Raw genomic sequence first — 65,353 nt, 5'->3', positions numbered from 1 at the left:
GTCTATTGACTGATCAATTACATTTGAGGTTCTTAAATAAAGGCAAAATGAGTGGTTTCAATAAGTTGCTAAAACATACTAAAAGGCACTCAAAACTGTCTTTTTCATCCACAAAAAATCAGTCACTAAATCACAACGTAAAAAATATGAACAAGGCTAGCAGAAAAAACGAATTACTCTCTCTCGGATAAAAATATATTCATATTCAATATTTAAGTCTAATATAACAATTTAATTTTAATAAGGTGCAAGTTAAAGTGAAAATATGTAACAATTAATATATCCAAATTGTAAATATGTATATTAAGCATAATTTTATTAATTTGATACAATTATTAAATTGTAGGAAAAAAAATTATACCTTAATTTCTCTTTTAAATCTATTTTGGTTTGGAAGATTTGATAATTAGTAGGTGGGCTTCTAGAATCCAAGAAAATATAAAGCCCACGATTTTTTCTGTGGGCCCATTATGAAAGTTTCAAAATTCCATTTTTGAGTGTCAATTTTTTCACCAACTTTTAAATTTTTAATTTCTTTGTGATTATTATTAATTGCCATTAAAACCTTATCTTAGCTCAACAAATTTCATTGACAATAAAATACATTGACATTTCTTTTTTGTATACACTCTTTGTTTTGGTATAAATTAATGTAGGTTGACAAATATGTAAAATTCATGATTAGAAATGATAAGTTGAAAATTTTACAGAAATTTCTCTGAGTCGACGATCGAAAATAATCAGAGTATATCTTATCCTATCTAGGACCTCTCTTGTAGGGTTGTACTGGTACTTTGTTGTTGTTGTTGTATGATTTGCTCAAATTATAAATATTTGTAGTATAAAAATTTATTTGGTTTACAATGTAAAATGTTAATTATACTATTGTAAAAATAATAATTAAAACTATGAAAGAACTAGTTTAATTATTTTTTAAAATAAGGAAATTAAACTACTTATGTCGTTCATGTTTTATAAATTAATAATATTTGTGGATTATTATATGTTAAACTTTTGAAATAATTTAAAATGAAAAGAGTGATAAAATAATTCAATACAAAAGAAATATATATTCTAAAGATTCCTATGTCGAATTGAAGTATGTGAAGAGTCTTTTGGTCATGTTCTTCCTAGTAATGAACAAAAGGAAAAAAACGAGGAATTAATAATTATTTTTTGTCCATTAAATATATGTGTTCTTTTTAATTTTTTTTATTGCGAGTCTTTTTTTGAATTTCTACATAATGTTCGTATTTCTATTAAACTTGATTATATTTAAATACACAAAAAATCTCTATACGATAAAACATAGCAACAATAACAATAATTTATATTAAACAAATCATTAAATCAAAATATTTATTACTCTATCGCGTTTCATTAATTCATACATGGTTATATGAAAATGTATAAATGTGTCAAAAGTTGGGTACTTCTATTGCACCTTTACCATACAAAAATAATAATGAATACAAGACTAATGGAATATCATATAATTAAAAATATTCTTCATAATTTTTTGCCACATCTTTTATGTCTACTTTTGGAAACTTCCTATTGTCTTCACACAGTTCTAAAAAAGCAAAAAAGGATAAATTACGTTTGGTTATTAATATCTAGAAATTTATTTTCAAAAGAAATAAATTGTGTGCTTGAATTAGTTTTTTAAGAAAAATGTTAGATGGAAAAAGCCTTTTAATTTTCTATATTCATATTTAAAATATAAACATAATTTCAATCAAAAAAGAACTATAAACTATTGATATCTTTCTTGAATTCAGGTTTTATATTATTTTGAATCGCGATTTCAAACGTTTATGGACTTATTCTTATAATAATTGACATAGAAAAATATAGGAGAGCTTAATCTAGAAATGCTAATCTATTAGGTGAAAGAGTATATTCAACTTAAAACTCATTACTATTTATCTCCTTTAAGTATAATCAATAAGGAATAACCGACAAACTATACTAACATTGCTTTTAAATCATACCATATAGTATGCAAAATATGAAATTATCTTTTTTATTATTAAAGGTTTATAACAAAGGGATTTTGAGTTAAAGTAGAAAAATACTTGTGTTCCGTGATTAAAAAAAAACATGTTGACTATGTTGTTTTTGGTTGTGAAGAAAATACCTTTTTTAGACTTTTTTTTCTAAAAAAAATCATGTTTAGTTCGTTAAAATATATTTTTTCTTATAGAAAAACAAGTCTTATCAGTGATGATTTTACATAATTCCACGTTAAGATAATATCTCTTGTTTACTTACTGAATGCAAAAAGTATATAAAAAAACTCTTTTTTTTTTAAATGATGGTAAAATATTTTCCTTCCGTATAAATATGATGTTTGGGGACCAAAAATTTCTAGGTCATTTTTGGATTATCTGGAAAATTGAGTGAAGGGAAATTAATTCAAAGGAATAATCACTTTTACCCCACATGAATTTGAACAAATACAATTTCATAACTTGTACTTTACGTTAAACCATTTATCTTTTCCACGTATGAAACTAAACATTTGATAGTTTACCAAATTTGCCCCAACTTTTTCTATGTGAAATTAAAAATATTAAAGTAAGACTACTCTATAGCTTATATGTATAGTAACTAAATGAATTATCCACGTCGTTTAACGTTCGAAGCTAGGACGAAGTTAGGTGGGAATTCGTGGGTTCGAAAATAAGGGAGCGGAAGGAAGTATTTATCAAAATTGATTGACAACTCAATAGTAAAGAAGTAGAAGGAAATTTTAAAACTCCAAAATATTTAATATTGGTTTCGCCTCTGAACTCGGAGATTGTGATGGAGTAAGTACATAACTATTTTTAATCAGAGAGGTCTCAAAATTTGAACCCCAACTATGAAATCGCCTTTGATAGAGAGTTTTTATCTATCCAAAATGAAAGTTCCTAACAAAAATCTTAATCAAAGCGAACATCAAACACCGAGTACCAAGAAAACTAGATTCACGTTGTTCCTCATTTCGGTCATAATGAGCCATCGAAGTGATATTTTAAATCGAAAATCTAATAATTTTCACCTAAGATATTTTGATTAAAGAGAAATAACATTTTTAGTCCCTCAGTTATTTTTAAACTCTAATTTTAATCCTTGATATATGATATATATTCAATATATTTGACATCAATTAAAATGTGTGTTTTAAGCCCATTTTATATAGAGGTTATATTACTCTTGAATATAGCAAACATCAAGGGAGGAGATAGAGTTTTGACTATAAATTCAGTCGAAACTTTAATGTAACTCTGTATTTTCTTTAAAAGCTATCAATTATATATAAATTATATATTTAGATCCACTAATTCAAAATAACTAACATTTCAAATTCATGTTGTACTTCAAACCCACCTTTGAAACACACAAATAATTAATTAAGTTTATAAAGCTAATTAAAAGGAAAGAACTCAAAGAAGCTATAATTAATTAATTATATCCCTTAAGTTTTTTTGTATAATTTTCAACATGAAGCTAAGGAAGTTGATCCACCCAAGAAAAGAATGACACTTGATAGTCAGGTAAATTACCAATACTTTACCATTATTGATTGGTAAGGTTTTATTTTTTGAATAAGAAATGTAAAAAAAAAAAAAAAAGGAAATTGGGTTAATATATCGATAATACCTTAAAATTGTCAGTAAATTTCATTTTAGACATTGAAATTATTGAGTCTCTCAATTGAGCATCTGGATATGCATGTTAACGTATTCGTATTAAATACTTTCGGTACAAAATTTTTGAAAACTTTTATATATGCTCAAACGTCTATTGAATAGCTAAAGTTGACTATATAAAATATATCATCTCCTCTAACTATTAATACACAGTTTAAACTTTTACTACTTATTAAAGCTAATGTATACGGTTAAAGAAAGTGTATCATATAAGGTTAACTTATTTATGTAATAATCGTTCTACCACCACGTGCAAAAGTTATTTCGAAATTTAAATGAAGTGTGTCTAACATGAATCTGTTATCATGTATTCACGTGTTTATATAAACATGTCATAATTTAAATAATGTCTAAATGAAATTTATTGATAAATTTAAAAACAGTATATACTATAAGTATTTTGAAACAAAGAAAACCTTAGCTAGTTAGACTCCATATGAAGTTTACCTAGAAATGAATGTCATAAAGAAACCCACAAGATTCTACTAGGAGTAACAAACTTTTCCTCACAAATTGAAAAGACTCTAAGTTGCTGGTTGATGAAGTTATTTAGTAGGTATAGACTTTTGAAAGAGCAAAATATTAATTAAAAATATCGCAAAATATTAATTAAAAAAATCAACTTGGGTAAGTCATGCTTCCTAACTTTCCATATTAGGATAAAAGTAAGTAAATATTTGATAAAAACTAATCTTTGAATATTGAAAGTTAGTCTGAGTTAATATATTCAGATGTGAATTTAAAATTTAAATAAAATCTAATGATTATTCATATATATTTCATCTCGATGATATTGAGTTAAATTAAACTCTTCCGTTATATGCTATAATCGTCATCAGAAGTAGGTGGGCATCGAGAGTTAGTTTGACCAGGGCTATATGGTATAAATCTACTTCGTTATATAAATATAATATTTATTATATAAATAAAATAGAAATAATTGTTTTGTAAAGTATTTTATATATGTTAAACACCATTTGAATAGTTATATTGAATTGACTAATAGAGTTCCCATGGAATTAATGTGGATTTGTTGGCTTGCCTCCACTTTAATTAATTTTTTTAATTGAACAATGACATTAATCTTCTTTTTGAATGCCCTCAAAAGTCAAGTCAATACGAATAATCTTTCTAATTATATAATTACAACATAGAATATATAATTTCATCATTTTGAACATTTTAAGATTGTGAATTTGGTTAGCATAAAACAAATTAAATTCAAGATTTTCAGTCCACAAATTTATTTGCTACAATTTAATAACTATGATATGGAACTCGTTTTTCTATTTATTTTTTTATTTAGCTTTTATGCATCTTCACAAATTAATATATGTTTTACTAACAACATAAATAATAAAAAAAACTATCTAGTATTTTTTGTTTTAAATACAAATAAATATGAATTCTAATAATCCTCAATTAACCTATTTTATTGGTCACTAAATCACAATTTTAAACGTAAGATCTCCTAAAAATCTTATTGTGTGTCAATTATATAACCCTAGTTCTTGTTTCCACATTCCACTTATTGGTTTAGAAAAAAAAAAAGAAAAATTAATCATCTAAAATTTGTGTACACTTTGTCTTTTTCAGATTCTGTGAAATTTTACTAAATATGTTATTATTGTTGTTACGTAAACTATCTATACGATGCCATCATCTTATAGCAATATTTGACGAATGAATATTTTATCGATTCAATGAAAAAAATGAGAAAAATATGTTAAAAATAAATGCATGTTGTACAATTTACATTATCATAAGATAGTATATATTAAATCCTCAGAAAACTGCCAGTCTTATGGAAATATTTGAACAAGATACTTTAATATTAAAAAAAAAGTTTATTTTTAATGTATACAGCTAAGTAATTTTAAATATGTGATGAAAGCAATGGCTACAATGAAGACAAGAAGAAATTATCAATATGCATCTTTTTTGTTAGCGCACTTTAGCCACCTTTGAAACTCCACGTTATTATAAAAAATAAAAAAATTCATTTAAAAAAAAAGAATATTCTTTTAATTCAGAATTGTGTCCATACGCAATAAATGTGATAATATTTTAAAGGGAAAATGCACAAGTACCCCTCTCAACCTATGCTCGAAATCCCAGAGACACACTTATACTTATACTAATGTCCTATTACCCTCCTAAACTTATTTTATAAGTAATTATCTGCCCCTTTTGGGCTTACGTGGCACCAGCTTGAAAAAACCAACATTGAGCCCACAAGATAGTGCCACATATGTCAAAAAAGATTAGAAAATTACTAATAAAATAAGTTCAGGGGTAATAGGACTCTAATATAATATAAGTGTGTCTCTGAGGTTTCACGTATAAATTATGGGGATACTTGTGCATTATCCTTATTTTAAACCTTCTAATTAAACAATATGAACTTTTCATTTGTTTATGTGATAATACGAAACTAAAGATATAGCTTAATTATATATAGTATATCACTACTTAAAAACATAGGTCGATATATAATCTAGGGTAAAATCAACAAACATTTACTACTGATTATAACGTGAAAATTGATGAACTAGATAACATCATAAATGGATTGGTTGATGGAAATTAACCGACTATTTTGATTTTTCAAATCAGTACATCAATTTTAGAAAAGAAATATACCAACTTTGACGTTGCTTAAAAAATAATTCCATGCTCTATTTAATTTACTATATATTGACTTGCTTATAAGTTTTAAGTTGTTCTAATAATACGTACATAGACCTATTTTTTTTCTATTTGATATTTAATGAATGCTTACTATGAATTTGTTGCCAACGACTGAAAGAGAAAAGTTACCTAACCAAAAGGATTCTTGAAAAAAATAACCAACTAATGAAGATATATATATAATTTATGTCAAGAATTCATTAATTAATTGAATCACATGATCATGACTCGAAAAAGAGACAGATCAAAAATTATATCGATGAATTAAATCTTTATTTTTGTTCAGAATTCAATCGAATTTGTTAAATTTTACATTTCATCCACTTTTTATTTTCGAGAAAGTGAACTCGTCTTTCATCTCTCTCGCTATGAACAACAAGTGTGAAGCGACAATAGTAACACTTCTTTTAAATGTCTTTAAAACACTTTTTGTTAATGTGTATATTTATTACCGTTAAAAATTATGTTTATTATAGTATAAATATGTATTGGCAAATTACAATAAATTTTCCTTTAATCGTATATTTATATCAGAAAAATCACTTACTTATGTATATATATTGAATTTTGAAACTATCAATAACCATAACGATATATGAATTTAATGACAAATTTAAAATTTACAAAATTTAAATCCTGATTTGACCTATAATCGACGGACACCCAAATCATATGAAAAAGAATTCTAGAGAAAAGGGATTACATCCCACTACATCAAATCAATATTATTAAGCAAAGAAAAGGAGTTAAAAAGAAAATAAAGTACGTCATTTTAGATTGTAAAGAAAAAGCACTTGATAATTATAAAATTAATTTCTTTCTTAAGAATTGTTTAAAAAGTCAATTCAAATGAATATTAAATATTTGATGAGATCAATGACCAACTCCACAAACTAGTGTCTCCTAATATTTTGATTAATTAGCTATTTACACATGCCACTCTATTTTCTTAGCTAAAACTAATTAATTTAAAGATTTTGTAAATTGATAAAAATATATGAGCCATAGGGTTTGAACATGTGGATGGTGCTTTTGCCGTATAATTAAAAATGGCAGACAACTTATAATGCATCTTTGATTTGTGGTTTATTTATACTTGTGTATTGATTTGCCACTAAAAATAATTAAGCTTCGTTTTTTCCCCTTGTATTTATAGTTTTCCATAATAAAGTTGATTTAATTATATACATATGTCGGAATTTTTTTCAAATTAATAAAAAGTTTTTTTAAAAATTAAAAAAATACTTCAGTCTGAAGTTCTAGAAAAAATAATTAAAGTCTAGTTATATGTGTTTTATATGAAACTTTGACATCGCATATTTAAAGTTATATTTCAAAATGAATAAACTTGTAAGTTATTACGTATTAATCATTATAAATCTAGCTTAAATAATGGTTGAAAATAGGGTATCCATACAATTTTCCCTAGATTTTACATGATGAGATTTGAAGAACATCTCAATGGGTTTTATCCTAATTTACAATGTCTTGATTGTCATAACTCCTAAGAAAATAATCTCCTTTGTACTCTTACGATTTGAATATAAGAAAGTGGTTTTGTAAAAATATCGTGTTATTTCTCACTAATATTGTATAAATTAAAAGGGTCATATAAATAAAATGACATATATAAGAGAATCCAAATACCAAATCTCCCGATTGTCCTTATACTTAAAATCTGAAGAGTCAACCTAAATAGTTGTTTATCCATCTGATTTAATAAAAAATAGAAGGCAATGTATAATATATGTATGATCATATATAAACAATGTATAATCTCCGTATCGATTAGAAAAAATAAACAATAAATTAGAAAAAATAGTATACTAAAGCATGGACAAGGCTCGTTAGGCCCAATGAAATTTTTTATAGACTTTATACAAATGGGCTTATCCAATTGATTCTGAGTTTCAAACATCTATCTTTTTGGTTCTCAATTAAATAGGCCCAACATAAAATTATTGTGGGCCTACAAAGCCCATTAGTAATGAAATCCAAAAGATAATGGACTAAACACATGTGGGCTGAATCAATAATCTCATAATAGATCGGTGAAATGCATAATATTCGTTTTTTCGAGGTCATCGATTACTTTGAATTCGAGGTTAACTTTTTTCCTTTTACAAATTTACATGCTTCGAGAATAACTTCAAACTTACACTACCGGAATTGAAATTTAGTATAACTTTGGATATTTTTGCTTAAATGTGACCCTGTAAAGGCCAAACATTAGATATTTTTGCATTAGACAAAATAGGAATTTGATTGATTGTTTAATTCTCTTCCCTTTTGAACTAAAAAGAAATTAGTTTGAAAGAATCCAACAAAGCATATGTATATAATTTAATCAACTTTGTTGTGGAATAATTTTTTTTAGGAACTCATTACGACAAAAATAATTTTTAGAGGCATTAAATATTGATATTAATAAAGAGTATTAAAATCTTTATCAACATTAGTTAACTGTCATTAGAATCAATATCGCTAAAGGCTTTAGGAACATACAAAAGAGTGTTGATTGTCGCCAAAAATACATATTTAATGTCAATTAAAAATTAATTACTACTAATGATATTTTTTATGCAGTGACTTCTTATTCACGTATTGCTTGTATTGCGTACTTCATACTCTATTTTATATAAAATATAAATATAAATTCTCGTATAACTTATATATGTTAAACCTTAAACTAGATATTTAAGTTTCACTTTTCTTCTTCTCCTTTCCTTATTTGCATAAAATCTTAATTCCTATATTAAGAGAAAAAAAACATACAATAATTAACTAGATTTAGTTTACTCATGAATTCCTATTAGTGTTACATGAATTAAAATAAATAAAATAACATATATTATTAAGGGTTACAAAAAAAATATATTATAAATTACAATAATTAACAATCGAAAATATTTTTGAATTATATAAGAAAATTGACTAACTCTCTAATTTCATAATACCATTTAAATTGAAATAAATGAAGAAACATCTATTATTCGAAAATAACATCAAAAAGCTCTAAAAATCACAATAAATTAACAACGGAAGATATTTGTATTATTCATGTAAATTTAGAAAAGAGTAATATATTATTTAAAAATGACGCAAAAAAATACTATAAATCATAACAAAGTATTTTTAAAAAACATAGAAAAATTAGTTAATTCTTTAAAAAAATTTTGTATCATATAAATTGAGAGAAAAAATTTAACATATATTAAACATGCGCTGATACGAATTCTTAATATATATCTAATTAAGATATTAACGTCAACTTTACTTAAAAACAAAATGACAAAGAATATAAAGTTGTAAATTGTTGAAAATCTTGGTACATTACACGTTCGAAATTAATAGGTCGGTTCATCTATCATAATTATTAATGACTTTAATTTTGACCAAATTTAAATCACACAAATAATCAAAAATACAAATTTCAGCATCACATAAATTGCACCACGTGGCTGACAATTTGATCTGATCTCATGAATAAAGCCAAACAGGAAAAATACTATATTATACTTTTAGGTTGTCTTTTTTCCTAATTAAGGAAGGGAATTAACATAATCTTTTGTATGTGACAGATGAGAAAAAGGTAAATATATAAAGTTTGGTAAGAAATTTAAAAATTAAGGCCTATACGTGTCATTAATTGAACAAAAGCTTAAAACAACTTTATTTGTTAATATAGTCTTGATTTGACCAATTGTTGATTGAGTTTAAGTTAGGTTTACCTGATAAATCGATGGATCAGAGGTGTATTCCGTCAATTGATTATAGTTCATAAAAATCGTTAAATATGAGCATGTAGTAATGATTTTTTAGCTGTAATCTTTGATTTAATCACGATTTTATTTTTAAAATTACAAATTTTATATTTTTAAAAAAATTTACTTGTATTTTTTCAGTAATATGATAATATAAACATTGAGGGTTATTTTTTTAAAAAAATCTAGATGGAAATATCTTCGATTTGAATCTTCTAAATTGTTGAAGAAGATTCCTTTCCCAAGTAACATATCTTTTGAATTTTGATGTGTAATATTAAGTCTCAATGTTACCACGTAATACTCTTTTAAAAGAATAATTAAGTCTTAATATTAATATCTTAGACTAAATAATGAAAAGTAAAGAGTCTTTAGTCTAACAATCAATAGCATGTTGTTTAGTGTAAGATGGAGATTGGTTAACTGTTAATTCGTCATCAATTTTCTTTGTAATTTTATGAGTGTCATCAATTTTCTTTCTTCTCTTTTGACCATGTAATAGTATTAAGTAGAATCTTCAAAAATATCTCTAACAAATTAATGATATCGCCCATTAAGTTGGTTGCATGAGTGATTTTTTTTTAATATAATCAATAATTTTTTTTTTCAATTAGAGATCGTCATACTGAATTTATTTAGTTGTATAATTTATATTTTTTATAAACTGTATGATTTATGAGTTATTGCACATAAATAAATTTATTTATTGTGCATCCAAAAAATAGTAATTGATATATAATTGTTACATTTTCTTCAATCTTCACCAACTATATATGTATTTCCCAGGATATAGGGAAAATTAGTGTAATAAAGCACATGCACACAAGCAAATCTTGGTTGGTGTTGCCAAAAGCCACCTATAAAGTAACATGAATATTATTGATACTTTGGGTGATGTATATGAATTAATTAAGGGATCGATACAATATATATTTAATTAGATAATAAGAGATTTTGTTCTATAAACTATTAAACCTTTATTACTTAATTTTTTTTCTTTTTCTTAGAAATTATATCTAACTCCAAATTTTAAACTACATATAGCAATAGACAAAATTTGTAGGAAAACAATCTAATTAGACTTTAACTAATTATAATGAGAAATAAAGTATTTTCTAATAAAAGGAATTCCATTTAAAATGGTTATTATTTTCATCGGAGAGTATCGAAAAATCCATTTGAGTAATAAAATATTTTTAAAGTTCATATTCAGAGACTCAAACTCATAATTTTTAACTAAATATAACAATACATATTCGTTGTTAATTAACCTCCCAATTTTACTTACTCTAGATGCGACTCAAAACAAAGTAATAAGAAGAATAAAATAGTGTATATGTTTCCTTCACTTAGTTGTAAGAACAATCTAATTAGACTTTAATTATCTCTAATCTTATTTGATTGTTACTATTAATATCTTGTCTAATTGTTTCAAAGGATATGCAGAGTAATTATACATAAAATAATACTCACAAAACCATGGGGAACAAGCAAATCTTGGTTGGTTTTGCTACCTATAAAACAACAAGAGAACAACTTCTGCCATCAATATTATTTATAATATATATGTGATAGGGATCTCTAAAAATAAAGTTACTGGTTTTTCATTTAATATTGCACATATATTTTAATGTCCATAATTTTTTTTTATTCTCATCTGATACTTCTAGTTTGACTATTTTGGAGTTGTGCTGCCTAGGACCTCATTCAAGAGTAAGCGCTTCTTATTAAAAGAAGTTTTATATTCAAAATTCGAACTTAATATTTTTAATTTAATAAAAAAATAAACAATCTTATCTATTACTGTATTTTCTACTATAAAAAAAATTTGAAGGAAAATATTAGACACAAGTTTTTGTCTTGGCATTAAAGAAGAGACGTGAATAGAAGTTGAGCCACAAAGAAATACATGCACTTTGTTACGTAAAGTTGAAAAGGAGACTATCATATATAGGGACAGCCATATCTTTGAAATATCTTTCATAGTATATATAATTTAATATAATAATATTTCACCAAAACTAATTATTTGCTATGATATATATGGTGCCTAAAATCTTGAATTTATTTTGTATTTATATCATGCATTTTAATCTATGTCTGAACTGTTAGCTAAAGATCAGATATTTGGAGGGTTCTTGAGTTATATATATAATATCTGATGTTTAGTATAAATATTTAAATAAAGGATGTAAATATATTATTTCTTACGTTTCAATTTGTTTTTGTTTATTATTTAAACAATATTTTCTTTAATTAATTATTTTTTTCTAATAGTTTTGAAATTTTTTAATTGATAATTATGGTATTTTATAGTATTTTTTACGCAGTTTATAATTGTATAAATTATACTTCGGAAAAAAATAAAAATCTATGTCTGAAATTATAATTCACAACAAATATTAATTAATTTGATCTTCAAACTCCAAATCAAGTCAAGCAACTTGAAACAAAAGAAATATATGATTATATAATCTAATAGTTAAAAGTGTGTTTCTGTCCATTCGCTTATGATTCAAGTTTTTATACAAAATAATCATACAATTTAACATGACATTATAAAATCTCAGCCTACTCAAAAAGGCAAAAAAATAATCTATTTCCGGAAAATTTTCCAAAGATTTGAGTATTGACTAACAAAGAAATTAAATCAAATCGAAAATGCTGGAAAGTAAGCTGGTTAAATTAAAATTCAGTTTAATTAGTTCCATGTATTAAATTAAAATATATTTTTTTTTAAAAAGATATGAACTACGTGTTTTTGTCATTTTATTATATAATAATTGAAAAAAGGTGTATTTCTCGTGCTGCATTTTTTTAAATTATAAATAGTGGCGTTGCCTACTTATAAATATTCTTATGCCCCACATAAATATTTTCTTTGAATATAACGTGACTGATACTGAAATAGTGTAATAAGGTCCCCCTACCTTAATTTTATGCCACATGCATTAAACTTTATTAAAAATGCAATTAATACATATTTTTAGAGTCCTAATTCTTCTTAAATTTTGCTTTATGTAGTCATCAATGATCAATCTCCTGTTTAACAAGGAAAATTAATAAGAAGATATTTAATTAAATCAATCTTATCTCTTACTCAAATGATTATATTCTTTGTGGAGTACTAGAGTGGTGATTATTATTATCTCATTTTATAAGCTTAAATGGTCAGAAAAAAACATAAATATTTTGCTTAACTATATAATATATTTTTAACTCAATTCTTCACGTTCGAACTTGATTTTGTTTTCTAAATTGAAGACGTAAAAATTCTTATTTAAGAATATGCAAAGGTGGAGCTCGGAATCAAAACTTCTAATCAGCACTTTTGACACCATATTAAGCTAATGATCATTATATATAAAAAGTTAAATGATTAAATAAAATAACTTTTATTTATTAAATTATATATTCCTAATAATAAAAAAATAGAATTAAATCATTTTTAATGTGTTCTTATTTTATAAAGTGACAAATTAAAAGGATTGGATCGAGTCCTTCCTAGTACCAACACTGACTAAATTGATCATTTTGTGCAAACTTTTAGAAAAAATTAAAAAAGACTTTGATGGTTTATATGTTTCTTTCTTTTTCATGACAAAAATTGATAATTTTAAAGTTCAGGCTAATTTTTTTTTCATGCGTGTGAAATTAAAATTTTTTCTATTTCATATTAATTGTTATAGGTATTTTTTTAAAATCAAACTATATGAATTTTTATCTATATTTAAAATAGATTTTTTCATAATCATATTGTCATTAAAAAAATAACAGCTTATAATAATATTTTTCGTATAATCAAACTTATAATTTAAGCACATAAAAGTCGTGTAAATGAATGTCAAAAAGAAACAGCGGCAATGTCTTAAGAATTGATAATTTACCTTCCAGAATTTGTGGTTCAATATTTTGTCTCTTATTAACAAGATATATCGTTAATCGAAGTTCCTAACTCTGATTTAGGAGACAAAATTAAAAGAATATTAAAAAATTAAACAAATTAGTAAGAGGACAAACAATAAGGAATCTCATAATTCAATTAACTTAATCATACACGTGGCACATTTTCCAACAATCATCACGGTTTGACTATAGTCTCATATTGTGTGTTTGGTATTGATCATGCCAATTTTTCATGTTTTGACTGATCAAAAATATTTTGAAAATTTATTTTCACTAAAAAACCAAGTTGATTAAAAAAATGAGAAAACTTAATTCTCTATTTAAAATAGAAAAAAAGTTAAAGTTTTATGAATGATTCCTCCTTCACTATTTAATTACTTATTCGCTTTGAATTGATACACTTATTAAGAAAATAATTATTGATATAATAAATTTATCATGTTATTCTTATTATATTAATTATAAAATAAATAAATTAAAACTTTAAGATTTTTAAGAAATTTTATTTTTTTCAAAGTAATTAATTAAGGGTATGATAAGTAAAAAGAATTATTCTTTTTTAATTTGTCAAAATGGACAAACAATTAGGGACAACTAAAAAACGAAAGTAGACAAGTAATTAGAAACAGAGAGAGTAATAGCAAATTTTTTTTGCGGTTTATGCTTGGTTGTTGAAGTTTTAGTAATATTTATATAAAGTGTTATTTATAAATATTCAAATTTATTATTGATGTTAATTACTTTTTTTGTCCCAATTTATTTGACTTATTTATTTTTAGTGAGTTTTAAAAAAAATTGACATATTACTATATTAAGTAACAATTTAACTATAAAATGTTTATTTTACTCTTACTGAAATAATGTACAGCCACACAAATTTCTATCGTTAATTTTGCACCACAAGCTTTAAAAGTCTTCCGTTCTTTCTTGAATTCAGTGACAAGTCAAACTACCTCAGATAAAATGGGACAACGGGAGTATAATATAATGACAATTACTGTCTCTGTCCACTTTAATTGTCATGATTTCCTTATTAGACTCGAATGTCGAGAATTTTAATTAGCGTTTTATGTTATTTTTTTTTCATCACATTTAAATGCAAAAAATATGAAATTGATACTTTTCTTATAGTTTTTAAATATCTAATATTTTTTGTTTGAAATATCAAATTAATGTAATTTAATTAATTTTCAAAAAACACAATATAAAAATTAAAAATAAACATATGAAGTATATTATTATCCCTAAAAAAAAATTTAATACTTATAAGATATAAAGTATAATAATACAAAAATAAAATACAAAACTGTTTTATCCTGATCGAAGGTATTTGACAATCATACAATTATTCATTCTACTATAGATAATTAAAACACGACGTCGTACACAAGATATACTGCCTCAACCAATGTGCAACAGCCACATGTTATATTTATCTGTCTCCTTTTTTACAAACACTACAAAATAATAATTGAATTACATCCAGAAATTAAAAAATAAAATAAAATCACAGCATCTATAAATATCTCATTTCCTATCTTACGTTAGCCAAAAAGTTTCCAAAAAAAAAAAAAAATTACATATCTAGAGAGAGAATTATTCGAAAACAAGAAAAAAATGCTTCTCTTCTTAAAATCAATAAGTTTCAGATCTTTTAATCATCAAGATTTCAAGAACAATAATAGCAGCTGCAAGGAATTAACAACAACATCATCGTCGTCATCGTTATCGTCATCGTGTATATCTTTAACAGTATGGAGAAAATCACTTATATTTAGCTGTAAAGGATTTACAGTTATTGGGTCCGATGGAAATTTAGTGTATAGAGTTGATAATTATTCTGGTAGACGTGACCAAACTATTTTAATGGATGCTTCTGGAAAACCTATTCTCACTATATGTCGCCATAAGGTAATTAATATTTTCTCCGTTTCATTTTACCTGTTATATTTTATTTTTTCGAATAATTAATACTCTCTTTGTTCCATTTTATCTGTCATATTTTATTTTTCGAGAGTTAATATTGTATTGACCATAGACAGAAGAACTACTTTTAATATGTTTAACAAATATCAACAACTATTAATTAGGTAGACTAATCCTATCTTAGCAAATAACAACTCTACTTTGCCAACTTGATACAATCTTACACCTCTTGTTTGGCCGTAGATTTAAAGTTTGAAATTTGAAAATTTAAGTATTAGAAATTGTGTTTGAAGTCTAGATATGTATTTTACTAGTTGGAACTTTGAAGTCTAGATATGTATGGCCAAATACTAACTTATTTTTATAGTTTTATTTTAATATATTTTTATTTGTAGTTATCTTTTACATAACATAATAGCATTAAGAAATTTTAAATCATTAAGTCATCTAAAATATAACTAGGAATATAAGCAAATTATAAAGGATATATCAATTTTTGTAAGTTTGATTTAAAAAAAAAAAAGGTATGTATAGTAATTCCTTGTTTATTTTTTTTATATTTTTGAACCATTAGTGAATATTCTGACTCGATCTTTTTGCCAGAAACTAAGGATAGTAGACAATAATTGGTTCATATATGAAGGAGAAGTACTTGGAGATCATGATTACAAGGCATCATCATTAAGAAAGAAGCCTATATTTTGTGTAAAGAAACAAATGAAGATTTTACATAGTAATATTAATGTACTTGCCCATGTTTATTATCATGGAACATCATCAAACAAGACATATTCTTATATTATTGAAGGGTCATATGCAAACAGAACATGTAAAGTGTTGGATGCAAAATCAAGAAATGTTGTGGCAGAAATTAGGAAGAAACAAGCAGTAATTGGTGGTGTTACTTTTGGATTAGAAGTTTTTGTATTAATTGTAATGCCAGGATTTGATTCTGGATTTGCCATGGCTATGGTGTTGTTGTTAGACCAAATGTTCTCCTAATTTATAAGTTGTTTCAATATATGTTAGTTAATTTTATGTAGTGATCACATTTGAGTAAATGTGATGTTATCACTTTATTATATGATCTTCGATAATATATCGTGATCGTCTAATATATAAGATAGGTAATTTTTATGGTTAGAATTAGGAGCAAGCCAACAATAGGTTTATTATTTTATAAAATGATATCAAGGTTAAATTTGATCTTATTTTTCGTTTATCAAATGTTAAATTCTAATATTAAAGTAATTTATGTTACTGATATCCAGATAAATTAACTAGACGCGCAAATCAAAGTGTTTTTGCCTAGGATCAAAGATGGTCTCTCAAGTAATGGTTTAGACCCTAATAATGGAGAGTGTTAAGATGCAATGGGTGTTAAGTGTCCTATATTAATTAAGAAAATTAAGATGCAAAGAGTATTATTTTCAGGATCGTGATATTTTAGAGATAGAGTTAAATTTAAAATCAATCATTTTAATATGTGGTTTGATGTCGATCTAGTTTTTACTATTATTGCTACTATCATCACTATATTTACCATTCTTTGGTGAGAAGTGATACAAATAAGCTAACGTTTGATTATAAATTTTGGAAGTCAATTTTAAATTTTATCTTTAAATGATCATGAAATTGATTAGATATTTTGAAAATTTGATCTTCAAATACTTTTAAGTTCTCAAAAATTAGCCTAGATTCGTTTTTGTGACTTCGTGACTTTGACTCACAAAACTTTTATTTTTCCCGATAAACTGGTTATCCAAATATAACTTCAAATTCTAAGAATTACAACTTTAAAAACTCATTTTAATTTTTATTTTGAAATTTCAACATCAAAATCTATGGCCAAAACGAAAGTTAATGTGGACATATATTTTTCAAAGTTAAATTTGTACTCATACTTTGCTATATAGAGATCAAATCAAAGTTGTCTAGTTTGGTATTAATTGTATTCCTTTTGCTCAGAAAGACAAATTCAAGGACGGTGGCTGAATTGAAAACTCCAAAAAAAAAAAATGGAAATTAAACTAATCAATTTCTGATATATTAATCATTTTTCTTCTTCTTCATCCAAATTAGTAGTGTGATTAGGTACTAATTAGCATAATAGGGCCATATATGAAGTAAATATAACAATTTACAATGAACCTTGGTATGAAGTCTCTTTGTTAGGGAGTGCTTTACTTTTAATGTAATACTTTTTGGCGTGAATTCAAATTTAATCAAGTTCCAAGATACCGAACACGAGATTATTTTTTTTTACAAACTTTCTTACTTTTTTGGAAAATAAGTATTAAGAAAAACTTATAAAATTTTTTTGCTGTCAATAGTTTAAAATTCTATCGAATTTTATATATTTCAATTATCATTTTCTTTAAAAAAAAAAAAAAAAACTAAAATGGAGATGCGGGGTATCGATCCCCGTACCTCTCGCATGCTAAGCGAGCGCTCTACCATCTGAGCTACATCCCCTTTTGTTTACTAAAATATTGAAATTTATATTTAACATATTTGAAGGTTATTTAGTTGGAAGCCCAAATATTATGAAATTAGTTATGTTGGAATTAGTTATAATGAGATTAGCTTTTAGTCCATATTTGGTTTATTCGTATAAAAATAATATGAATTGCATAATTTCTATGAGTAAATTGTTTTATTATAAAATTGTCCTTCATTAGTGTAAAATATGTAAAAATATAAAGCGGTTTAAAGAGAGATTTTTTGTCATTCTAAGGACCTGTAGATTCCTCAAATAATATTTGCGAAAAACTTGGCAAATTGTTTGTCCATACACTTTGTCATTATTTGGCAAATATCCCAAATTTCCAAATACTAGTTTTTTCTAGTATTTGGGTCAAATCTCATTATTTGGGATCTTTTAAAAATTGAAATTTTACCTCAAACTTTTATCTTTTACAAAAACACCCTCTATTGTTGTTGCTACGTTGTATTATATAATTTTTTACGTTAATTTCAAAGTAGAAATAATATATTCGGTGAATGTTAAATGATGATATGATTATTTATGAAAATGATGAACAATCGGCTCAAAAGATAACAAAGTCATGTGTTTTGTCTACTTCACAATATAAAATGATGTTTGTTGCACTCACGCCAAATTACCACATTGCTTTGTGTCATGGACACTAATTATTATTGTTGTAACAAAGATCCAATTGACTTATAATACAAATTTATGGTTAATTTTGATATTTTTAAAACTTATAGGTATAAAACATATTTTCTAAATAAGTGAAATATATTTTCCAAATAATATTTGAAAATCTATGTCAAACACTAGATGAATATTTTATCCTGGACAAATTATTTAAAACTATTATTCCACCCGGAGACAAAATTAATTTATCTCCACACTAATTATTAGTCATAAGATAAATCATCTCAACTTCTATAACCAAACTAAAGTTATCCCAAAACTATTTCGTTTTATCTATGACACCAATAATATCTTTGAAATTTTACTTCCAACTAGCAAGATTAGTATATTTAATGGTCGTCTATTTATTCTGTCCATGAATATGACACTAGTTTAGAATACCTTATTTGGTTTTCCATATCAATTTCACCATTATTGTGTCAATACTATTGTATTCCTCTGTTTTATTACAATGCTATTCTGTTTTTTTTTTTAAATTATATTTATTGTTTTCTTGTTTTCAATACTTTAGTCTTTTTCAGTATAACTTTTTTACGTATATATTTTTCTAACTTGTTATGAAAATACTATTTTTGAATTGAGGGATTTAACAAAAAAATCTAAGACTTTACAGTTTACCCAATATAAAAATAAGATTTGCATAAATATCACTTTCCCAAACTCGATTTATAAATTCATCGATCCAATAAAATAAAGTGATAACCTTCCCAAACTCGATTTATGAGATCACTAATTCGATAAAATAAAGTGACAACCTTATTCCGTAAAAAAAAAAATGGAGATGCGGGGTATCGATCCCCGTACCTCTCGCATGCTAAGCGAGCGCTCTACCATCTGAGCTACATCCCCATGGTGGCAAAGATTTTAGATTTGCTTTTGATTTATTCATATTGTTCTCACAAGGATCCATACTTTTTACACATAAAAATCTAAAAGAATTATTCTTTTAAATTTATTTTGTAAGAATGCAAAAAAATCCCGATTCTACTCATCATTCAGATGATATTAAACATATACATTCTTTACTAAGATGTTCTAAAATTTCGTAATATACATTTTTACTTTATTAAATTACTTAATTTTATAAAATTAAAATAATTCGATAGCAATATTCAATTAAATATTTATGAGAATGATGAGCAATTGCTTCAAATTGATTGTTATGGAGCTTGAGTGGAGATCCAAAAATATCACTTCCTCCTACTCAATTTATGATTTGTAATTTTACTTGTCAATATTATTAAAAAGAAATTAAAATAATAAACAAAAATTTATATATATTTTAAACTTAAAAAATAAAATAAAAAAAAATAAAAAAATATAGTACTTTGCATGGACAATGGGGGCGAGAAAGTACTCTTGTTCAATTCGAATTCCAACAAATCGCAATTTCCCTCTTTCATCTCACCCTAAATACTTCATTCAATTCAATGTATTTGCCGTTTTTTTTTTATTAACAGAATCGCCATGGAAGTTGATCAATTGAGCAGCAAGATGACCCGAATGGTAGAGTCCGACCCGGATGTTGCACCCTAAACGGATCATCGTCATCAGTTAATCAGCCGGTGACTGGAGTTGATGAGATTTTTCTTCTGATAACAGGTAAAGCTTATAACTCCTTTTTTACAACAAAATTACATGGATTCTAAGAAATTAGTAGTTAATGTCAATCAAGGGGAAACACTTGAATATGATGAGTGTAATATTAGTAAAAACTGCAAACCTAAAGAGAATGTAAGCTTAATTGGAATCCGAAGGCAAAAGAATGGGAGATATGCTGCTGTGATTACTGATCAAATTAGGCATAAGAAAGTATGGTTAGGCACTTTTGACACTGTTGAAGAGGCTTCACAAGCTTATTTCTCTAAGAAATCTGAGTTTGAGAATGAGAAATTAAGGAATCAAGGAAATAAGAAGAGTAAAAGAAAACGTGAAACGAGAAGTATTGTTGAGGTTTACAAGAGAGGAAAATATTATTCTGAGAAATCAGAGGAATTAGTCAATGTAAAGCAAGGTAATGAAAATGTGAATGGTGAAGTATGTCACATGGAATCAACTTGGGAATCAGAAATTGATGTTGTGATCTCAAGTTCATTTAATGGAGGAACCGAGCAAAGGATTGATTCTCACGAAATAGGCAGTGTTGAAGAAGTTTTTCGTATAGCTAAAGAGGAATCCAGAGTGTTCAACTTAGGTTTAATGGCTAATGTTTGTGGCACAAAATCATCTGATGACTATAACAATACTACAAGTTGCAATCCTAAAGTTAAGGTAAGCTTGATTGGAGCCAGAAGGCAAAAGAATGGGAGATATGCAGCTGTTATTACAGATCCATTTACGCATAAGAGAGTCCGGTTGGGGACTTTTGACACAGTTGAAGAGGCTTCACAAGCTTATTTCTATAAGAAGTCGGAGTTTGAGAAATTAAGCCAACAGGGAAATCAGCAGAATATACTGAAGAAGAATTGCGATCATATTCAGCAGCTTGAATCATCGTTTGTGGTGGCATCATTAGATACTGCTGCTAGTGAAAGTGGAATAGCTAAAAGAATCAATTCCCAAGGGGAAGAACCTAAATCTTCTAAAGCAACCTCATGCGTTGAGTCATCTGATGAGTGTTGTATTACTACAAGCTGTGATCCTAAAGCCAGGATAAGCATAACTGGAATCCGTAGGCAAAAGAATGGGAGATATGCAGCTGTGATTACAGACCCAATTAAGCACAAGAAAGTATGCTTGGGCACTTTTGACTCTATTGAAAAGGCTTCACATGCTTATTGGTCTAAGAAGTCTGAGTTTAAGATATTGAGACAACAGGGAGATGCGAAGAATAATCAGAAGAAAAACTATGATAAAATTCAGCAGCCTGAATCACCGTTTGTTGTGGCATCCTTAGATACTACTGCTTGTGATAGTGGAAGTGCTAAAAGAATCGGTTCTCACAAAACCACAACACATCTTATTGGAGCTTACAGTAGCAAGACAACTGGGAGATATACATCTCAGATTACAAACCCCATCACTAAAAAGAAAATTTGGTTGGGAACTTTTGACAGTGCTGAAGAGGCTTCCCATGCTTATCAATCTAAGAGGCTTGAGTTTCATAAATTAATCGAAGCAAAGCAACAACAATGCACTAATAAGCTAAGGAACTCAGAGAAATCAGTCAGTGTCAGGCAAGGACATGAAAATGTAAATTGTGAACCATTTCATCCCGAATCAGCTAGTGGATCACCAGATATTGATGTTCTGTTCTCAAATTTATCTAATGAAGAAACTATACGAAGTATTAATTCTTATCAGTCTAATAAATTCGATCTTCTGAGTTCAAAGGAGGTCGAGCTGCAAAGCAATATGCTAACAGAGTCTACTGCAGGGGAGAAGCAAGAAGGTCAAGAGGATGATGGAGATTTATGGAAGGGGGAATGGGTGCAACTTCCAGGTGATAACAGGGCAGCCATGTTTTCACTGATTCTGGGCTTACCAATCATCGATAACTATGGATATCTTTTAGGTGAATTCAGTACTTTGGATGATCTCAGTATTTATAAGACTGAGGATGACAATCATCAATAACGTAACTATGTTTCACATTGCTTATGAACTGTAAGTTTGTAAATTGCGAGAAGATTTTTGGATTTGCTTGCAGTTTTAGGATTCTGTAGATACTAGTAATAGGTAAGTTTCTTGCAATTTTTGGTCATCCTAACTATTTCATGCAGCATCAGTCAAGTCTGATATTTTCCTTGTAAAGAAGCAGCAAAATTTGAACTTGTAAATAGCACACAACAGATGACTATAAATCCAAGAAATACAAAGAACAATAAATTAAGAAATAAATAGAAATTTCAGCCATAACTTGGGATGTGTGTAGCTACTTATATTGAAGACCATAACTGTGGGTAATTAGAAATTTATTCGTATCTTTTGTTCTACACAAAACTAAACTAAATGTATTACATGTGAATGCATATATATATATTATGTAGAGTATATCCTCACTTCATCAAATTACTTAGCTATGTGGTAAGTCAAATCAATGTGATACAAACATCTAATAGAGATAAATATTTATCGAAGAGAAACACACATTAAATGGTTTGTTATGAAGCACGAGTGGAGTTCCAAAACGTATCACACATTTAGGTGGAATTTTCATTGTCAAGAGTCAATTTCTCTAGTTTGTTCTCATTGCAAAAACTTTTTTGATAGTTTCAAGTTTTAGTTGATAGTAGTTAATGTCTATGCAATATCTCATTACAATATTCAGTCTTGACTGTGAAATGAGAAGACTTTCCCTAACATAATTTCAATTTTTTACGACCTCCTATTGATAGCTGAAAAGATTGAGAAGCTAGGATCTTGTGGATTTAGTGTCATACAATCATACTTTATAGAAATTACAAACAAGACTTGAGTAAAATAATTGCTCCTATATTATTCAATCTCATAAATAAAAACATTGAATGATCGCTTCACGTTTATAAATTACTTTGCGAAATTCTAGATGATGGTTTAAGATTTTATTAAAAAAATTCAGTTTGCTTAAAAATTAATCTTTAAACCGTGCTCCAAAAGGCCATAAGTTGCAAGAGGAGTCAAATGAAAAAAAAAAAATTGGAACACCTATCGGATGAAATATATATCTGATTGACTATGAGTAAATGATTTGATATGCATTTGAACATAAAAATTTTATGATATTGGAAGGGGAAAATTATAGCTTAGAAATAAAAGTAGAAGTTTTGTGAGTGAAAAAATATTTACTTGGAAAACTATCAAAATCGTTGTTTCAAACTTGAAACTCATATTTTTTTGAAGTGTCATCTATTACCATTTACCAAACATTTCATTTTTATTTTTATTTAGAGATAAAAACTGTATGTCCAAACATGCCCCTAGCATCACCTAGGCATTTTAAAGACAAGTTATTTATTAATACAATCTCATTAATGAGACAACAATACCAAAAGAAGAACCCTTTCTGATTAAAATAAGAGAATATATGCAACAATTAAACATAAATAATAAAACATGTGTCCAAATGGAAAATTTATTGTAGTACTCCCTTTTTTATTTCACTTGGCTCTATGCTATAATATACGTATTTTACTATATAATCTTTTAAAACTATAAATTTAACTTAATTTTTTATATAGTTATTTTAACATTAGGAATAATAATAATAATAATAAATAATAAAACTTCCTTCAATTACTGAAACAGAATGAGTAGAGTACTACTACTGTAGAAAGAACTGTGTGGCAAAACACTCTCATAAATGCTCAGTCAATAATTCCAAAAACAAAAATTGAAAAAACCTTTCAACTCATCAAGAAATTTATCAATTCACTGAACATTGTAGTTTTTTTTTTTTTTTACAGAATCTCCATGGAAACTGATCAAGAAGGACTACTAGCAGAAGAAGAAGAAGGAAAAAGCAGCAGCAAGAAACAGAAGATGACACAAATTGAGCAACTAGAGATTTTTGTTGATAAGGTAAAGTCTGCTATTCCTTTACAACACACAAATCACAAAGCACAAAGTAACAAACAAGAAACTGATGGTGAAATGCCCTTATTTGTAAATGAATGGCAAATGAGGGAAAAAGGGGCTTTCTTGGGTACTGATGAGGAGCTTAAAGGCTTTAGCTTTAACATGCACAAATTTCAAGGAAAAGAGCCATTTATGCACAAATCATGTTTGATGTCTAATGTCCATGGTGACACAGAATCATCTAATAAAGCTAAGATAAGTTTAATTGGAGTGAGAAGGCAAAAGAATGGGAGGTATGGTGCTGTAATTACAGACCAAATTAGGCATAAGCAGGTATGGTTAGGCACTTTTGACACTGTTGAAGAGGCTTCACAAGCTTATTTCTCCAAGAAGTCTGAGTTTGAGATGCTAAGACAACAAGGTAATAAGGACAATAAACCGAAGGAGAATAGTGATCAAATTCAGCTGCCTGAATCACCTGTTGTGTTGTCATCCATGTCTGTGGCTAATGATCAAACCTTAGATAGTGCTAGTGTGGGTTGTAGAAATAGAAGAATCGATTCTCACGAGAGAACACCACATATCGTTGAAGTTCACAAGAACAAGATGTCAGGAGAAGTATCCGAATCTTCCAAAGAAACCCAATGTCTAATGGGTAGTGTTGTCCAAAACACAGAATCATTTGACGAATGTAGTACTAGTACAAGCAATTTTGAAGCCAAGATAAGCTTACTTGGTGTGCGAAGGCAAAAGAATGGAAGGTATGGTGCTGTGATTACAGACACCTCTAAGCATAAGCAAGTATGGTTGGGCACTTTTGACACTGTTGAAGAGGCTTCACAAGCTTATTTCTCCAAGAAGTCTGAGCTTGAGAATGAGAAATTAAGCCAGCAGCATAATAAGGACAATAGACCAAAGAAGAATTATGGTCAAATTCAGCAGCCTGAATCACCTGTTGTACACGCATCCTTGTCTGTGGAGGGTGTTCAAACCTTAGATACTGCTAGTGTGGGTATGAGAATTGGAAGAATTGATTTTCATGGAACAACACATGTCGTTGAGGTTCACAAAAGCAAGACGTCAGAGAAAGATCCTGAATTTTCTAAAGACGCCTCATGTCTAATGGGTAGTGTCCATGCCACAGAATCATCTGATCAATGTAATACTAGTACAGGCAACCCTAAAGCCAAAATAAACTTAATTGGAGTGCGTAGGCAAAAGAATGGGAGGTATGGTGCAGTGATTACAGACACAACTAGGCATAAGCAAGTATGGTTGGGCACTTTTGACACCGTTGATGAGGCTTCACAAGCTTATTTCTCTAAGAAGTCTGAGCTTGAGAATCAGAAATTAAATCAACAGGGTAATAAGGAGACTCGTGATCAATTCAGCAGCCTGAATCACTTGTGGAATCCTTGTCCATAAATAATGACCAAACCTTGAATGCTGCTAGTGGTGGTAGAAGAAATAAGAGAATCGATTCTCACAAAGCAACACCAGATATTGTTGGGGTTCACAAGAACAAGACATCAGAAAAAGAACTCGAGTCTTCTAGAGAAACCACACATCTAATGGATAATGTACATGGCACAGAATCATGTGATGAGTGTAATACTACTACAAGTTGCGATCCTAAAGCCAAGGTAAGCTTAGTTGGAATCCGTAGGCAAAAGAAAGGAAGGTATGGTGCTGTGATTACCGATCGAATTAAGCACAAGAGAGTATGGTTGGGAACTTTTGACACAGTTGAAGAGGCTTCACAAGCTTATTTGTCCAAGAAGTCCGAGCTTGAGAGATTAGGTCAGCAGGGAAATAAGGAGAATAAACTTAAGGACTGTGATCAAGTTCAGCAGCCTGAATCACCTGTTGTGCCATCCGTATCTGTGGCTAATCATGATCAGACCTTAAATACTGCTAGAGTGAGAAGAAGAAATGACAAAATTGATTCTCACAAAACAGTAACACGTTTCTTTAGGGTTCACAAGAGAAAGGATTCAGGCAAATATACATCTGAGATTAGAAACCCCATCAGTAAGAAAAGAATTTGGCTGGGGACTTTTGGCACTGCTGAAGAAGCTTTCCAGGCTTATCAATCTAAGAAGCTCGAGTTTGAGAGACTAGTCCATGCGAAGCGGCAACGTGGTAATGAACAAACTCATTCTACACAAGATGAGAAATCAGAGAAATTAGTCAATGTCGAGTCAGGACATATAAATGTAAATCGTGAACTCGAATCAGCTGGTGGATCAGATATTAATGTTCCAATCTCAGATTCATCAAATGGTGGAAATGAGGAAAGGATTGATTCTCACGAAATAGGCACTGCTGAAGAAGCTTTCTATACTTATCAGTATAAGAAATTCGATCTTCTGAGCTCAAAGGAGGTTGAGCTGCAAAGCTATATGCCAACTGATTCTAGTGCAGGGGAGAAGCAAGAAGATGATGAAAATTTATGGAAGGGGGAATGGATGCAACTTCCAGGTGATAACAGGGCAGTCAAATTTTCACTGAAATTAGGCTTACCAATCATCGATAACTATGGATCTCTTTTAGGTGAATTCAGCACTTTGGATGATCTCAGTATGTGTAAGACTGACTATGACAATGAAACATAACTGTGCTTCTAGTTTGAAAGTTTGTAAATTGCAAGATTTTTGGGGAGTTAGAAGTTTTAGGACCCTGTAAGATGAGTAATATGTATGCTTCTTGCAGATTGTTGGTCTTAGTTAATGCATTGTAGTAAATGGCATGCTATCCTTCTCTATAATTGTTTCAGCTGTTTTTTCTGTAGATTTCTTTACTATGAAAATTGGAGGTAGAGTAGTTCATCATGTCTATTTCCTTTCGACTTGCTCCTAGTGTTCCGCCATTTTCCACAGACTATGTTTCTCGGCCTGAAAGTTAGTTCGAAAAACACGGCTGAATACTATCTTACAACTCGCGGAAGACATCCTTTCGAACTGTTTTAAAAATTTATTATTCTCACTGACATAAAATTTATTATTCTCACTAACATATAATCACTTTAGCTCATGATTGTTGAGTAATAAAATCTTGAAGAACCCGTGAAAGGTGTTTCATTTTTACTCAAATATATTGATGAAACATTTACTTAATTTGAGAACAAATAACCTTGTAACAATTTGTTATACTATTTTATGATTTTTTGTTTATTTGATAATATTGAATAAATAATTGCGCTATTTTAGTAGTTTTAACTTATGAGATTTTTATGTTTATGAGAAAATATACAACACCAAAATTTCATATCGCATATCCAAACAAAATTTTAATTTCATATCATGATTCCATATTATGATGTTATATCGCATGACCAAACGGGCCTTAAATCTATGGGAATTCAAAATACACATTTTACGAATTATAAGGAGAAGCTAAAAACACAAATTATTCATATACTAATGACACTATTATAAAGTCTCTTACTATTAGTGTGATTTATTAATGGGAAAAGGGTTAAAAATGCCCTCAATGTATTGAAAATAGATCAAAAATGTCCTCCTTCAACCTGTTAGATAAAAAATGCACTTAAGATTATTTTTAAGGTTAAAAATGTCTTTCTTTAACAACATTTTGACATGGCATAAATAAATTTTTAAATTAAACAAATGACATAAAAGATTGGTCCACGTAAATTTTTGATCCAACTTAAAGAATTTGATCGATGACTGCATTGGACTTCCATCTTCCTGTTTCTTATTATTGAGGAACAAGTGCTCACTTCCACCAAAAACTTCATTGCATCCCAATGTGCCACCAGTAACCTTCGTCTGCACATGGTGACAATCCCCGCAGTGGAACCATCGAGGATATTCGTGATCACGATCCGTTCGATCGTCCTACGAAGGTCTAGTTTCCTTGATCAATCATACGTGAGTACGCAACAAGAATTTTATTTGATCCAGGATTAAATCCAAACTACAACAACAATGTTCCCAATAGATTTTAGTCTTTGACACTCAAACAAATCAACAGTAGTGAAATTTGTTCAATAAATCAAGTAGATTCGAAAAAAAAAATCAAAGAATCAGCTGAGTTATATTAAAAGAGGTAGGTCAGTTTCATTGAGTTGGGTCAAAAATTCATGTGGACCAATACTTAAATGCCACGTGTTTTTAATTTAAAAATTTATTTATGTCATATTATAATTCTATTAAAGAAGGACATTTTTAACCTTAAAAATAATCTTAAAGGATATTTTTGATCTAATAAGTGAAAGGAAGACACTTTTGATTTATTTTCAAGACGTTGAGGACATTTTTAACCCTTTTCCCTTTATTAATTGTCGAATAAATAGTGTTTACTACGACTTTTGTATTTTCTAATATGGTATAATATAATAATATAGAGTTACTAAATACTATCTAAATATAATTAAATAAATATTTTATCAACATTTTAATTTAAAGACTTCACCTTCTACCCCAAAATAATCCCAATTTTCCCAACTTCATTAGGAAATTATAGGCTTGATCCGTTCCGTATAGTCGATGAAGTGTAAATCCATAGCCTGTATATGGTCAGGTTCACCGCCGGTTCACAAAGTCACCGCCGTCGCCGCACTAAACAATCCTCCGACTCTCTACACCGGCGGTTCCGATGGCTCCATCATCTGGTGGAATATCTCCTCATCGGTAAATCACTTTCTCCTCCTTTAAATGACTGAAATCTAGCAATGTTGAAATAGTTTCAGTTCAATTAATGTTGTTAGCTAATCGCGATCTCCTTGCGCTTTACTGACTGAAATCACATGGCAGTATTTTGTGGTTTTCTCTACGCTGCAATTGTTGTTAGTTATCACTTCTATGTCAACTTTATTTGTGTCATTTTGCTTCCGTAAGTTTAAAGAAGAGATCCTTAATATTCTTTCAGAACAATGCAACTTCCATTATTTGATTTCAGATGTAGTGTTTGGGATGCTACTGAGTCTATTGACCAATTGAATTACTTGGTTCCGGAGAATATTACTAGTCTTGAGCCAAAGCTATTGGGTTCTGTTAAACACATAGCGTATACTGTATCTCCTCATATGTTTGATTACAAAATTAATTTATCTAGGTTCGACTTAGCTTTCTGATTTTAACATATTTTTAATGAACTTCGCAATTTATAGTACTTCTCCAATAGTTTTACGTATTTTATAACAAAATGAATTAGTTGGGGTTTGATTTAGCTCACAAGTGAAAAGAGTATACTTCTATCTCAAGTTGAGTTAGCAGTTTGTGTCCCTGAGATAAACCAAGATAACCTTCAAATTTGCCCCATTTTTTTGGACATTGTAGGATACCGTATGTTTATTGCAACTAATGGTATCTTAATTATTAAAAAAGAAAAATGAAGCAATCTGTGTCTAATTGAGCTCATAAAGAGATGAGCGAATTTGGATGGAGGAAGTAAATCATTGTAATAATTTGCATGAAATGGGATATTTTTTCTTTTTCTGAACAACGTATGGTAAAGTAACATCGGATCTTTTCTTAGTTGTGGTATTTATTAAGGTTTAAGTTTATGAACTCTCCCTTTTTTTCTGGCTCAGGAGATCACACCTGTTGCCATGCTTTGTGGTCATGTTGCTCCAATAGCGGATCTTGGGATATGTGTTCCTACTACAGTTTTGGGAGATGGGAAATTAGATGATTCAAATAATGTGGTATCAACTTCTAACTCATCTGACTGTGGTGCATTATTAAGTGCATGCACTGATGGTGTGTTGTGCATTTGGAGCAGAGCTAGTGGACAATGCAGACGTAGAAGGAAAATGCCTCCCTGGGTAGGGATGCCATACTTGATTCGCCCATTTCCCGAAAATCGTAGATATGTATGTATAGCTTGTTGTTCCTTTGACCATGTTCATTTATCCGATCACCACTCGCCTAGCACTGCTGAGAAGGGTGAAACATTTGCAGATAGAGACTCACAACATGCAAAACCGGTGAAGTGTACAGTTGTTATTGTTGATACATATACACTTGCTATCGTCCAAACAGTTTTTCATGGGAGCTTATCAATTGGGCCTTTGAAATCTGTGGCTGTAATTTCGTCCTTTGGAGATGTGTTGACCGAGTCAGTGATGATGGTTGATTCTTTTGGTAAATCACAATGTATACCAATATTAAAGGAGTGTGATTCAAGCACAGAGAACATGACCTCCAAGACTAAGTTGTCTGATGCAGGCAAAATGGATTGGGTAAATGGGTCAAAAGACAGGGGACTTCTGGTGGCCTTTGCAAATCGTGGGCCAGTTTTAGCTTTTGTATATGGTACATGCTGCATATTTAGTCTATTAGAGGATGGAAGTTCCGTGGGAGAGATATATTTCTCAGATGGTCTGCTCCCTATTGAAGGAAAGTCACATGCCATTGGTGGCATGTTTGTTGGAGATGATAACAATCTGCTTTATTCTGAAGATTCAGATGCCACATTCATTGAAAAATTTGTTGTATGGAATGGTAAAGGAGCGGCCATAGTATACAGGATATCTTACTCAAGTAATATCTTCAAATATGAACCTTTTGCTGCTATCCCAGTCATTTCTCAGGAGTCTAACATGAGCTTATCCATCTCTTTCGTGCAAGTGAACAACTGTCTTTTCCGTGTTGAATCAAATTCTTTTCCTATCAATGAATTATTGATTTGGAAACCTCGTCTGACATGTTGGGTACTGCCTAAGCGGCATGACAAAAATGAGATAAATTGTCAAGAATGCAAATTTTCTGGTGAAAGTAGAATATTTGATGATTGGTCTCATAACCATAATGCCCCTGAAAATGAAATTCCTAGACAGGTTGTTGAAATAGACACAGCAGGTGGGAAGGACGAATTAACTTCCTCGCAAGATGCTGCTACTTGTTCCATAGCTATTGATGAAAGGGTTTCAAATATCCACAATAATGAAACTTATGAAAGAAAAGAGCTAGTGTCTTCTTCAATGGTTATTTCTGAAGAGTATGTGCCGTTGGCTATTGTATATGGGTTCTATAACGGCGATATAAAAGTTGTTCGATTTGATATGTTCTTTGAAGGATTAGATTTTCATGGTCAAAATTCATATCCCGAGTCAAAAGCACATGCCGCTCAACATTATCTCTTGGGGCATACAGGAGCTGTGCTGTGTTTGGCTGCACAGCGAGTGCTGATTAGATGCCAAGGAGGTAGCAATGGTTATGTCCTAATCTCTGGAAGTATGGACTGTACTATTCGTGTGTGGGATCTTGACTCCAGCAGTCCCATGGTTGTAATGCACCAACATGTTGCTCCAGTTCGCCAAATAATTCTTCCACCATCTCAAGCAGAATACCCGTGGAGTAATTGCTTCCTCTCTGTTGGGGAAGACTCATCTGTTGCCCTTTCTTCACTTGATAGCATGCGTGTAGAGCGAATGTTCCCTGGCCACCCATATTATCCTGCAAAAGTTGTGTGGGATAGTAGAAGAGGCTACATAGCATGTCTATGCCTAAACCAAACAGGAACAACTGATGCAGATGTTTTGTACATTTGGGACGTAAAATCAGGTGCTCGTGAACGGGTCCTTCGTGGAGCTGCTGCTGTCTCAATGTTTGATCATTTCTGCACAGGAATTGACAGAGGACTCCCTGGTGGTAGTATGAATAGTGGAAATACTTCGGCCTCTTCATTGCTTTGTCCTGCTACTGATGAAACCAGGTCTCCACCACCTCAGTCACAAACTGTGGGAAAGGGAACTTCTTCATCAAATATATCTGTTAGTACAGGCGTGTCTGGAAGTACTACAGGATCTAATAGATCTGCATTGCCTTCCTTGCAAATCAGAAATCAGCCTGTTAAAGGTTCTTGTCCTTTTCCAGGAGTTGCTGCTCTATCTTTTGATCTCACGTCTTTGATGTCTCTTTGTCAAATAGATGAGAACTATAAAACAGAGAGTTCTGATCTGAACAAAAACCAAGTGAAAGAATTAAGGGTTGAGTCTCCCATTAAGAAGACTATATTCAGGGATCAGGAAACTGGCATCCCTAGTTCCAATGATCAGAGCATAAATGATAAATCTGGTGCTGCCTCCATTGAAACTGCAAGAGACTCTGAATGGATGTTCTTGCTTGAAAAATGCCTGCTTCAATTCAGTTTGTCTATTTTGCACATATGGAATGTGGACGCTGAACTTGATGAAATGCTAGTGACTGAAATGAAGCTAAAAAGACCACAGAATCTTCTCGTAGCTTCTGGTCTCTTGGGGGATCGGGGGTCGTTGACTCTGACATTTCCTGATGACACTTCAACTCTGGAGGTACTTAGAGTGTTTTGCTAGATTTAGATTGACACCAATTTCACTTCCCCCTTTCCCAAATGAAAGTAAAAAACACTTCTCTTCACTTTTTCGCCTCTAAGAAATAAAAATTGAATACAGCTTTGGAAATCATCATCAGAGTACTGTGCAATGAGATCTCTTACGATGGTGTCCCTTGCCCAACATATGATTAGCTTGTCACATTCCTTTCAGGCAGCCAGCAGGTATGAGATTGTTATGGCATTCTTTCTGGATGCTATATGTCATGACTTCACTCATGGAATCTGCAGCATTTCTTACTATTTCTTGTTACCAGTCGGGTTTGAGCAATATCTTTTAGAGAAACATTGTGTCAACTCAACCCACTGTCTTTTTCTGCATTACATAGATGTAGTGTCATCTGGCATTTCATTGTAAAAGCCCGTGCCACCGAACTCTTATAACAATACTGTCATAGTTATATTTGTCTTTTCCAGTTCTTTGTCAGCATTTTACATGCGGAGCTTTGCCGAGAAAGTTTCTGATATAAAGCCTCCCCTGCTTCAGGTAACAAATCATCTGAATAGATCTTTCTTTCCTTTTTTGGGGGTGGGGGCGGAGGGTTAAAATTCTTGCGAACTCTATTTTGGATGTGGCTATAATCAGGTTTTTTTACAATCAAAATATAGTAAAGATTCTTTTTTCCTTCTTAAGGACCATGTGAAGGAACATAAATAATTACCTTGATGTTACGGTCTTGTATTTGCATAACTACTTTCCATTATCTAACCAGTAATCCAGATAGCTGGTCCCCTTCCATCAGAAGCAAGAGAGACAGACACCTTCAGACTCCTTTTTTTAAAATGCTACCTTCTGGACAGCTCATTTCTATACTCATTACAATTATCGTTCATTCTGTGAGCAGCCCATCATCAGTGTCAATGAAATCCATCTGAAGGTCTGCCTGAGTTAAGTTCTTTTAAATTTTTCCCCAGTAATAGAAAGCAAAAATATAGGAAAGCTTGACTCTGCTTTGGTTTCGTAATTAAGGTTCTTAATTCAAGTCTGAGGACTGATAAAAAATATTTTTCTGGTTGTACGCAACTCCTCCTTCGCAATGTAAGTACTCTTACATATGCTATGATACCATTCATCAATAAATCAGTGCTGTGAGTAGGTTTTATGACTCAGATGTGATATTGCATACTAGTGCTAAACCCTCCAAAACTCTTGCAGTCAGCCCCCACCAAAAACGCAAAAGGAAAAAATAAAACAAAGGTTCCTTACCTGGATTACATGACTGAGTGAGGTGATCGCTTTCGTCCCTTGGTTTATTAGTCTGGGAACATGTCAATTACATGTTCACCAAAACTCGTGCTACAAGGGTGGCATTCTTTTCTCTGTTTCTTTTTATAAAGTAAAGCTTACTGGCGGTGTTCTTGTTTCTACGTGTTGCAACAGTTGGATGCATTGGTTCTTTGGGATGTTTAGTGTCTAAAGAAACGATTTCGGCAAAACTATTTCTTAATGGTTTGAAATCTCTGTTTTGAAGCTTCTGGTGAGCTTTTGGCAAGATGAGGCTGAGCATGTTAAGATGGCAGCACGCTCCTTATTTCATTGTGCTGCTTCACGAGCCATTCCACCTCCATTACGCCGGGATAATCCAAGAGACAATGAGAATGGAGTATCACCAAGTGGATGCTATGATACAGTCCCAACAGAAGCACCCACCAACTGCTTGAGGAATGACAGACAAATTGTCACTGAAGGAAACTCTGAGGATGAAGAATCTGAAATCAGATCATGGCTAGAATCATTTGAAATGCAAGATTGGATTTCTTGTGTTGGGGGCATGAGCCAAGATGCAATGACATCTCATATCATTGTTGCTGCTGCATTGGCTGTTTGGTATCCCAGCCTTGTGAAACCAAATCTTTTTGGCTTGGCTGTTAATCCATTGGTGAAGTTGGTTATGGCGATGAATGAGAAATACAGTTCCACTGCCGCAGAGATCCTGGCTGAAGGCATGGAAAGCACATGGAAGGCATGCATTGGTTCCGAAATACCCCGCCTGATTGGAGACATATTCTTCCAAATTGAGTGTGTCACTGGTGCATCCGCTAATACACCTACCAAGAATCTGTCTACATCTGTTAGAATTCGTGATACTTTGGTTGGAGTTCTTCTCCCAAGTTTAGCAATGGCCGATGTATTGGGCTTTCTGAATGTCATAGAACGCCAGATCTGGTCAACTGCCTCTGATTCGCCTGTTCATGTAGTATCCCTCATGACTATAGTTAGGGTTGCACGCGGTTCTCCAAGAAACTTAGTTCAGTATCTTGATAAGGTTTGTTAAGATACTACTTTATTTGCTAAATTGAGATAAAGTACTAACTTGATGTTACTTGTTACTGCTGTACCATCTTATAGTGTGGTGCTTTCCCTTTGCTTTTATGTTATATATCTGTTTTTCTACTGCACCCCCTTGTTTCCAATTGATGCACACTGTCTTTCATAGTTAGCTTATGATACTTGATAAGCCCCAACAGTTGTTGGATATTGGAGAAATACAATAATTGGTGTTTCTAGCTTTTGAAGTGGCAGTCAGAAACTGATGTCCCCATAGCTAATAAGAAACTGAAAAAAGTTGACATTATCTTGCAGACTGTCTTGTTGACCATCATTCCCCAGCCTCCAGCCTGAAACACTGACATTGGCACTAGCTCATGCTGAACACAAGGTAAAAATGAAGAGGGGAAAATCTTAAAATTAGAGCACAGCATGAATAGGACCTTGTTTATTTGCTTTATGATTGCCAAAAGATATTAGTAACTAGTGAAAGAAAGACTGTTGTTTGCATCCTCAGTTGTTGCTTCACAATCACTATTTGTCTTGCAACCATCTCTGTTTTTACGTTGCCGCCCCTTCTTAGTTTTCTACTTTTCAGCGACAATTGAGTAACTTGGTGCAGTGATGGTGTTGCTGATTGTGTTAACCAGGAGGAATAATCTTCCTCCTACACAAACTTTCTAGGTTACATGACCATCTTTGAATTTGTAGAACCAAAACTGGACAAGCTGAGAAGTTTCCTTTTTCTGTTGATAAGTGAATGTAATAACAAGACAAATGTGTTTCTAGCGCTGAAGCATTCTCAAATTTAGCATGTCTAACACCTAGATAGATCTGCAGGTGGTTGCTTTCATTTTACAGACAATAGATCCTGGTAACTTAGCCATGCGAAAAACTTGCTTGCAAAGTTCAATGGCGGCATTGAAGGAAATTGCACGCATATTCCCTATGGTGGCACTTAACGATCCAGTGACACGATTAGCTATTGGAGATGCGATTGGAGAGATTAACAGTGCAAGCATTCGGGTATATGATATGCAAAGGTTAGTGAACAGTACTACGTAGCCATATGAGGAGCTTCTTCCCTCTTTGTTTTAGTAATAGTCTAGTACCAAACATGCTGGAACACTGAACTTCATAAAGTACCAGTTTGTGGTATAAACTAAATAATTGATGTTTCTTTTTTCCTTTCGAGTATTCCTTGGTTGTCAATATTAAGCATACTATTTAGATTCATAGCTTTGTATACCTTCCTTTTTTATTATAAATATCTCTACCTTTGTGATTAATCGATAATGCTTTTATAAATAATGCTTGTGGCTATTTTCTTTTAAGAACTTCAACTTCAAGGGCTTGCTATGTTCAATCCCAATTCAAAGCTTTTCCTTGCTTTCTCTCTAACTAAGCATGTGAGGCATGGGTTAGGGCACATCACGGTTTTGAACTCTGATGCAGACAAAAAAACTGGTATTTAAATGGGGAAGGGTAGGGCGTGGTGGGCCCATTAGCCACCGAGTTTTGAACCATGGTGCCACTGACCATTGGGGATTTCTCTGTTACAAAAAAAAAAAAAAGGTTTTAACATGAACTGGAGTAAAATCCCTTCCAAAAAAAAAAGAAAGAAAAAAAAAGAGTAAAATCTCTTCCTTGTCCACTTCTAAGTATCAAGATCCATGTTTGCGGGGCCTGATTTATATGATTGAGATAACCTAGGTAATGTGAACTGTTATTCACAGTGTTCAGGAACGCGAGCTCTTCATCGCCTTAAAGCGATGAAGCGATGCAAGCCGTCTATGCTTCACAGATTAGAATGAGTATGTGAGTGCTTCATCGCTTAAATCGTGAAGTGGGGCCTTATCGCTTTTTCCCATTTCACACTTCCCTGAACACTGGTTATTCATCTAAATGCTTGTAATATTGATTCTTTTTTAAACTCTAATGCAGCATCACGAAAATAAAAGTCTTAGATGCAAGTGGACCTCCAGGATTTCCCAGTTTGCTTGGCGGAGCTTCAGGAATGACTGTGACTACTGTAATATCAGCTCTTAGCTTTTCGCCGGATGGAGAGGTACCATGCAGGACAAACTATTTCACATGATCTTCCTCTTTAAGCTCATCAATGGAAAATTGCCAATGTTATTGTGCAGGTTTTATTGCATGCATGGGTTTGTTATCCACTTGATTGGGGACAATGATCCTTTACCACCTTCTTTGAGAGATTGTGTGCACTGTCTATACAAAGTTTCATATAATGTTGTTTTACTTGTAGGGGCTAGTTGCTTTTTCTGAGACTGGGTTGATGATACGATGGTGGTCCTACTCGTTGGGATCTGTGTGGTGGGAGAAACTTAACAGGAACCTAGTTCTTGTTCAGTGCATGAAACTAATTTTTGTCCCACCTTGGGAGGGATTCTCGCCTAATGCTAGTAGGTCAAGCTTAATAGAAAGTGTATTCTCTAAAGAAGGAGATGCTAATTCACAGGTATGCTACCCTGATGCAATTCTTTTAACCAGGCATTAATTTCTATATTGAATAGGCATAGTTGTGCTTGTAACATGTAAGATTCTTACGACTCCAATGATGACTCGCGCAATTAGTTAAATCTGAAAATATATTTGTTTACTCGATTATCCTGCCTTATTTCTTGATCATCTTTCATGCAGGATAACACCAATGCATCGAATGAAAGCGACAGACTTAAACAACTGCTTCATAATATTGATCTTTCTTATAGATTAGAATGGGTTGGTCAAAAAAAAATAAAGCTCACACAGCATGGCCGTGATTTGGGCACTTACCAACTATGACACTAAAACTGCAACTCCTTTGAGTAGGTAAAGTTCCAACTCTTGAGTTTTCAGTGGTAGTTTTGGCTTTCAATGGGAGAGGTAGTTTCTCTTTACTGCAGTTATCATCAGTTGTTAACTTGAGCTGCATATATGCCTAGTTCTCGAGTTGATGTTTCACCAACATCTCTAGAACAGTTTCAAACTTTTTGAACTGCATTTACGCAGAGAGGAAATTCTGTTCCATGCAGCCAGAACAGTCAGATATGTGCATGAACACGGTACATTTTTCCATTTACTGATGGTAATTAGATCCTCTAATGATATGCATTGCCAATTTTCATCAGAGAGAATTTTGCCCGTGCTTCACCCACTTCTTGGGGGTGGTTGACAGCATAGCAGCGGGGTGGTTCATGTCTTGTACAAGTAATTGATTTTGAAGATGTGGTGGAATTACTAGTACAGTTAGTAAAAATGTAAATCAATAGCTCTGAGTCAATATTTTGTATATTTCGATTGATTTGAACTTCATTGATGCTCGGTGAGCTTACCTTCGAGCACATCTACGCGAAATAAAGCAGATCTACGAATGTAGTGACCTAGTTCAATTATCTGAGGATTAATATTTTTAACATATTGTTCCTCAGCTCATTTGTTCCCTTTGTTTATTTGTGATTTCTTCAGGTATAAAATTTGTGAACAAAATAACACTTCCATTTTGTTGCTTCATAATTTTAAGATGCATGACAAAGTTTTAATGTATGCACAAGGAAGAGAGACACTTCTAATAGGTTATTTCTACTGCATCTGTCCGTGCTTTGGTGGACAGAGTCTATCGATTTCTGTATTGATAGAAAGTAATAAGTACTTGTGGAATTAGCCAGGCATGAAATAATGATGTCAATGTTCCGAGGTAGAGTATCAATGATACAAAACAATTCAACAAGGACAAACTACCATTCCAAAAAATAAATAAATTAGTATCTCGAAAAAGTGGAACATATAGTTAAATTAAACATATAAAATTTACATGATTTTTTTCCTTGGTTCATATACATACATAACGTGGTAACATTAGTAGCTTCTTCTTGACCGTATGATATCTTAATTTACATTTCTATACAGAATTTTATATATGTTGGGTCATATAATTAACACCAACATATAGTATAGTATCTGTTACGTTTTTCTTTTCAGTTTGAGACATTTAGATAATATGTAATTAATATGAGTAAAACATATTTTATTTAAAACCTAGAGAGAAACTGAAGTTGCTTTAGGATTGGACTTAAGGTCTCCATAAGCTTCTCACAAGGGTGATTATGAATGCCTTCATAAGTTGTCACCACAATGCTTGTATCCTTTGAAAGTCTTTGGATTTGTTTTTTCACATTGCATGTGTGATGTGTACATCGATAATAACTCCTGTTACATAAAAAAAAAATCAATATTTTTACTAAAATGAAATATTTGGAAATAATGCTTTATTATATAATAATGAGGCTATTCAATTCAAAGTATGAGGATAAAATATATCTTAAGCTTTTAAGTAGCAGATATGACATATGATCAATACTAATAATTGGCAAAAGTTGTGATAATTTCTAATATATGCTCATTTTCATGAGAAGGTGAACAACCTAAGCTTTTTTACTCATCGAAATAAACAATATATGCACACATGGCCACATAGAGAAATTGTTATACATATAGTAAACTACGAGGAAATGATAAAATAATTATCAGTATTTCCTAATTATCTTAATTTATTTTTTTACTTTATTATTACTTATTGTTTATTTGCTCTTGTTACTGATATCTTCTCCTTATTTTTTATACGATTTCTTTCATTTCTGTATTTTTTTTTTATTGATTTTGATATGCTTTACTATTGGAAACGAAGTCTTTTTCCGTAACTTGCATACACGCGATTGTTATAGTATACCTCATGATTCAAATGTAATTTCAGAAAAACGATTAAATGCAAGATGAAAGGATGTAGGATTTTAGATGTTTGAAAGATGGAATAATATTGGATCATAGGAATAACAAGTTAGTATTTATATATTACGTATACGTACAACAAGTTTTAGTGTACGTGCAATAAGTAAAAATAAATGCATGCAAGAAGAATATATTAGACGTGCAATAAGTAAAATAAATGCATGCAAGAAGAATAAATTAAATGGATAACCTCGTATATAATCTAACGTATTCTAAAATTTTTTTAATGATCCTAAAATGTTTATAATTCCTTAGAAAATGATACATAATGAAACACCATAAGAAACTTATAATTAAATTCAGGAAAGTGCAGTTTCAATATTTCAATATGGCTCTTCTTGGTTCATTTTTCAAGAGGAAAAAAATAAAAATATTTAAAGAATAATAGTAATATTCTTCATATTTACAAGCATTTTGCAAGAAAATATATTTCAGATATAAGTAAAGAGACCTATAATTGTTCATGACTTTAATATTTCATCTACATTATTTTTCTTTTTCACATTTTATGTCTTTGATATTTTCACCCTAATTAAGATATCTAATTCATCAGGTTATTATCATCACTTTCTTCAATTCCCATGTCAGTATCAATCATGTCTCATTTCGTTCGATATTATTCACAATTATATTAATACGTTGATCATCTATTACCACTATGTATCTATACTAACATGCAACAATTACTTATCCAGCATAATCCTATAAATGGGGTATTAATAAAGTGTTCACGTGTACACAATCTTATAAAGATAGAAAGATTGTTTTCGATAGACCTTGATTACTGTATCTATATATACACATATATACATTTATATAAATGAAATAAGCAATGTATATACACTTACCTTGGATGTGTGCTATTTTTGACAGCTTTTTGACCATATTTTCTCCATTTAAATCCATCATCAAGAATATCCTCTGTGCTCCTTGTATGAAATGCAACCCTAGGTGGTACATATTTCCTCTTCCTCCCTTTTTCTCTTCTAAAATTATGTTCTTGTAATTGTAATAATGGTTGTTGATGTTGTTCACCTCCTTCCATCATATTCATATTCGTATTCATATTCATATTCATATTTCTAGGATTTATCGATACATTTGGAGTCGTTGCTATCGACTCATTATTGTTATTAATCGAAGAAGAGCCAGATAAAAGCCCAGCCCAATCAATATTATCACAAATAAGTCCAACTTGACTAGAGTTACAATTATTTTGCATTGCCAATTGATCATTAGGTTGTTGCATGTAGAAATTGGCCGGAGATAGTAACGTCGTCGGGGGCGGAAGAGGTGGTGGCGGTGGTGGTGGTGGTAGGTGGAGCTCCTCGCCGGCGTCCATCGACAATAATGTTGAATTATTATAATGCATTTGATCGATGAGATATAATTAAAAGAAAATGATGGGGTTGATCAAGATTTGCAAGAATGTTACAAAAATAATTATGTTTGAAATTTATAGATGAAGTTAGGTGATAGCTGTTGGACAGTTTTTATATATAGGTTGTGAGATATATTATGGTTTTTTTAAGGGTAATGAGAATAATGAGAAATTAATTGTCTTGTACCCTTTGATAAAAGCCAACTACATTTTACCTAATAAAATCTGTTCAACTGCCTTAATAGAAATGGTAGACGTACGTGCCAAAAAACCATATTATTACCACCATAACACGTTGTGTAATTATAACAAAATATTATTATTAATTATTGTTGTGGTGTGTTTTTAACTTGTTTTAAGTGTAAAGCATAAATGCATGGTTTAGGCAGGAAACTTAAGAGGTGAATTGAAAAAAGTGTTATAAACAAATTAAAACGAACGATCGATTGCTAGCTAGGTAGTTTGGATGGCTAATACGCGAGTCATATCAACTATTTGAATTAGGGTTATAACTTTATTTAATTATCACGAAAATTAGCAAGTGAACCATCGATAGTAACAAGAAAAAACACTCAATTTTTTACCTAACTATCACATGAAGTTATTGAATTATATTGTTTTGTGAAATATTAATTAGATTTACAATAATCTCACCCAAAAATTAGTTTTAATTATAAATGAACCAATTCTAGATGGTTTTATGTGCTCACTAAAATGATCTTGTGGACCAAGAAGAGCATGACTCAATTATTGAGGGATTAAAAGTGAAAATAATTACAATAAAATGTTTACTAGTCAATGCATGTAAACTACCTTCGCCTAATTAGTGTTACCCTTCACTATTAATGCTGCCCAACTTTACCTAGTCAATTGTAGTGCTTTTTAAAAATCAATTCATTATTAAAAATAATAATCTCTTTTACATATATGTAATAATTTGCAAAAAAAAAAAAGTAAAAAAGATAAAAGGTTTCTATTGATGTAATAAAATTGACTAAGAGAGTTATAATATGTTATATATAAGACTCATTTACGTATATACAAAACGAAAGGGAGTGTTTCTAAGAGATTTGATAGATAAAATTAATGATTATCTTACAATCTGTTATTGATACTTACACTAAAAATTCAAAATCGCATAAAAATCATTAAAGATGAAAGTGCTTTCATAAAAAATTTATATATATATATATATACTTGACTATAATGAAAAATAAAATTTTATATATCCTATCACAATCATCGAGCGATCCATTCGTCCTTTGTGTCAAACCTCGTATTAGTATAGTCATAATATTCACATAAGTTAAGAGTCATGATCAACAGTGTCTTATTTTTATACTGATTTGATTGTGAAATAATAATACATATATTGGCAATACGTGAAATCATGAATAAAAATACTATAAGTAAAAGCAAAAGAAAGTCATGAAGTCACTGCATAATTACTATTATTTTTCACAAAAAACAAATATCCATTATTTGGTATAGAATATTGGCAATTGGATTATTTACCAAAAAGCCACAGGAAGATGAATCAGACAAACAATGGAAGTTACATAGAAATTTAATTTGTTGGACTTGTAGTTTCTTCTCTCTTTTTCTCGATTATCAGAAGAATTTTCACGTGCTTAAGATTCAGGGCACGGGTTTTATTGTGTAGTCTTTTATCAAAATAAATTATAATATGCTTTGATTCATGAAGTCTTACATACTATAGTTTAGATATGATATATATATATATATATATATATATAACATATCATCTTACTCTATTTTATTATTAGATTTATCTTACATCTTTTTTTATTTTGCTTGGTAATTTCCCATGTTTTCATTTTTTTTTTATTTTACTTGGTAATTTTCCATGTTTTCACTTTTCACCCTTAATAATTTCATCAATTCACTAGCCCTCTTCAATGGGATCCTCTTTTGTCAAGTAGGTAATATTGTTGGACTAGAAAAGACTAAATTCGAATTAAAAAAGTTAATAGATTAAATGTACAAAGTATTTCCTTTTTTTGAATTTCATATACTTGAACTATAATGGGTAAAAAAAGAAAAATATTGAACTATAATCAGTTATATATTTATCAAAACACATATTAACTATTAATAAGTAATGATCAAAAAATAAATGTTACCCTCCGTTTGAAAATAATGATCTAGTTTGACTTGATACGAAATTTAAGAATTTTTTTAAAATTTTGTGATTCTAATTTAAAGTTATGTTGTGTCAGACGTCTAAAATACCCTTTTGTTATGACTTTAAACATGTCATTTGAAAAGTTAACATTAAAGTATTTTCAAAATAGTAAAAGGGTCATTTTTCCTAAAATAGATTAAAAAGAAAAATTTGAAACAAAGGAGTATTAATATTGTAAATTAAATTCATTAAATGCGACTAAAAATGGTTTCATATGACTTTGCTATTATATTAGTATTTTGTAGGAATTAAATTTGGGAGTTTGTTACAAATTTATATTTAGTTCTATGTTTTTTTTTTCGTAAGAGATTTTTCATTTTTTATACATGAGAAATATAAAAAAATAATTTTATTACGATTTATAAGTGATTATAAGAAATCATTTTCAAATTCGTAACGATGAGTAATTAGACGCTAAGGAATGGGTTCGGTATATTTCCGTATGTAGATCTTGCGTAAACATTATTTATTTATTTTTATACATAAATGAAGCAGCGTGCATCTTTGGTCTCTATCTTTACGCTATCCATCAATATTTCTCCCCACCCCACCCCACCCCAAAAAAAGCAAATTACTAAACGAATTTCATGATTATTTCCTTCGTTTCTATTTATATAATATTATTTTAGATTTTACGTTTTCTAAAAATTATTTTTTTCGTTTAATAATAATTGTCAAATAACTATTTTAGAATGTTAAACGATACTTTTTTAATTTATGAAATTAATGAGTAATTTTACACTTAGTTTCTAATTTAATCCTTATCATTAATTATAGTCATTTGCCTATTACATTATATAAGATATTGTATTTATTATATTCAAAAAAAGTGATATTGTAAAATCGCACTTCTATTTGTAGTTTCTTAAGAAGTGTGCAAAGTCAATAGCGAATAGATCAAGAAAATCATTCTTCAGATTTATTAAAGTCAAATTTTCAATAAATAAACATAAACTAAGTAAAATAACCAATGAATATGAATTAATCATTTAATTTTAGAAAAAGAGTCAAAAATACCCCTCAACTTTGATTTGTTGTTTAAATTTACCATCGCCGTTAAAATGAAGTTAATTTTACCCCTTTCGTTACTAATTTCACCAAATTTACCCCTTATTTGATGGATTGATCCGAATTTTTTTTTTAAAAAAACTATTCCTTATTTTAACCCAATAACCCGACTCCTTTTGACCCGACCCATTCTCTCAAATCTCCTATTCCCACTTACCCATTCTCCCAAATCTTGGTCATAGGAGATTTGTTAAATGGGAATAGGAGATTTGGGAGAATGGGTCGGGTTATCTTAAATGGAGTCGGGTTATTGAATTAAAATAAGGAATAGGGCTTTTTAAAAATTTTCGAATTAATTTGGGTCAATCCGTCAAATAAGGGTTAAATTTGGTGAAATTAGTAATGAAAAGGGTAAAATTAACTTTATTTTAACGGCGACGGTAAATTTAAATAATAAATCAAAGTTGGAGGTTATTTTTGACCCTTTCCCTTTTAATTTTCCCATTTTGATTAGATTATTTTTTTCAAAGCTAATAACATTGAAGAGTAAATAGGAAGAATAGTGTTATTTATTGCCTCAGTCCCTTTTTACTTGTCATTTTTGACAAATCTAGCAAAAAATATTTTTCTTTTACCTTATTATATCATAATAAGAATTAATGTTTTTGAAAAAGGTGGAACTTCTTTAATGAATAAATTAGTTTTGCAATTATATCAATTAATAGACATAAAATAGTAAACTAATTATGTCAATTATTTTTTTAAAATAGGCGTGTTAAGTCGAAAGTAGACAAATAAAAAAAAATATATATTAATTTTATAAAATAACATATATTTTAAGAGCATCTATACTTAATAAAAACTACATTTAAATAGGAAAGGGGAGTATATTCTAACATTGCCATATTTTTCAATTTTTGCAACTTACTAGTAATGATTTTCCTTCTCCAACTTTCTTACAAGAGACGTTGTAAGAAAGTTAATGAATAAGGCAAAAAATGGAAATTACACTCCCATCATTAATATTAGTATATGGACCCCTTTGAATTTTTTTTTCTAAAAAAGTACTACTCCAATTTAATTTGGGATCTTTACAAAATCGTTAGTTATTTTTCATATATACGATTGTTTGAGCAGTTATTTAAGTTAATTCTTCAATAATTTCCTATGATATGGCAATGCCCTCACGTAACTTGAGCACTGACAACAAAAGTAATCATGAAATTGAATTTTATCGTGGTGGAGTCAGAATTCTTAATAAAGAGTTTAAATCTAAGAAAATAGACACATAAAGTAATCGAAGAGGTGGGGGAAGAATTAAATAGACACAGGAGTGTTGACATATATCATATATCACTAAAAACAGTGTAAAAAATAATTTTTTTTAATTTGTATAAAAACTGAACTCAATATTTAATTTAAATTATTTTAAGTTATATACCATCCCCTTAATTAACGGAAACAAATCATTCTAATTTCTGAGTCTCACATAGACCATATAGCATATAGTTTTCTAACTTATCACAAACATTACATAATGTCATAATGGGCATTTTCCAGATTTTACGCTTCTTATAACTGTCAAAAATGTCCTATAAATACCACCAAAACATAATATTAAATAGTCATAAACCATATGTTAAATAATAATAATAATTAATAATAACAATATGGCTTGTTCAAAGAATATTTGGGTTATTGTTATATTCTTTTTGTGCATTTTGGCTGGTCCTATTATTGCTCAAGATTACAATGATTCACTTGGCAAAGCTATTTTATTCTTTGAAGGGCAACGTTCTGGGAAATTACCAGTTTCTCAAAGAGTCAAATGGAGAGGAGATTCCGCACTCGTCGATGGCATAATTGAACATGTATGTATCTATTTAAAAAAGAATGACGTATGAGTTATATGTTTTTAAAAATTTATGTAAATTCAATATTTTGATACATTAGGTGAATTTGATTGGAGGCTACTATGATGCTGGTGACAATGTTAAATTTGGATGGCCCATGGCTTATTCTTTAACCTTGTTGAGTTGGGCTGCTATTGAATATCAAACACAAATTTCTTCAACAAATCAACTTGTACACCTCCAAAATGCAATTCGTTGGGGCACAAATTTCTTAATTCGAGCCCATACTTCAAGTACAACTCTCTATACTCAGGTCAGTGTATCGTCTCATTTAAAAATTTAAATTATATATATTAGGTTTGCACCATGCTCATCAACTCGTTTCCTTAGGTTAAACGCGTGAAAAATTAATCTTTTCTTGTATTGTGTGGTAAAGAGATCGCTTGAATCTAAGACATAGTTCTTCTACGATAGAATATCGAATTTACATGTACCATATTGTCTAAAAGTTTAAAATGTATTAAAAACGAGAACCATTATTTATTTATTTTGAATTTGCAACACTTGTATCTTTATATTATCAGTATTCCTCCATCCTTAATTAGGAAATCTTTAGGAAGTTGAGTATCGGTCCAGAGTCCAAAAGCTAATTTGTAACATGTTGGTGTGAACAAAATTCTGAAAATGAAGTCATCTTTTGATTGGAAACATTTTACCTTTTAAAGTGAAACTTTTTGACGTGAATTCAAATTAATCTGACTTTAAAACGAGTTATGTAATATTAACAAATACATAATATGGACAGGTTGGAGATGGAAATGCAGATCACCAATGTTGGGAAAGACCAGAAGACATGGATACTCCTAGAACACTTTATAAAATAACATCAAATTCTCCAGGATCTGAGGTGGCAGCTGACGTGGCAGCTGCTTTTGCTGCTGCATCAATTGTTTTCAAAAATATTGATTCCAACTATTCTACAAAGTTATTAAAAAGATCAAGATCTGTAAGCATATAACTTTTAGATCAAAAAAAATAATATTTATTTTAAAAGTTTGATCGAACAGACTATTAATTAATTGACGTTTGGGCGCACAGTTATTTGCGTTTGCGGACAAGTATAGAGGATCTTACCAAGCTTCTTGTCCATTCTATTGTTCCTACTCAGGTTATAAGGTTGTAAATAATTTCAAAAACTATTCATTTGTTACTATTATTTATTAATTTTTTAAAGTATAAGTTTATTAGTGTTTTTAATTAATTTTTTTTTTATAGGATGAATTGTTGTGGGCTGCTGCTTGGCTATATAAGGCAGGTGGAGGAAACAATTATTTAAATTATGCTTCAATCAACCAAGGTTGGAGTCAAGTTGCCTCTGAGTTTAGTTGGGATGACAAGTTTGCTGGAGCCCAAACTTTACTAGCTAAGGTCAATCCTTTATACATGAATTCAAATATTATATTTGTTATTCTGGTTGATCAGTGTGCGAATAAATTCTTATGTTGATAGCTACAAGAATTGAGAAGCTATGTATAAGGTTTAGGATCTCTTAAATCATGCAGAATTGATCCTACACAGATAATATTGCACCGCGTTAAAAGTACTTTGGATTGATTTAGCCCAACAATTGATATCAGAGTCCAGGTTCAACCGGGATCAAGAGTATGACCAAGGCAAATGTTTGTATATATATAGAGTGAATTTCGGGAATTGACACGTGGGTCGTGGTGATGGGCCACGTAGTGAGGAGGATATTGTTGGATGTGCGAACAAAGTCTCACACTGATAAGCTCAAAAGATTGAGAAACTACATCTCTTAAAAGATGAGACCTTTAAGGGAAAAACCGCGTGAGCTTTGTCCAAAACTAACTATATTACTCCATGTCAAGAATATTTTGGGCTCAGACGATTAAAATATTTTGGACTATATATTAACAATGTAAAATATATTTATACAATCAGATATAGCGAACTCAGTAAATCTCTATAATAAGCATAATCGATAATTAGATAAAAATGATAACTAACTTGTTAAATTAAGTGATAAATTCAATATTTCAATGAGTAGCTTAACATAGTGTGATTTAAATTTGACAATCACAAGTACAAATTACTAAACATTTTTATGATCAGGAATACCTTAATGGAAAGAGCAATTTGGAAAAATTCAAGAAAGATGCTGATTCATTTATTTGTGGATTAATGCCAGAAAGTAGCTCTATACAAATTAAGACAACCCCAGGTAAAAAAAAGAAAAAAAGAGTGAAATTATTCAAATTTTAGAATCTATACTTTCTTGATATTTGAATTTTAAAATATAACATATACTTTCTTATACTATGGTTTATAATTTACAGGTGGACTTTTGTATTATAGAGATAGTAGCAATTTGCAATATGTGAATGGTGCCACTATGGTACTTTTTATGTACACTAAAGTCCTTGAGGCAGCTGGAATAGGAGGAGTTACATGTGGATCTGTTAATTTTTCCACATCCAAGATTAAAGCCTTTGCAAAATTACAGGTCAAATGCACATAACAATTTTTTACATTCAACATATTATAATATGTCACTAACCATTTTCCATGTTACTAATCAATACTTCGATATCTAAAATTATTTTTTAAATTATTTGATTGTATAAATACTTTTTTTTATACATATCAGTAAATGAAACTTAAACTCGTTAATTTTTTCAGGTGGACTACATACTTGGAAACAATCCACTCAAAATGTCATACATGGTGGGATTTGGCAACAAATATCCAACAAAACTTCACCATAGAGCCTCATCACTCCCATCAATTTATAACCATCCAACTAGGGTGGGGTGCAACGATGGCTATAGTTCATGGTACAATTCTAACAATCCAAACCCTAACACACATGTCGGTGCGATCGTCGGTGGGCCCAATTCCGGGGACCAATTTATTGATTCGCGATCAGATTACTCTCATTCTGAACCCACGACTTATATGAATGCAGCATTTATAGGGTCCGTGGCCGCTTTGATTGATCAAACCAAAGAAGGAGAACACTATGGGGAAATTAATTCACAATTTAACAAAACAGGTTTTATGTGATAGATAAATTAGTAAAGAAGTGAATGTCATGCAATTATTGATAAATATATGTACATATAATGAATATCATAAATGTATGAAGCTATAAATATTACATAATAGTAATAAATAAATATCAGAAATGTATCAAACTCATGTGTTTAGATGCTCTACAAGTCCTTTTTCACTTGTCATATATGCTAAAAATAATATATATTGTTTCTGTTATCCCCTTTTTATTACACATAAAATATACTCAAACTAAGAATTTTGAAGCATAATAAATAAATATAATTTGATAAAATAAACTCAAAAAAAATAATTCAATTCGAGCGCGAAGTGTCAAAGTCAGATCAAGTAAAAAAGAAAGTCATAGAATAAAAGATTGTTTGATTTGAAGATAAGTTATACTAAAATTAGTTATTTGAGATCAATTGTTCTGACTTTATATACTCCTTCTAAATGAAAAAAAAAACTATTTGCTTTCAAAAATACCCCAATCTTTTTGTTTCGAGATAATTAATCTTATATTCCACCTTTTAACAAGATAATTTAGCTCCATAGAAATTATTTATTTCTGTATAACTTATATTGTGATTAATAATCAAATAAAATATAAAATTGTACTTGTAAATTTTATTCTAAAACTATGCATATTTATGCAACATACCAAACTACCCCTAATAGTGTTTTATGCTGACGAAGTCTTCGCCTTACTGTACAAAGTTACTCATAATAGTTGTGGCCCAAATTGTTGACCAAATCTTTTTTTAATTTAAGATTAAATACTTATATTAAAATTAGATTAATTTTAATTTATGCCGTAGAGAGCCTTCGGAAGAAAGTTTTCTTATCAAAATTATTTACATTTAGAACTTGAACTCAAAATTTTTAATTAAAAATTAAATTTTTTTATTCATTACACTATATTTATAGATGATAACGAAAACAAATAGTAGTAAACAACGTCAACAATAAAAATAACAGATACGTGCATATTTATCGACATCCACGCGTACTAGGAATGATGACATCTAATTAATTGAAATGGCTTACAAGTAATTTCTATAACTTATAAGAACCGACAAATTTATATAATAGGATGTAAAAATAGAGATGAAATTTAAAATTTCAATTATTTGTTGTAATAATTTTGAATTAATAACTTGTAAATATTTAAGAACTTTTTTAAATAAAATATAAAATTTAAACTAAAATTATTAAATTCGAACAAATGTATAATCTAAGTGTTACATCTCATTCACGTGACATTTTAAATGAATCACATATTGAAATAGAGAGAAACCCTAGAATTTGTAAGGAATAAGACAAATTCATATTATATGTGTATTTATCTCAATAATAAAGTGTAACATTATTACAAAGATGGAGTGTGACATCTCATAATATTATTACAAAGATGGAGTTAGAATATAAAATTTATAAGTTGAAATTTTAGCTTTTTAAAATAAATATAAAATTTGAACTGAATTTCACTGAACACGTATTTCGAAAGAGAATCCCCTTCCTGCTAACTACTTGTAACCTACATGAGGCTAATTCTTCAGGAGAATGCTACTAGATTTTATTTTTAAAAAAAACTCACATTAAAACCTTGTACTGATACTTATCACCAAGATTTCACTCGAGCCTAATTTCATCATTTTATATTTTTTTAACTAATATGTGGTGAAGGTGAGAACTGTTCATCTACATTTGAGTTAGAAAAGGTTTTAGTTAGGAAAAATTGTGGATATACAATTAACTCGTTTATCAATATCATCAAAATATATATATATATATATATATGATAAAAAATAGTTACACGTATTATAAACAGTACGAAAAAATCAAAATAGATATGAATGAAAGATTTCTCTAGAACTCTTTTTTCGCGCTAAGAATAGGCACGAAGTCACTCAACTAAAAGGAGAAGGAACAACCACAATGTTACACTCCAAAATTATACGGAGCCCTTCCGAATGACCTAGAATACAGTCTACGTCACTCTTTCTTAGCTAGTCTACTGAGATCGCTTCATACCTCATTTTGCTAATTACATCTCTCACCTACCAAAGTTCTATTCAAAATTATCGTTTGGAAATTAAACTTTTTGTAAAAGAAAAGGTTCATATATATTGCTAATTAATCTCTTATACATCTTTTTTTTCCCTAATGGATTATATAATTTCTAGAAAAAAAAAAGGATTCTAGTACATATATTACATGATCAAAACGAAAATGGAGATGTAGAATTATTACATCCAAAAGAAGAAGTAAATCCATCATGAATATCTTCAAGACCAGCAAAGAAATCTCCATCAAACATTTCTTGAATTGAAACACATTCATTTTCATCACTTCCTTCAAACATATTTTTGATTTCTTCATGATCATTCATTTCGATTTCTTGAAATTCATCGATCATAAGTGTTTCTGGAGAAAAACCTAAATTATTATTTGATGTTGAACCATGTGGACTTGAAATTTTTTCATCTTTCACAATATTTTTTTTAATATTAGTGTTTTTTGAATTTGGAAATTTGCTTTTTATAGTACCAGCTAGAGAATTTCTACGTGTTGGCTGACTATGATTATGTTCAGCTGTATATGTCACAATAAAAGTTCCATTTTCAGTACAACTTTGTTCTACTTGTTTTCTTGCTAAACATCCCTTTGAACTGCTGCACCTATAATAACTCCTGTTATAAAAAAAAAAAAAATACGACGTTATTATTTTGAGCTGAAGATCAATCGTAAACAGTTTTACGTACATTCAATCGTTCACAAATCACAAAAAATTACAAATCACTTTTGTCACATTAAAAACAACTGAATTTTACTCACTATAACCATAAAATCATAAAACTATTTTTTTCACATTAATTTAGTATGAACTATGTGTAAAGTGCTAAGAAAATACAAATGATTGAAAGGTCATTAATTCTACCTGTGATATACTCATATGTTTATATGTTGTGTCAATGTTTTGCTACTTTATAAATTCCACGTCAGAAAACAAAAGATTTCAAAACGTGTATAAATTATGACTACTCATATTTTTATATTTTTAAAAAGATAAATAAAACAACATTGAGATGTTTTTCCTTTTTTTTTAAAGAGAAAATAATACAGTATATTTAGAAAATGGTTGAATCTAATTTCCGTTGTGGAAGAAAAATTAGTCATTTTATATATTGAGCAATTCTTTTTTAAGCTGACTTTTAAGATCGATTTAAATTTATTTTCTATAAAAAAATCAAAGCTAGACTCATTTGAATTCTCGATTTATTCGATATTGAGGTACCATATTATATTATCTACTATCGAGATATTCAACCTAAGGATCTCATATCATTTGTGGTAAACAAAAAATGTTTTTTTTTTCATATGATTTTGATCAATACTAACCTTTTAACTAACTTTTGGGATGAATTAGACTCTAATTTCTTAACATTTAATAAAAGGGTCAAAGAGAGATTATAATTCAATAAAAAGTTGTTTAGAGAAAATTAATTAATTACCTTGGATAAGGAGAGCCTTTAATGGGTTTTTGACCATATTTTCTCCAAGCCCATTTATCAGAAGAAAGATCATCTGCTTTTAACTGAAGAACCACTCTCTTCTGTTCATTTTTCCTATAAAAAAAAATCAAACAAATTAAACATCACACATATATTCAACCAAATCACATAAAATAGATTAACCATCATAAATTCGATATTCAAATTTCAGTAGAGATAAAAATATCAGATGATTTTTAATGTTGTCGACATAAAGAGTCATCTGATATCTGTGCTGATGAAAGATAGTAGAACGTGTGACCAAGCTGACTCGAACATACCAGTTGAGGAAGATATGTACATACACAATGAATATTCCTCACCTTTTTTTGTATTTAGGTACATATGTACTAGTAGGAGCCACCACTTGTTGTTGCTCTTCTTCTCTCTTCTCTTCTTTAATAATTTCTTTGGGAATTAATGAAATTGAAGATCCCATCAATATATTTTGTCCACCATCAACGTGATAAAATGGCTTGTAAAGTTCTTCTAATTCATCACTAATAAAAAACTCTTTTTTCATCTCATGTGAAAAAGATAAATATTGATGATCACTTTCTTGAAAATCCAATTTTGGAGAAAAATCAATATTATTAGCACTATATGAACTTGATGATCCAATAACAACAGCTTGAAGACCCCAATCCATTACCATCATAAGCTAAAATAAAATTTAAAAAAAAAAAGAGAGCAAAAAAATTGAAATAGTAATAATGGCGCTGACTTTTTTGATAGCTAAAAATATGAAGTTTGAGTGGTATTTAAAGACTAAAAATATTATTTAAATCAGCAGTTTTTTTTTTCTCTCTTTACACACAAGCTATTTTTATTTATTTATTTTATGATGGATTTATTTAGTTGACTTTATTACAAAGTCAAAGGGTAACGACAGCGGAAGCTAATTAGTGTAAATTATACACGCGTTTGTCTTAATTTTTGGCTTATTAGTTCTCATTTGTTGACTAAAGTGATCAAATATCCTACGTACTTAAATGATTTTTTCAGCAATATTTTATTTTATTAAAAAAATATCTAATTAGTTTGGCCTTTCATTAAATTAAGAGTTGTATATATAGTTTATGACATAATATATGATTAGTTTATACTTAAATTACATATCAATAAAAATTAAAGTATTTAAAGAATTAGCCAGCTTGTTTTGTTTTAGACATTTTTAATTAGGGTGTTAGCCTCATTTGGCAAATATAAAAGGGGCAATAGAAACTTTCTACTTGTGAGTCAGGTGGAAGTTACAAACAATAATGTTTTGAGTGTTCATTGTTTCCTTATTAGTGTAATTATGATCTAGTTCTTGGGTTCGAGTTAATTAGCTAGATTTAAGGATAATTTTTTTAAAAAATATTATTAAAATCAGACTCGTTATGATATATACAATTAATGTCTATTATAATATTCCTACTTAAGAAAACTCAAGTGTTGATGAATTTCATGGATTTCATTTATTGATGTATATAGTATGAATTAAGATTTAACCAGATATTAGTATAAATACGGAACATCGATTGAAAAATTAAAAATAAGTGGGTGTCTTTTAAAAAAGAAAAAAAATTGTCCTTAAAAGGACAAGAATAAAGAGATATGTCCGGTATATACTTATCTTTAACTGATTTATGGTTTGTCTATTATTCAAAATTAAATCTCTGTCATGAATCATGTTAATTTAGATTATAATAATGTTCTTGCACATCATTCATATGTAAGGTGAAAAAAAAAAGAGAGAATCAGCAATCTTAAGTATTTGTTTTTTAGTTAATAAGAAAAAGACAACTAACCTAACATACAATAAATAAGTTTTTTTTTTTCAATTATTATATTTTGCATACTTGTTAAATTATATTTTGAGAAGAATTAAAATATTAATATTGAAACATAAAATGGAATTGGTTCCCAAAAAGTCCACATTGGGGTACGTTGTGTTCGTTCTGAGAAAAATATTTTTTCACAAAAATAAGCAAGTCTTTTATTTATTTTTTATATTCGATGTATAAATAAAAAAAGGAGATAATATGAGGTAGTCGACGATAAAAATACAAATAATTTGTGAAATATTATTAATGTAATTTGCTTTTCTACTTTCATCAGAGAAGTTATTTTTTTATTTTAAAGTAACTTATTTTTTGATGTTATATAACTGAACATGAAAATTTTTTTAAAAAATATACCAAACATACCCTTAGATATTTAATATCGAATGACTCAATTATCATCAACGTAAGCATGACCCCATAAGGACGAAATAAACAAAGAAAATAGTAGCACGCGAGCAACTTGCATTATGTATAAAAATAATTATTTAGTAACGATATATTGCGTGAACTATAGGGAACTTTGAATAAAAACAAATTAAAAATGAATCTTCCACCCCTACACATTTTTTTAATAAAAAGGACCACTATTTATGGGGGTTACCATGCCTAAATTATTCAGTATTTTCTACATACACCTATTAGTAAATATACTCCCACATATAATCTCATCACGTAAATAGGTGTATCATTTATATACGTATATAATTAGAGGCGCTATCAGAATTTCAATGTAATAGATTCTGAGCTTTTACAATAATGATGTAACTGAGTTTCGAAATTAATTTTTAAATATACATACAACGTTTCAACAAAATTTATTAAATTTAACCGAATGGACGACCAGTTCCGCTAATATATATGTATTTTAGGTTTGTAGGGTGGGGTGGACTATAGAGGGTAGTGGGGGTAAAATGAATAGAAATTGAAAAGATTTGAAAGCTCATTTTTATGGAGTTGAGGACTGAATTATCAAAGCAACTAGTAGATGAAAAGAAACCGTGTTTTTTTTTTCTTATTATAAGAAAACTTCACATCAGTCGGTAGTACATATTCAATATTTCACGCACAACTTGCTTTTAAATTTTTTTATATTTTCTTAATTCTTCATTCGATATTTAATTATTTATTTCGATCATGGATAATTTAAATTCACGTTATGTATATAAAGTCTATTATAAAGGGACATACACTCTCTACTTGATTATTTTTCAATCTCAAAATTTGAAATTGAAGCTTTAACTAGTTAACGATAAAAGAATTCTAAGGCAGAGGAAGTAGAATTTTGCGTCAGGCCATACAATATAGATTCACATTTGTCTTTTTTCTTAAAAAGTTATGCAATGTATTTAGATTATCAATTTAAAGCTTAAAGGGGCTAAAATTTTGAAGTCATTACTTTTAAATTTTTAATTTCGTATTTTATTTTATTCATTTTATCACAACTCGATCGTGTAGTGATATTTGTTTAGTCATATAAATTCAAACAACTTGACATGAGTTAGTCATGCCTAGAGTTTTTATATATTTAAGATGTGACTACTATATACCCTACAGAATTTTCGAGAAAGAGATGACACTACTTTCTTGTAAGATAAGATGAAGAAATAATCTAAAAGTGGGATTCTGTGAGCTAATAAAGGAAATAATTTAATTTTATTTTTGGAAAAAAAAAGAGAGGATATTTCTCAATTTGTAGGTAATTTCTCGTGTAAAGACCCTTATGTCACGTTAGATAGGATTATTTTGGAAAAAAAAATCTCATCGTAAAAAATTGAATTTAGTATTAAATATGGAAAGCACTATTATTTTGTAAAAAAATAAACGGAAAGAACAAAATAAAACACTTAAATTGAATTGAAACAAATAATAGAGCATATTAAAATGAGAAAATTGTATATAATAGTAAACTAATAACCTAAAATAAATGGAGTAGCTAGGGTTTGATTTAATTGTGCTCCATAGCAAACGTTAGCCAAAGTTTGCCAGGCGCCTTTCTCCCAAAAATCTCGCTCGCCACTCTCCCATTCTCGCTCACCTCTCTCGCTTTATACACAGAAGTGTATAATTTCTGTTTCTGTTTTGTATAAAGCGAGAGAAAATTGTATATACACATGCAAAAACATATATCTTCGTGTTATACACTTAAATATACAATTTATTACATTTTACTTCAATTCAATTGTAGACAAATGTAAATTTTATACAAATATTCAGAGAAAAAGGCCAACGAATTATACAATTGTGAATTATACAATTGTAGTGAAATACAATTTTCTCTAGCTTTATACAACAGAAGTGTATATACTGTATTTCTGTTTTTGTATAAAGCGAGAGAAAAACATATATCTTCTTGCTATACACTTATAATTATGCAATATACATACATTTTAATTCGATTCAATTGTATGCAAAGCAAATTTTATAAAAATATTGCAGCGAAATAGGCAGCGAATTATACAATTGTGCATTATACAATTGCAGTGAAATAGGATAGCGAATTATACAATTGCAGCGAAATAGGCCAGCAAATTATACAATTTAGGCCAGCGAATTATACAATTGTATATGTATAGCGAATTATACAGTTTTATGTTTGCTATGGAGCGCAATTATGCAAACTTTGCTATAGCATACAAATATGAACTTTCTGTTTGCTATATGTGAAAGTTGCCCTATTAAAATTTATATAAACAGAAAGGAAGGTCCACTATATTTTAATTAAATTTTAGCATATATCTTATAATCTTATATTATACTCCTTCATTTGAAATTGTTTGTCATATTACGCTTTTCGAAAGTCAATTTGATTAATTTTTAAAGTTAAATTAGATCATATTAATTTCATATTTTAAACAAAAAAATTAGATATTCTAAAACTATATGAAAAGTAATGTAAATTGCATATTAATATGATGAAAAAATACATCTTAAAATGTTAATTAAATTTTTTATAATTTTTCTAAAAATAAAAATTACGACAAACAATACCAGACGAAGAGAGTAATATGGCACCGCAAAACTTGAAATGAAAACATAAATAGTCCTTAATTTTTGAACAATTTCTAACTCACTCACCCATTTTTCAAGTGTCACACAGTTGACTTGACTACGTGTCTAGAAAATTTATAAAAGCCAATGAAGAGAACCCTAGAATTCGCATCACATGTAAATGAAACAGTGGTAATACTGACTAATTTTGGTTTTTTGTAGCGGGTTTAACTGAATACTCTTTACTTAGGATTATGAGATAAATACATGTATATTTGTATAATGCATAATATTTAACTCATACACGATAATTTTAAATTTTAAATTTATCTTTTTACTGTGCTAATTTCGAAGCTCAATGGTTGTTATTTTTTTATTTGGTTCGAACATTACTGTAGTTAGTTGTCTCTGTTTGGACTTTGGTCAATCTACTGGTAATCATTTAGGCTGAGACGGTCATGTATTATCAAAATTTATATACTTTTTTAATTGAACGAAATAAAGTAATTATTAAGGATTGAATTGAAAATAATTAACTAATTATTTTTTAATTGTTTAAATTAATAATTAATCTTGAACACTTATTTTTAATATATCTGTCAAACATTTATGGACGGAAGGAGTATTATTGAAAATTTGGAAGGAAAAAAATTGTCGATGATTTGAAGATACTCTACATTTGCTATATAGGCACACTAAAATGCAAATGTCACTATACTTAAAATGACATTTAGCAACAATAATTAATGATATTAGTTTAAATATTGTTAAATATGTTTTTAGAAGTAATTAACATTTTTTATAAATGTTAGTACTTATTAAAGTCTACAATGACATAATTAAGTTCAATAATAATTAATTAATGTCGGTAAATACTTTAACACTCTTTGTTAAAATATATTTATAGCTGTTAAAAATTATTTTGTATATTTAGCAGGATGTGTATAACACATTCTTTGAGCTACTTTTGGAATTCAAAATTGTATATGTTATCAACTATATCAGTTGATATCATTTTACAGTTGAACCTATCGTTGATGCTTGCTACCTCTTTTATGGCACAACTGCACCAAAAGTAAAAGAAAGCTACTTTGAACTATGTTGTTCGAACTCTTTAAAAATATTATTACATTAATATTAAATTATGCAAAAATACATTATTTTTAACGAATTTGACACATATAACTGATAAAAGAGGTCGATATGAAGTCAATTTGAAGCCGGGCTATGTAATATAGTTTGGCAGTGGCTTGTGATGTTTAGTACCAGAATATTATAAAATCTAAACGCAATTCAAAAAAATAAAAATTAACCACAAATAAAATGCACGTTAATAAATAATGCTAAATTTTTTTTTGATAAGTATAAATGTACTATAATCAAGATGCATCGTTTGTAGAATTTATGATAAGTACTCATAAAGCCCTTTTTAATTACTCTACTAATAATTATTATTGGAAACTGGAAAAGATTTGACTGAATCCAAAGCAACAAAGATAATTAGGGTGTGTTGAGAAATGTTTTCTAATTAATTAGGGTGTGTTCAGAAATAATTGCTCACCTTTTTCCAATATTTTATGTATTGAAATTCGTTATTAATTAATAATTAGTTATTTTAACTATAATTTTGATAATAATTAATAAGGATAAAAATGGAAAGTTAAGCTTAATTTCTGTTTTATTTTTTTTGATAATATTTTGCCCATCTCTAGTGAGCGCGGAGTTAAAAGGGTAAAAAAAATTGTCAAAAATTCCAAAAGGGCATATCAATTTATTTTAAAACCAAAACGGTAAAAACGCTAGCGACTTGTACCTTCTGAAAAAGCGAAATCGCTGCCATAGCAGCGATTTCTTAAAATTGCCTTTTTTCAAAAAAAAATAATTAAATTAAACAAATCGCTCCACACGGAGCGATTTTCAAAATAATAAAAAAAAATTCTATAAGTCGCTGCAGAAGCAGCGACTTCCATCAAATGAATGAATGAGTTTTTTATACTTTTTATAAAGTTTTTCAATTATTTTTAATTATCTCCCCCTCGTATTAACATTCACATGCATAAATGAATGAGCATTTTATGGCAATTCAATTTCAGGACTAATCTTCTGGAAAGTTAATATTGAGAAGTTATAAACGGAAATTAGAACAAATGAATACTAATTAGTAATAATTGATACGAATTCTAATTATGTTATGAATTCTTAATTAACACATTTTTTGCTTTACACTTAAATTTTTATTTTTTTTGAAAAACTTAATTTAATCGGTTAATTTTTTTGCAGCATTTAATTGATTTTTTTTTTAAAAAATATAAATTTAGTGTAAATCGCTGCCTTTACAGCGATTTGATTTTTTTTTAAAAAAAAACTAATTAAAAATCGTTGCCAATGATTATTTTTTTTTACAAAAATTGAATCAATTTTTCTTTTAAATAAAGCAAAAAATAAATAAATAAATAAATAAAAATTGATGGAAGTCGCTGCTTCTGCAGCGACTTATAGAATTTTTTATTTTTACTTTGAAAATCGCTCCGTGTGAAGCGATTTGTTTAATTTTATTTTTTTTTTTAAAAAAAGGCAATTTTAAGAAATCGCTGCTATTGCAGCGATTTCGCTTTTTCAAAAGGTACAAATCGCTACATCGTGAGCGATTTTACCGTTTTGGTTTTAAAAAAAAGTTGATATGCCCTTTTAGAATTTTTGACAATTTTTTTTACCCTTTTAACTCCACACTCATGTTTTCTTTTAGTGTCAGCTAAAAGCTAAATGCAAACCATCCCAACAAAAGTTTTTACACATTCCTATTTAACTTCTACCATGTTTTTCAACCACAAATAACAAAAACAACGCTATAACAACACATTTTAATAATTTAAGTAATCAAAGGGTCCACTGCAGTGCATCAAAAATAATTATTAGCGTCGATTAATTTTTAATTATCATTAAACAGTGCATCAAAAATGATTATTAGCCACAATTAATTTTTAATTACCATTAAATATGTATTTTTAGTATCAATTAACACTCTTTGTATATGTCCCTAAAGCTTTTAGTGACATTGATTCTAATGATACTTAACTAATGTCATTAAAAAATTTAGCACTCTTTATTACGGTTAATATTTATTGTCACTAAAATTATTTTTGTTATAGTGTAGAATCAAGCTTGATGCAAATCATCCCACTAAAAATGTAATAGGAAAAGAAATATGATAAGAGTAAATCAACAAATAAGTATTAAGATAATTTATTAATTTTATAAAGTGAACAAATACAATATTTAACAATTTAAACAATATACTTAATAGACAATTATTATTAGATGGAGTGAGCATGTCCTCAAATATTTTTCTCAACATGTGTGCATGATCTCATATCTCATAGATTCAGTTAATACTTTCTTTTTTCTATTTACTTGTTTACTTTTCTTTTTATTAGTTGTCCCTAATTAGTTATCCATTTTGATAAATTAAGAAAAGACAAAATATTTTTATTTATTATATGCTCAATTAATTAAATCTTAAATTTTTAATTCATCAATTTTGTAAAATGATAAACTCGCTATATTAATAATTTTTTTTCTTAATAGAAAAAATGAATAGGTAATTAGAAAAAGAGAAGTCCTAGAGAGAGGAAGACTTGAATTGATGTCGGTAGTTAAAAGTAACAACCTAACTAAATTGATGTCAATTAAAAAAGAAGAAGGTGACAACATTAACAGTATAATTAAAATGCATCGTTTGTGGAAATTATGATAAGTATTCATTAAGCACTTTTAATTACTACTCATTACTGTTATTATTGGAAACTGGAAAAGGCTTAACTTAATCGAAACCATTCCAAAGCAAACAAAGATTTAGGGTGTGTTCGCAATCATTTTTAATATTTTTCCTAAGAAATTGTTAAAAATATTTGTCTTAATATACTTTGTCAAAACTAAAATTCTTTCATTTTGCACTTGTAAGTACATAAATAACATGTATTAGAATAAGTTCAATGATGATTAGAATAAATTAAAATTTTAATACATGCTATTTATGTACTTACAAATATAAAATAAAAAGGTAACATATAAAAAAAATGAAAAGAATAACTTTAAAAATATAAAACAAAAATGAAAGTGTCACTTATGCATTTATTTTATGAAATAAAAATAACATATAAACAGAAACAAATAGAATAGATATTTCCATAATATCATGCCAAATGTATAATAAAAATGAACGAACAAAGTATAAAAGAAAAATAGACAAATAATATAAAATAAATTTATTAAAAGAGTAACTGAGGAAAATAACCTTCCATTTACCCTTTAACAAACCTGTGACAAAACACGATATTTCATCACTGAACAAGAAATTAACTTTAACATTAACAATAAAAAAAACACAACATATCTATTGCTACGTTTTAATTAGCCAAAATAAATATTGGCTACACAAGAAAAACATAAAACTTTTGTTCAACTAAAGCTAAATATTAATCATCCTAGCAATAATAATCCCATTTAACTTGTAGCCTTTTCATTTAAAATCTAGCCCATCTTTTCATCCCAAATTGATGACACTTTTTTCATAGTTTTAGTAGTCAAACGGGCCAGTATTATCAAGCTGTCTGCAAAGACACAAATAGGTTTGATAAAGAACACGATCCTTAGCACCCGTCCTGTGGATCTCATTATGTTTGCAGAAATACTTGAGCTGATCAAGCGTACAAAATCCAATAAACTGACCCAATAGCAAAAATGCCCAATTAATTGATTTCTTTTTCGATGAGATGATCGGTTTCACACTATTCTCTTGTTCGCAAAAATTGCAATTCAGATAAATCGGTGACATCCAAATATCCGGTGCACGTTGATGCATAGACTCTTTATTTGCCGAAATAAAGCTTCCTACTTGTGCAAACTTATCACACAAATCAAATCCTATTTCGTATTTCCTCTCACATCTTCTGCATTGAACTTCACCTGTTATCGTTGAAATCTGATTCAATCGTAGCACATTAAGACTGTGAATCTTCGCTCGATGATTAGTCGCCCATGGATAAGGCGCCGGAATCGTTTCGCTTTTCAATGTGCGCTTTCGTTTACGTGGACGGCGAGATGGTGGTGGTGGCGGCGGTGGTGGAGGTGGCGGTGCTACGACGGGAGACGGAGAAAAAGATAGAGACAGTGTAAGTAAGCTATGGTCGATTTCATTGCTGTTTGTCGCCATTGTTTTGTTGTTTGTCCACAGAGAAATGGTTTGATATATAAGGAAGAGAAAAATGGAAATGGGAAGAGTTTGTTATGAATAGTACTGTAAAGTGTACGAGAAGATAAAGATGAAACAGAAACAGAGCAGGTAGTAATTCCATTTGGTTTAGACTTCTTTTTTTTTTGAATTTCGAAAAAAATTTGGCCTTTTCAAATTCTATTTAAGAGGGAGTGAATTTATGATGTGTTTTTATGTACAATTATTTTTAATAATAATAAAAAAAGAAAAGTTCACACATTATTTTTAGTTTAAGTTAATTCTTCTTGATTTTTTAAATTTATTTGATTGAAACATATAAATTATTTCCTATTTTGTGGTGGTCTTTAATTTCTAGGCTTCTAAGGTAAATAACTTTCTCGCGGGATATAAGTTGATATTTTCGAATTATAATATTTCAAAAGGTATTTCTCACGTCTTAAAAAGTTTGATTTCTAGCCCAAAAATGAAAAATTAACTCATTTAAACGATAAACTACACAATTAAATGACTGAAATTTGTCCAATCAGCGGCCGCAATTTTGCTTATCATAGCCCGCAATTTTGAATCGTCGAGGTATTTCACGCCCTTTAAAAAGATAAAATTACGACATAAATTAGACATAATTTTTCATTTTATTCTTATTATATTGTTAAATTTATGATTAAAATAACAAAATATTAATTAATAACTAATTTTAATACTAATAATAAAATTGGAAGAACATTTTAAAAATAATTTTAAAAATTAAATAACTAAGTTCATTTGATAAAAATAAAAAATATTCAAAAATTTAATTAATATAAAATGGAGGGAGTATAAATTCACCCGGATATCCAAAAGTGGGCCAAATCAAACACTATATAAATGCTTAGCCTCTGAATTCAAATTGCAGATTTACCGCCATTTTGACGCTATGGGAGAATTCTGCAGATCAACCATTTTCTTCTCCGATCAACACCACTGCAATGCCGATATCCTTCCTTCTTCACAGGTAACTCTCCGTTACCAAAACATTCGCAGATTTCTATCAGTGTTGAATGTATAAATTGCTTCATTTAGAAGTTCAATTAAATTAAATGGGATCGATATATTTTAGTCCATGGGAATAGATGAACTGGTAGATTCAAAGTTCTAACCATGTCGCGATTGCAGCATGTATTTGTTTTCTCATATAATAGGATTTCTGTGTTCAGGTCCGAGCTCGAATCGAAGTTGCGGTCCTGAATTTTCTTAAAGCTCTAAGTTCAAACTCTCCGTCAATTTCTGACCTATCACTGGTTTGAAATTTTACATCTTCATCTTTTCGAAACGAAATCTCTCTATAATTTGCACTTTTAGCTTACTTCATATGCCTGCTGTAAGCATCATCAAGTTATAAACAAATCCAAAAAAAGTTGATAAATCCATTGGATTAATGCTTCGTTAATTGTTCAGAATGCTTATTGTTCTTTATTAAGCAACTTTGGGAGATTTATATGTGAACCTCTCTGTCACCTCAAAGAACAAATGACTTACTAGTTTTGGGATGAATTAGGCCTGAACATAAATGGATATAGATGATTCATATAGTGGACGTCAAGAAGAGGCATAGTTGATGATTCATATATGGCATATGTGATACAGATCAGTAGGAACTCCAGCAACAGCAGAGTGAGCCGTGGGTTACTTACCGGTGATTCATGGATCTTCCTGTCCCATTCTTTTTGCACGCGATCTTTGACGAGAGAGAATAGTGCTAAGTCATTCATAAGAGGTAAAAGGCTACAAGTTTCTTACCATCAAATTACTTATTAGACAAATCAATGACGCTGGCAATGTTTTTGTGATCAAGTTTGGAAGGTTATGGAGATGTGCTACCAAATTATGGTTCAGGAAAAGAGGGTGACACAGAGAGAGCTATACTACAAGCTGCTCTGTGATTCACCAGATTACTTCACTTCTCAATTGCAGGTTAATAGGACCATCCAAGGTCATTGTTGTCTCTTCTTTCTTCATCATTTCTGAATATGATCTGTGTGTTCGGTTGATTTTGTTAACACGAGGTCCTTCATTTACTATCTATGAGGAACAGACTTGGTGGCTTTGCTTCGATGCAGCCGTTACAGCCTTGGAATAATGGCATCAAGCAGAGGGGCAATAGCAGGCCGTTTATTGTTACAGGTACTAT

General features: G+C 29.5%; 8 protein-coding genes and 2 non-coding genes across 16 annotated transcripts in view; 5 read left to right on the top strand and 5 right to left on the bottom strand.

The window, feature by feature from the left end:
• Nucleotides 1-15,616: 15,616 nt before the first annotated feature.
• Nucleotides 15,617-17,104, top strand: LOC107027984 (protein LURP-one-related 17). Its single transcript, XM_015229034.2, has 2 exons — nt 15,617-15,970; nt 16,589-17,104. The coding sequence occupies exons 1-2, from the start codon at nt 15,677-15,679 to the stop codon at nt 16,985-16,987; spliced, it is 693 nt and encodes a 230-aa protein (XP_015084520.1). The 5' UTR covers nt 15,617-15,676; the 3' UTR covers nt 16,988-17,104.
• A 1,283-nt stretch (nt 17,105-18,387) lies between these two features.
• TRNAA-AGC lies at nt 18,388-18,460 on the bottom strand. Its single transcript has one exon. It is a non-coding gene; the product is annotated as a tRNA-Ala (tRNA).
• A 1,482-nt stretch (nt 18,461-19,942) lies between these two features.
• Nucleotides 19,943-20,015, bottom strand: TRNAA-AGC. Its single transcript has one exon. It is a non-coding gene; the product is annotated as a tRNA-Ala (tRNA).
• A 479-nt stretch (nt 20,016-20,494) lies between these two features.
• Nucleotides 20,495-24,631, top strand: LOC114078472. The gene is made up of 2 exons (XM_027919390.1): nt 20,495-22,772; nt 24,551-24,631. Exon 1 carries the CDS (start codon nt 20,805-20,807, stop codon nt 22,740-22,742), a length of 1,938 nt encoding a protein of 645 aa, XP_027775191.1. The 5' UTR covers nt 20,495-20,804; the 3' UTR covers nt 22,743-22,772; nt 24,551-24,631.
• Nucleotides 24,632-29,079: 4,448 nt separating this feature from the next.
• On the top strand, nt 29,080-38,774 carry LOC107028671. Of its 6 annotated transcripts, XM_027919014.1 has the most exons (10): nt 29,082-29,317; nt 30,220-32,943; nt 33,064-33,167; nt 33,420-33,489; nt 34,475-35,269; nt 36,112-36,314; nt 37,216-37,339; nt 37,541-37,753; nt 37,936-38,106; nt 38,287-38,774. In XM_027919014.1, exons 1-9 carry the CDS (start codon nt 29,174-29,176, stop codon nt 38,077-38,079), a joined length of 4,521 nt encoding a protein of 1,506 aa, XP_027774815.1. In that variant the 5' UTR covers nt 29,082-29,173; the 3' UTR covers nt 38,080-38,106; nt 38,287-38,774. The 6 variants fall into 6 exon arrangements, with proteins under 6 accessions (XP_015085322.1, XP_015085323.1, XP_027774816.1 ...); XM_015229834.2 differs by having other exon boundaries at nt 37,936-38,774; XM_027919016.1 differs by lacking the exon at nt 29,082-29,317 and having other exon boundaries at nt 30,220-30,333; nt 30,411-32,943; nt 37,936-38,774.
• Nucleotides 38,775-39,064: 290 nt separating this feature from the next.
• Nucleotides 39,065-41,468, bottom strand: LOC107028670 (probable WRKY transcription factor 45). Its single transcript, XM_015229831.2, has 2 exons — nt 40,911-41,468; nt 39,065-39,483 (listed from the first exon to the last, which is right to left on the bottom strand). Exons 1-2 carry the CDS (start codon nt 41,432-41,434, stop codon nt 39,306-39,308), a joined length of 702 nt encoding a protein of 233 aa, XP_015085317.1. The 5' UTR covers nt 41,435-41,468; the 3' UTR covers nt 39,065-39,305.
• A 4,801-nt stretch (nt 41,469-46,269) lies between these two features.
• LOC107026830 (endoglucanase 18-like) lies at nt 46,270-49,746 on the top strand. Its single transcript, XM_015227919.1, has 8 exons — nt 46,270-46,528; nt 46,611-46,823; nt 47,316-47,516; nt 47,609-47,686; nt 47,786-47,938; nt 48,644-48,752; nt 48,868-49,034; nt 49,211-49,746. Exons 1-8 carry the CDS (start codon nt 46,328-46,330, stop codon nt 49,592-49,594), a joined length of 1,506 nt encoding a protein of 501 aa, XP_015083405.1. The 5' UTR covers nt 46,270-46,327; the 3' UTR covers nt 49,595-49,746.
• A 1,876-nt stretch (nt 49,747-51,622) lies between these two features.
• On the bottom strand, nt 51,623-53,869 carry LOC107028101 (probable WRKY transcription factor 29). Of its 2 annotated transcripts, XM_027918961.1 has the most exons (4): nt 53,460-53,849; nt 53,098-53,211; nt 52,133-52,275; nt 51,623-52,009 (listed from the first exon to the last, which is right to left on the bottom strand). In XM_027918961.1, exons 1-4 carry the CDS (start codon nt 53,792-53,794, stop codon nt 51,804-51,806), a joined length of 798 nt encoding a protein of 265 aa, XP_027774762.1. In that variant the 5' UTR covers nt 53,795-53,849; the 3' UTR covers nt 51,623-51,803. The 2 variants fall into 2 exon arrangements, with proteins under 2 accessions (XP_027774762.1, XP_015084638.1); XM_015229152.2 differs by having other exon boundaries at nt 51,625-52,275; nt 53,460-53,869.
• Nucleotides 53,870-62,397: 8,528 nt separating this feature from the next.
• LOC107028319 lies at nt 62,398-63,291 on the bottom strand. Its single transcript, XM_015229346.2, has one exon. It carries the CDS (start codon nt 63,163-63,165, stop codon nt 62,530-62,532), a length of 636 nt encoding a protein of 211 aa, XP_015084832.1. The 5' UTR covers nt 63,166-63,291; the 3' UTR covers nt 62,398-62,529.
• A 775-nt stretch (nt 63,292-64,066) lies between these two features.
• The window catches only part of LOC107028235 (meiotic recombination protein SPO11-2), a 3,512-nt gene continuing 2,225 nt past the window's right edge, over nt 64,067-65,353 (top strand). Inside the window, exons 1-5 of the mRNA XM_015229275.2 lie at nt 64,067-64,177; nt 64,380-64,463; nt 64,810-64,939; nt 65,018-65,155; nt 65,258-65,346. Coding sequence (XP_015084761.1) covers nt 64,100-64,177; nt 64,380-64,463; nt 64,810-64,939; nt 65,018-65,155; nt 65,258-65,346 — 519 coding nt within the window. The 5' untranslated portion in view covers nt 64,067-64,099. The remainder of the gene's footprint in view (nt 64,178-64,379; nt 64,464-64,809; nt 64,940-65,017; nt 65,156-65,257; nt 65,347-65,353) is intronic.

Source organism: Solanum pennellii, chromosome 8 (assembly GCF_001406875.1).
Source record: "Solanum pennellii chromosome 8, SPENNV200".
Taxonomy (NCBI): Eukaryota; Viridiplantae; Streptophyta; class Magnoliopsida; order Solanales; family Solanaceae; genus Solanum; species Solanum pennellii.
This window is presented reverse-complemented; position numbering and strand designations above follow the sequence as displayed.

Coding starts and splice junctions, on each gene's coding strand:
- LOC107027984 (XM_015229034.2), top strand. CDS start 15,677: ATGCTTCTCTTCTTAAAATCAATAAGTTTCAGATCTTTTAATCATCAA. Junction 15,971..16,588: donor TCACTATATGTCGCCATAAG/GTAATTAATATT, acceptor TCTTTTTGCCAG/AAACTAAGGATAGTAGACAA.
- LOC107026830 (XM_015227919.1), top strand. CDS start 46,328: ATGGCTTGTTCAAAGAATATTTGGGTTATTGTTATATTCTTTTTGTGC. Junction 46,529..46,610: donor TCGATGGCATAATTGAACAT/GTATGTATCTAT, acceptor TTGATACATTAG/GTGAATTTGATTGGAGGCTA. Junction 48,753..48,867: donor ACAAATTAAGACAACCCCAG/GTAAAAAAAAGA, acceptor TATAATTTACAG/GTGGACTTTTGTATTATAGA.
- LOC107028319 (XM_015229346.2), bottom strand. CDS start 63,165: ATGGCGACAAACAGCAATGAAATCGACCATAGCTTACTTACACTGTCT.
- LOC107028671 (XM_027919014.1), top strand. CDS start 29,174: ATGAAGTGTAAATCCATAGCCTGTATATGGTCAGGTTCACCGCCGGTT. Junction 29,318..30,219: donor GGTGGAATATCTCCTCATCG/GTAAATCACTTT, acceptor TTTCTGGCTCAG/GAGATCACACCTGTTGCCAT. Junction 37,340..37,540: donor GCTTTTCGCCGGATGGAGAG/GTACCATGCAGG, acceptor TTTTACTTGTAG/GGGCTAGTTGCTTTTTCTGA.
- LOC107028101 (XM_015229152.2), bottom strand. CDS start 53,794: ATGATGGTAATGGATTGGGGTCTTCAAGCTGTTGTTATTGGATCATCA. Junction 53,212..53,459: donor GTACCTAAATACAAAAAAAG/GTGAGGAATATT, acceptor TTTTTTTTATAG/GAAAAATGAACAGAAGAGAG. Junction 52,276..53,097: donor AAAGGCTCTCCTTATCCAAG/GTAATTAATTAA, acceptor TTTTTATAACAG/GAGTTATTATAGGTGCAGCA.
- LOC114078472 (XM_027919390.1), top strand. CDS start 20,805: ATGGATTCTAAGAAATTAGTAGTTAATGTCAATCAAGGGGAAACACTT.
- LOC107028670 (XM_015229831.2), bottom strand. CDS start 41,434: ATGCATTATAATAATTCAACATTATTGTCGATGGACGCCGGCGAGGAG. Junction 39,484..40,910: donor AAAAATAGCACACATCCAAG/GTAAGTGTATAT, acceptor TTTATGTAACAG/GAGTTATTATCGATGTACAC.